This window comes from Hemibagrus wyckioides, linkage group LG04, assembly GCF_019097595.1.
Source record: "Hemibagrus wyckioides isolate EC202008001 linkage group LG04, SWU_Hwy_1.0, whole genome shotgun sequence".
Classification (NCBI taxonomy): Eukaryota; Metazoa; Chordata; class Actinopteri; order Siluriformes; family Bagridae; genus Hemibagrus; species Hemibagrus wyckioides.
In genome coordinates this window covers 14,569,505-14,641,593 of record NC_080713.1, presented here as the reverse complement: position 1 = coordinate 14,641,593, position 72,089 = coordinate 14,569,505, and the positions used below count along the sequence as shown (strand labels likewise).

The window sequence follows — 72,089 nt, the reverse complement described above, 5'->3', positions numbered from 1 at the left end:
ATAACTGTAGAATTTGTTTATTTTCAACAGATTTTCTACTACTGAAGCCTCAAAAATCTTGTAAGGCCATGGCAGTTTTCCAGTACAGGTGTGTGGCCCTCTGCAGCTGGCGACAGACCTGCTCCTCACCAGAAGGTATGTATAGAAAAGACATAAAGCCTTAACATGTAATCTATAGGTTGCTTGCCAACTGACTGTTTTTTTAATGTTACAGATTAAGTAAATGTCCAGTGCAGGCCTGTGGACAGTCATCACTTTTTTCCAGATTCACCCACTCAAGTTATTGAGGAGAATTTGGTATGTAAATATCTCAGTATATTATATCTGAAATATCTCACCTAAACTCTTTACCCATTGCTTAAATTTTACTGCCGTATATGTAGACTGTTAACGTATATGTTTTTCATCATGTTGTTTTAGGCATTCTGGCGCAAGCTGCTGCAGTTCCCATCGGGCCCAGCACTTCTATCAAGCATGGTCCCCACACTGAAACCACATTTGCTGTGTTTCTGGACACTGGACCCTCAGCCACCACCAGCACTCCCCAGCCCAGCAGCACTCCACCCTCTGTGATGGTCCATCAGCCAAGCCATGTTCCTCCAACTTTTCCAGCATTTCAACCACCTGTGCCACATCAACCACATGAAGGGACAAAACATTAGAGATTTATAAAAGTGACACACTTCCTTCTGCCAGTAGTCATGTCCGTGTGATCAGCTTTCTTCTCATAACATAAAGTTGAGGTTTGATGTACATCACTCAATGTACACAGAAGTTATTAGCCTCTTCCTGTTTCCTTTTATTCGCCATAACTTTAAGGACTCCTCAAGGCTGAACCGTTTGAGATATCAATAATACCTTCGCAATTTTGCATTATCAATGTCTTCAGATCATATTGCACCCTGTTTTGTCAGAATCATATAAATCCCCTAGGAGGAGTATATCAAATTCCACTGGGTGCATTTTTCAAACATCCCAAAATAACTGACTTCCTGTTACACAGATCCCATGACAGATGGATGATCGTCATTTAGCTTAATGAGATCTAAATGGTTACCGGGTCTCATGCATATACGTGTACTTGAATATGAGCTCTGCAGCTAGATTTCTGACAAAGTTTCAGGGGGCGCTGTGAAAGCCCTCTGCCACGGCTGGGAACCAGCCACACTGGCCTTTCTCATAAACATTTGCACTTTCTATGTGAAATATTTTGGAACATTAGGCCTTTCCACTCGTAAGATATGACAACATTAATTTTCTTCTATTATGTTCTCATGTAAATCCTCACCATAGTAACATGATTCAAGCTATCACAAATTCATTTAGAGATTCAAATCAGCCATGTCTTGCTATTATTCTGACTGATTTTGAACCAAATTAAGTGAAAGTAAAGGCAAAAAATATTAGAGATTTATAAAATTGACTTACTTCCTGCTGCCAGTTGGTGGCGCTATGACTGAGACTCATAGTTGTCATATCCGTATGATCAGCTTTCTACTCTTAACATAATCCTAAGGTTTCATGTAGATCACTTAATGTACACAGAAGTTGTTATCCACTTCCTGTTTCCACTTATTCGCCATAAGTTTAAGGGCTCCTCACAGCTGAATCGTTTGAGATATCAAAAATCCCTCCGCAATTTTGCATTATCAATGTCTTGAGATCATATTAGCCTGGGTTGGTGGCGGTTGTATAAATTCCCTAATAGGAGTATTTCAAATTCCATTGGATACATTTTGCAAACAAAATAACTGACTTCCTGTGCATTAGACTCAATGACATGCAATGCGAAAGTTGTTCAGCTCAATGAGATCTAACTGTTTACCGGATTTTACATGGATATGTAAAATGGATCAGTGTGTAGCAGCTATGCAGCAAGATTGTGACGGGTGTGTGCCACACCCAGGGCCGAGTCACACTGACCTCCTAATGGCCACAGATTCCAACCTGTCTGCTGATTTTCATGAGTTTCTGAGCATGTTAAGACCCCCAAAAGGGCCCGGATGATTAAAAAAAATTTGTAGAAGAAGAAGATGGCCCTCCGCACTACTAGTGCTTGGGCCCTAATAATCCTTAGAAGAACAAGAGGGCCCTCTGCACTACTAGTGCTTGGGCCCTAATAATTCTTAGAAGAACAAGAGCTTGGGCTCTAAATAAATGGGGATGCGCTTAGCTCTCTGCTAAAACAACACACACACACACACACACACTTTGAGCATAGCTCACAGCATTTAGTCCTCTCTCTCACTCCGTGCTCTCTCTCTCTGCGTTTAAATCCTTGTTGGTGTTCACTGTTGCATAATTAGGGAAATTAACCTAAGTTAAGCTAAGTGTGTATCCTTACTGCTTGTTCCCACTAACACTGCCATCCATTTAAAAAATAAAATAAAATAAAATGAATAAATGAATCATTAACAACAAGATGACAACACAAGAAAATAATTGTAGTGGGAGGGTAAGGTATGGTAAAGAGAGGGTTGTAAGGCTGGATCACAACTGTGTTAATTCAGTGTCTCAATAAAATCTGATTTTTGCATCCTACACTCCTTGTCTTTAGAAGTATTAGAAATAGAAGATTTGTTTCTAGTTAATTTGTTTGTAGGGTTTGCTGTGGATCAGCCTGAGGTGGGTGAACACAGAGAAAAAGAGTAATGGAAAATAAGAGAAGAACAGTTAGAGAAGAAGAGAATAAATAGAGAATAAGTGCAGAGCACACAAATCCTGTAGATACCATTCTTTTCTGTTTTACTTGAGAAAGAGTAAGACCGCTTAAACTGCTATGCCAGTGAATAGAGGACTGGGCAGAGACTGAGTGGTCAGCATGGTGGGGAAGGATGAATAGGCAGGCCATGCAAGGGATGAATTCACTCAATAGGATTGAGTAGATAATATGAAGTGTTAGTCGTGTTTTGTGTGTCCAATAAGTGTTTAATGTTCAGTGTTGTTTATTCTGTTCTTGAATAATTTCAAGAACAGAATAAACAGAATAATCTCTGTGGTCACTGGCAAATGCATTTTGAGTGCTGTCCTTTTTTGCTTAAGATCATCTTGTATTGTTTGGTTCTGTGATTTATAGGGAGAGTGTTAGGGATGGAGATCTTGCTTGGATGGTTCTGCTTGGGTGAGGGCAATGTCCCAAGAGCCTTTCATTAGGAGATGTCACTAGCTAAATTATATGAGTATCTAATGAATAATCAAAAAAATGGGTGAATAGATAAATTGCAAATATAAAGGGTTACAGAGTAAATGTATGAGAAGAAACCTGTGTATTGGAAAAAAGAATGGAATAAAAAAGGCATGATTGTTTGTTGGTGTGTATGTAAGTAACAAACGAGAAAGAATGACTTTTTAGTTAGACTAAACAGAGTACAACTCTAAGTGAGGTACAAGCAGAATGGCCCTATGTGAATTGGCAAACAGTGAATAGGTGCATTTGGACAGTGAAGAGATTCTATACTGGATCAGTTTCACAGACAAATTTTGTACTCATTCAGGCTGTTCATCAGTCTTGATCCTTACATGGCAGTGGGGGAACTAGAAGGATAGGAGTAAGGACAAGGAGTAACTGCTAAAGTAATGTGACCCAATGATTGAAATCTTCCCAGCATTTAAAAAGCTGGTTAATGCCGAATTCACACTGCATGACAGTCGCAGACTAGTTTTGCAAAGTCGCCGACTAGTTTTGCAAAATCAAGGCAAAGCAGAGAGCATGCATGCGAGTGACAATTGAGCAGTGTGAATGACCAAAAACTCAATCTGACAGAGTTGCCAATGAGGCGCAGACTCATGTGAAATATTTAGCATGCTACTCAAAGCCGTGCAGTGTGAAAGGAGTTCTGACTGAAAAATACCTCGGTGGTGACCTACAGCCAATGAGAGAGTGAGATGCAGGGCAGCGGGCAGTTCAGGGAGGACCACAATATCAGCAAGCATGGCTTCAGTTAAAGCACAATATTTTAGTAGTAGTTTAATTGAGCTTATAGGTTTTTATCTGACAAAAATGTCTTAAATATAGTTATATCAGGATAAATAAGCATGAAACAGGAATAAAGCAGAAATATTTGCTTGACCAGCCACATCAGCAGCAGCATATTGCAAAATTATTAATTTGTTCAATTATGCAGAATGCACAATCCTTGTTCCCTGCACTGACCTTTTGGCTCACGAGCTTTTTGCGCGGTACCATTTATAGTCTCGCAGCAAGAACTCTTAACTCACGTGTGATCTTGTGTTATTTCCTTATTATTTTTCACGTACGTCGGTTGTGAAATGCAGTTTGCGGACCAGACAGTGTTGTCTGCGATTCTTCCTATTGTGAAGTCATGCAGCGTGAAACCTCTGATCCATCGTGCAATGTGAACACAGCAGTGACTGAATGCTACCCTAGACAGTTGTGCAGTGTGAAAACAACAGTGATCCTATGACTTTGAAAATTGTGCAGTGTGAACTTGGCATAAGGAGAACAAGAACAGCAGAAGGGCAGTGGATAGAAAGAGAACACCACATCACTCTAAGAGGACCAGTGATAAAAAATAATAAAAATTTTTTTGTTTGCCTATATTTTTCACAGAAAGCCAGAGTATAGGATATGAGTCTATATTGTTTCATCTAGACTTTGGTAGAACAAGATAGTAGAGAAAAGAGAAGAGTATGTATATTAGCCACAAGAAATAAGCACACACTTTTGGAAAGAAGTTTGGTATTGAGACTTGCTGGGTAGGAGGTATCCTTTAACTAAAGAAAAGATAAATTCTTTGGTGTTAAATAATAACATGGCTTACTAATTTAGAGGATGTAAGTACATTGTGGCCTGAGAAGGAATATTTGGTAGAAATTGGAAAGTGTCAATCCTGGGTGACACTTGTGAGTAGCAGCGTCAAAGCAATTGCATTATCATACAAATTGAAGCATCGGTTATATATAGTTGCCACTAGGGATGCCAATGGTGTGAGGTGTTATGATAGCATCCACACTGCAAAAACTGAAATCTAAGTAAGATAAAATATCTTAAATCAAGGCAATATATACTTGTTTTTTGTCTGACAAGATATTTCTCCTAACCAGGCCATTTTTATGTGAGAAAATTTCACTTATTTCAAGCATTTCTATCCTATATTATCTTGATAAGTTATTATACCTTGTCAGTGAGATTTTATTACTAGTTCTGAGTATCTTAATGCTTGAAACAAGATTTACCAGAATTATAAACCTTTTTGATAAATAAGTACAAAACTGCTTTGTTGAAGTCCTGATTTCTTATTTTAAGCATTTTCTTTTCATCTCTTCACATATTAAAGACAGATGATGGCCAAACTGAATTCACAGTTTTATTGTCATTACAGCACGGCCTCTGGAGAGAACCGTACAGTACAGAACAAAGTTTGTCATTACATTGATTTGACCAACACCATGTGGAAATAACTGATGATGTTGTACCATTAAATTGATACATTTTATGTAATATACATTTAAAACAACCTCAAAGAAATCGCATACAGCCAGTATTTTACAAATATTCGGATTTAAAGAAACCACACAGTGCAATTAGTAATGCACTACAAACAAGTCTGGAACCAAATATCCTCTTCTACACTTTCAGGCCTTAACCAGCCCAAGATTACAAGATTGCTTTAAGAGCATTAAGGCTTTTTGTATCTGGGGAACACACTACGAGTCATTTGAAATGTTGTACAGTTCTAATATATCCCCAAGATGATATCGGACTTGAACATAAATTTGTCCCTTGTTGCACATTGTGTAATAAGAGGTAAAATCAACCAACTTTTCAGCATAGTTCAGTGGCCTGTGCAAGATGTGGGACCTGTGACTGGTCTTGATTTAGCTCTGCTTTGTGTGAAAAGAAGCGCGGGACCAGGCAACAGAAATTACTCAGACCACATTTTATTCTGCATGAATAAAAGAACAAGAGAATCAAAGAAAGAATGAATCTGGCCTTTTGTAACATGTATAATGTAGACCTCTCCTCAGTCACGCTTCCTGCGAACTTAAAGCATTTTACAGTTTCATGTTTCTCATTTAAACAAATCAATTAGCGTTACAAGATATTAAAAATATATATAATTTTAAACAATAGTAACAAAAGCATGAATGAGAACATACCTGCATGAATAAAAGAACAAGAGAATCAAAGCAAGCATGAATCTGGCCTTTTGTCACATGTGTAATGTCGACCTATCAGCGAAAGAGATTATTTTAACCACAAAGCTTGCACATTCATGCTTAATGTATTCTCTTCAAAAATACATGCCTCATATTATTAACAGTTTTCATACATGCTTAAATGAAAGTAAAATGCATTTTAGAACAGAATTGCATATTTTATTACAATAAACAAAACTCTCATTAAACTTTTTAGACAGAGCCGCAGCACAACTCACCTCTCCTCAGTCACGCTTCCCGCGAAATGAAGGAGAGCAGGCAAAACCGGGACACTACTCTTAAAGGGACCATGTCCCAAAATTAGCAATGTACTAGCCACTGAACATAAACATATCTATAGAAACAGGACATCTCAACTATAATAAATTAATACTTAAAGCATAGTTTCCAGAATATAAAATAATTGATAATAACGAGATATTTTGAGTGAAATTAATAAGTCAACATAACACCCATTACAGACCTCAACTTGATAAGCCATGACATTTTCACTGTATAGTTTATAGTTTGAAATGGTTGTTATTCTAAACAATACAGCTTAGTCTCCACAAGAAAAAAGTTTTTGACCAGTCCAAATTCTGGCATATTTTCATTTTGTACTTTGGCAAAGATCATGGACTTCTGAGTTACATATTTATTACCATTTATCACAAGCCATTTGACTGATACAGCATGGTTAACTTCACTGAAACCTAGGAAGTCCTTCAATTTTCCATGCAAATATTATAGATCCTTATATCATATAATGCTGTTTAGGTGTAACATTTTGGTTTGGAAAAAAGCTCCTTTCAATGCTTCAGATGATTTTCAATGAGTAACTTCAACTTAGACACAGTTGCAATGCTAATAACAGGTACAAACACTACAATTTCTATTAGCTCAATTATTAGTTGTCTATAAGCAGTGACTTCCAAATTCTCCAAAACAAATGGCAATATCCTTAGCAGTTATTCCCAGACTGTTGCGAAGCAAGTCCGTTTTTGCCTTTTCTATTTCATCACACTGTCTGACATGGTTCTCCAATGTCCTTTTAGTATATACATCCTCACTGAAGTACGACTGCATGTTCTCAAAAGAACACTCACAGTGTCTGCTTTTACTGTAGGCAAAGCCCATGCCCTCTTTGAATCCTGCTAGTTCATGTTGTGCCAGTGTATCTCCACAGAGAGAGACCATGGCACCATATATTGTCTTCTCTCCATTAACAGTTTGTATTTTAACCCCACTGTACAATGTATCCATGTCTTCCTTGATTCTATTCAGTATTACATCTACACCAGACTGACAGAAATCAGTTTAGACCTGTATTTGGGATTGATATTTCCTAGCTTGTAATACACAGTTAACAACTTGTTTTTTGATGCAAAGGATTACAATTATAATTATTGGATTACAGATCTTTATTTCATCCATGTACAGAACAATCTGTAATGCATTCGGTTTCTCTGAAAATAAGGGATGCGGGTTTAGAATAGCACCATCAACAATGTCAGGAAAAAAACCTTCCTTGCACCTTTAGGGTCCCACTTTAAGCATAGACAAAATCCATGGGTGTGATAAAAACTGTTCTAGACTTCTGACTAAGGTACATAATGAAATATTTTGGTACATAATGAAATACTTTGTCTTTGAGGAAAAGGTCTCCACATTTCTTCCTGCATATGGTTTGAGCAATCGATACTTCCTCTGTCTCCAGGTAGCTAAACTGCTTATTAATAACACTGTCCAACACCAGCAAAAGGGTCAATGAAATTGTCAAATATATCCATTGCCTCTTTTTCAAATTGATGTACTTGATGTGCTTCCCAAATGCTTCTTTAGCACTTCCTCCATCTTTTTCCTGAGTCCTAGTGATGTGACAGGATAAGTTCATTGTTTTTACAAACATTTGTGAAAGAATGGGTCGCTCTCAGGAGCTCAGTGAATTCCAGCGTGGAACTGTGATAGGATGCCACCTGTGCAACAAATCCAGTCGTGAAATTTCCTCGCTCCTAAATATTCCACAGTCAACTGTCAGCTGTATTATAAGAACGTGGAAGTGTTTGGGAACGACAGCAACTCAGCCACGAAGTGGTAGGTCACGTAAACTGACGGAGCGGGGTCAGCAGATGCTGAGGCGCATAGTGCGAAGAGGTCGCCAACTTTCTGCAGAGTCAATCGCTACAGACCTCCAAACTTCATGTGGCCTTCAGATTAGCTCAAGAACAGTGCGCAGAGAGCTTCATGGAATGGGTTTCCATGGCCGAGCAGCTGCATCCAAGCCATACATCACCAAGTGCAATGCAAAGTATTGGATGCAGTGGTGTAAAGCACGCCGCCACTGGACTCTAGAGCAGTGGAGATGCGTTCTCTGGAGTGACGAATCGCGCTTCTCCATCTGGCAATCTGATGGACGAGTCTGGGTTTGGCGGTTGCCAGGAGAACGGTACTTGTCTGACTGCATTGTGCCAAGTGTAAAGTTTGGTGGAGGGGGGATTATGGTGTGGGGTTGTTTTTCAGGAGCTGGGCTTGGCCCCTTAGTTCCAGTGAAAGGAACTCTGAATGCTTCAGCATACCAAAACATTTTGGACAATTCCATGCTGCCAACTTTGTGGGAATAGTTTGGAGCTGGCCCCTTCCTCTTCCAACATGACTGTGCACCAGTGCACAAAGCAAGGTCCATAAAGACATGGATGACAGAGTCTGGTGTGGATGAACTTGACTGGCCTGCACAGGGTCCTGACCTCAACCCGATAGAACACCTTTGGGATGAATTAGAGCGGAGACTGAGAGCCAGGCCTTCTCGTCCAACATCAGTGTGTGACCTCACAAATGCGCTTCTGGAAGAATGGTCAAAAATTCCCATAAACACACTCCTAAACCTTGTGGACAGCCTTCCCAGAAGAGTTGAAGCTGTTATAGCTGCAAAGGGTGGACCGACGTCATATTGAACCCTATGGATTAGGAATGGGACGTCACTTAAGTTCATATGCGAGTCAAGGCAGGTGAGCGAATACTTTTGGCAATATAGTGTATGTATTCCACTTTTGTCTTTATATTTTTATTGTTGGATTACCACTCATGACCTGTGTTCTGTATTTGCATGAAACAGAACAATGTTTTATAATATAAGATTGTATGTTTAATTGCTTATACCCAGTCACCTCTCCTCTCATACTGTTTCTTTCATGTCTACTATCAAAATGATCCTCTTTTACTTTTATAAGCAATAGTGTAGGCCATGTGGTCATCCAAGTACATAATATGAGCCTACGATACTTTAATTGAAACTTTATCCATTCCTGACTTCACCATAAAGTATGCAAATGAGTGACCGAGCGGAGACAAAGAAACTTTTCCCTCCAAAAGTTTCAGGTATTGGATTGGTCACTCTGAAAAACTGGGTGCGACCAAGGGATCAATAAAAACCCTAAGCACCCATCTATCGTCGCTTTTTGTCGGGCTTTTTGCTCAGCTTTTTGCTCTGCTCAGCTCGGCTTGGCCCCACGGGGGCCAATCCCCTCTCCGCTCTGCGGTCAGGGGGGCCCCCGTGCGCCTTTTCTTCCCGGCACGATCTCTTCTATCGTCGCCCGACTCGACTCCGATCTTTCTTCAGGACAAGACTTTTACTTTCTTCTGAGACTTTGCCGGCAGCTTCAGTCGAAGAACTTTGTTTGCACCACCGAAACCTTTTTCGTTCCAGCAGAATCTCTTGCTCACTCCGAGGACTTGGAATCTCCGAACCTCCTTGATCCACTACATCAGGACTCTTATCATCGAACCAATGCAAGTAAAAGTTACTAATTATTTTAGATCCGCAATGCTAAGCTGAAGCCCCTTTATTAAGGCGAATCCTAATTACCTTGACGATTCTCACACGTGGCAATCAAAACTCGATCTGAAACTTGCCATATTTGATCTCTTCTCTAGTTCCTTATCTCTTTCTCTCTCTCACTCTCTCTCTCATTCTGATTTCCTCCGTATTCCCTTCCTTAATCTCAATCTCTCTTTGCCTACTTATCCCCTCTCTATAATCCTTATCCTGTCTTTTATGTATGTGTGTCATAGTTAGTATGTGTCGTGTGTTTCTGTTTTATTAAATGCATTTTATTCAAGAGTGATTGTCTCTGTGCTTTGCTCACAATTTCGGGGTCCCTGAACATTGCTCTTGCTACATGCTCAATTACAGCTAGTACTTTATAAAGTAGTTATTCTTTCTTGGCCAGGAAGATAACTTTTTCTGGAATTAATACATAATTATACTGTCTGTTCGGTGGACGAACAATCAAATAATTGTGTTACTGATTCTCTAACAGTTAGTTCTAAGAACCCCCATTTGAATATTTATAATTAATTATAACCAGTGATAATTACACTTAAATAATTAAATTTTGAGCTAAATTCGCTACACTTTCACACCTCTTCTCTCCAGCACAAACCTCCACCTCTCCAGGTTTTCCTCCACCTGCTCCCTGCTCTCACTACAGATCACAATGTCATCTGCAAACATCATTGTCCAAGGAGACTCCTGACTGACCTCCTCTGACAACTGGTCCATCACCATAGCAAACAAGAAAGGGCTCAGAGCCGATCCCTGATGCAGTCTCACCTCTACTTTGAACTCCTCTCTCCTCCTACAGCACACCTCACCACTGTCCTGCTCCTCTCATACATGCCCTGCACCACTCTGACATACTTCTCTGCTACTCCTGACTTCCTCATACAGTACCACAGCTCTTCTCTTGGCACCCTGTCATACGCTTTATCCGAGTCTACAAACACAGTGCAACTCTCTCTGACCATCCCTATACTTCTCCATCAACATTCTCAGAGCAAAAATTGCATCTGTTGTGCTCTTTCTGGGCATGAAGCCATACTGATGCTCACAAATTTCCACTACCTTCCTTAACCTAGCTTCCACTACTCTTTCCCATAGCTTCATTTTATGGCTCATCAAATTTATCCCCCTATAGTTGCTGTAACTCTGCACGTCACCCTTATTCTTAAAGATCGGCACTAATACACTTCTTCTCCATTTCTCAGACATCTTCTCACTCTCTAAAACCCTCTTAAACAAACTAGTTAAAAATTCTACTGCTGCCTCTCCTAGACACTTCCAGACCTCCACCGGGATGTCGTCAGGACCAACTGCCTTTCCACTTTTCATTCTCTTCAAAGCCTTCCTGACTTCATCCTTTCTAATCTTATCTACTTTCTGTTCCACAGAGTTCACCCCTTCAACTCTTTTTTCCCTCTCATTTTCCTCATTCATCAGCTCTTCAAAGTACTCCTTCCATCTCCTCTGTAAACTCTCCTCACTTGTGAGCACCTTTCCATCTCTATCCTTAATAACTCTAACTTGCTGCACATCCTTCCCATCTCGATCCCTCTGCCTAGCTAACCTGTACAAGTCCTTCTCTCCATCTCTAGTGTCTAACCTAGTGTACAACTCGTCATATGCCTTCTGCTTGGCCTTAGACACCTCCCTCTTCACTATGCGCTGTAACTCCTTGTATTCCTGTCTATTCTCTTCAGTCCTGTCCATGTCCCACTTCTTCTTGGCTAACCTCTTCCTCTGAATACTATCCTGAACTTCCTCATTCCACCACCAAGTCTCCTTATCTTCTTTCCTCCTTCCAGATGACACACCCAGCACCTTTCTTCCTGTCTCCCTGATCACTTCTGCTGTAGTTTCTCAGGCATCTGGCAGCACTACCTGACCACCCAGAGCCTGCCTCAACTTCTGTCTAAATTCCTCACAACATTCCTCCTTTTTCAGCTTCCACCACTTGGTTTTCTTCTCTATCTCTATCTTTGACCTCTTCTTGCAGACCATCAAAGTCATCCTACACACCAGCATCCTATGCTGTCTGGATTCACTCTCTCCCACTACCACTTTACAGTCACTAATCTCTTTTAGATTCCCTCTTCTACATAGGATGTAGTCTACCTGTGTGCTCCTACCTCCACTCTTGTAAGTAACTCTATGCTCCTCCCTCTTCTGAAAATAACTGTTAACCACAGCCATGTCCATCCTCTTACCAAAGTCCACTACCATCTGTCCTTCAAGGTTCCTTTCCTTAACTCCAAACTTGCCCATCACCTCCTCATCACCTGTGTTCCCCTCACCAACATGTCCATTAAAATCAGCTCCTATCACCACTCTCTCACCCGTGGGAATAGTCTCTATCACCTCATCTAATTCACTCCAGAATCTCTGTTTCTCCTCTAACTCACAACCTACCTGTGGGGCATAACCACTAACAACATTCAACATCACCCCTTCAATCTCTAACGTCAGATTCATCAACCTGTCTGACACTCTCTTCACCTCCAGAACATTCCTCACAAACTCCTCCTTCAGGACCACACCTACCCCATTTGTCTTACAATCCACACCATAATAAAACAGCTTGAATCCTGCTCCTATACTACGAGCCTTGCTACCCTTCCACCTGGTCTCCTGTACACACAGTATATCCACCTTCCTTCTCTCCATCATGTCAGCCAGCTCTCTACCTTTCCCTGTCATAGTACCAACATTCAGAGTTCCTATTCTCAGTCCTACACTCTCACCTTTCCTCTTCTCTCTCTATCTGCACACTCTCCTCCCTCCTCTACTTCTTCGACCAACAGTAGCCCAATTTCCATGAGCGCCCTGTAGGTCAATGGCGCCAATGGCAGTCGTTGTTAACCCGGGCCTCGACCAATCAGAAATGAATGAGTACTGAGGATTTGCATGGTTAAATTTGGCAATGTTTTACACCAGATGCCCTTCCTGACGCAACCCTCTCTATTTATCCGGGCTTGGATAGATTAATAGCATTATATATAAAGCATTGAATTGAAAATGTGAATTCTTCATTTTGGTATGGTATACATATATATATATATATATGAAACAAATAAATGTGTTTTTTAAAAAAAACCATACCAAAATAAAGAAAATCCACATTTGTTCAATGCTTTATCAATTCAGTTTATTTATCTAACACATTAACACATTTAATGAAAGTCAAACAAAAAAAAAACTCTAATGCTCTAAGGACCAAATTACAGAACAGAAAATACTTTTTATTGTATACAACTAACAAAGTATAAAGCAAATGATTACATAAAGTAATCCTGATACGTCACTTCGTATGTGACAAGCCTCGGCCAATCAGGTGCTAGGTGACGCGGTATGTTCCTCCATTCACAGATGAGGTCACAATTCAAAGCGCAGAACCAAAACATGTAAACAGAGATGTTACTCTTTCCTGGGATTTGCTTACCGTTTTCATTTTTACCTTGCTCTTTACATTTATCTCGCTGTTTACATTTACCTCACTGCTTGCAATGGCTCACTCAGTGTGAGTCAAACGGCTGCTCGACAGAGGAACTGAAGAGAAAGAGGCGTCTACACAATGCTAAAGTCACGGTAAGTCTAAATTCTTCTAACGACATAAGCCATGTTTTCGTTTGGCAGAACCAGTGTAAGTTTTTGTAACAAAGCATTTTTACTTGTATTTTGTATGAGGCAGTCCGTCGGCTACACAACTCTGAGGCAAACTGTACTGTAGGCGCTATGTCCCGGAGCAAGGATACGGATGAAAGATATGTGCTAACATGCACTCTGTTGTTTCAGAAGCAAATAAACACGTTGTTTTAACTCCGTACTTTTTGCATCCACAGATTAAGCTCGTCATATAATAAGACGGTCACCACATTTTAGTCGGAGCACTATCCATAAGCCTGGAATTGCTTGTTGTTGTTCTTAATTCTGTTTTTTTGCTATTTATCTGTGTAGTTATGTTTGGTTGTAGTTTTTAAAAAAGCCATTCACTTGTTTCTAGTTGCCTGCAAGACATACTACGACACGGTGTGCAGAAATTTCCAGTATAGCCAGCCAGAGCTAGCAAATGTGTTTGCAGCTAAAAAGACCTCAGCCCGGAGTCGCCAGAGGAGGAAGACTGTAAGACAGATTAGAATTAAACTCGTTTTACTTATTTCTGTTGCATTAGTATAAACTGTAATGATGTACATGTTGCTTAATGGTTAGGGTTAGCTAAGCTTAGCAACAGCACGTGTAATCACCTCCAGGAGCTTTTCGAACACCACAGAATGCAGTGGCAATTCAAATGCTGTTTGATCCTTGATGCCCTCATAGAGCTCCTCAGCGTCTGACACAGATAGCATTATATCCACATCTATGTCGGGAAAAATCACAAAGTGAGCTCCCAGAGCCAGGATGGAGGTATTAGTCAGCTAAGAGGATGAAAGGGATGCACAAAGCCACGAAACCATGACTGAATCTGTAGCGCTGCCTCAATAGGTGTGGGACTCGAGCTATGTGGCACAAGTGCTTGGCTGGAAATACAAGCAAGCAAACTCAAACAGCATGAACACCACTGATCGCTTTCTCTCAAGAGGCATTTCAGTGGCATACCACTCATCATCACCCACATTGTGCTCGTGGTCCGATAAAGACAATAATTCCTCGTTTAGGTAAAGAGAAATTGCAAAAAAAAAAGGTCCCAGAGCTGAAGCGGAGTAATCCGAGTCGGGAGAGAGGGCAAGAAAAAGGGGATCACCCATCTCTTGTTCCGCCTCCACTGGCTCGACCAGCAAGACCCATTATCTAAATCAGCTCGCTGACTCAGCAGACGCGTAATCTGAGTTTACAGAGAGGAAAAGTTTTACAGCACACGCAGCCAGCTCCCTCGAGAGCCATGCGTGCACAATCCACTATCAAACAAACAACGCAGAAAAAGTGTGAGTCGTCCCTGTAAATGTAGCAGGGCAAGGATGCATGCACTTTCTGAATATGCCATGTTTCCTAATCTTTTATATATACACTACTCACAAAAGTTAAGGATATTTGGCTATTTGGTGAAATTTATGGAAAATTTAAAAAGTTCATGCTACAGTGATAATATATCATGAAAGTAGGGAATTTTAGTAGAAGCATGCAATTTCCTCATCTCAAACAATTTATTGAAACAAAAGCCAACAGTGGTGGGTATACCACAACAAAAAATGTCAATGTCTCAATAATTTGTCATGTGCCCTTGACCATCAATTACAGCTTGACAAAGACATCTCATGCTGTTCACAAATCGACTTATTGTCTGCTGAGGCATGGCATTCCACTCTTCTTGAAGGGCAGCCCTCAGGTCATTAAGGTTCTGGGGTGCAGGGTTACGAGCCCCTACAAGGTGACTCAGCTGATCCCATAGGTTTTCTATGGGATTCAGGTCTGGAGAAAGTGCAGGCCACTCCATTTGAGGTACCCCAGCCTCCAGCAGCCGTTCCCTAATGATGCAACCTCGATAAGCTGGAGCATTGTCATGGTCTTGTGTGAAGGGACATGACACCAGCTGAAGTGATTTGTCAATTTTTCCAAAATCGGAGAACCAACGGCAGAATTCTCTGTGCAGGTCGTCCAGTGATTTCCTGTATTTTTTTCACATGTCGAGGGGCCTCTTTCAGCGTAGCCATTGTGGGGAAATGAGCGAATGACTTATTTGAAATTTGCTTTGAAAATAAAGCTAGCTTGGTTTTGAAGGCTCTGACGTTTGTGAACATTTCATGCACAAACTTGTCTTTCTCTTGTTGCTTCACGTTCCGCTCATTCATGTGTGTCAGTATGTCCACAGCAAAAGCTAAATCACAAAGCCAATCTGTGTCACTCAGCTCGGGAAAATCATCAGCTTTCTCAAGTAGCTCCAAAAATGAGATAATCTCCTGTTTGAGCTCCCACACTCGTTGACATACTTTCCCCAAACTTAACCAGCAGACATTAAAGCAAGTAAAGCAAGTCCCGGTGATCGGCATCAGTTTCTTCAAGAAACTTAATAAACTGACGATGCTGAAGTCCCCTTGCTCGAATAAAGTTAACGAGTTTTACAACTGTCTTCACTACGTGATCAAGCTGCAATACACATGGATTTACACAGTGCTTCCTGGTGGATTATGCAGTGTATGAAAATTACCTCCTGCTTAGGGTTGTCCTCTTTCAGATTTGGTGATCCATCTGTGGTAACATTGGCAAGCGTACTCCAAGGTAGCTTGTGCCTCTTGATGACCCCCGACACTGTCATACAAGTGCTCTCCTCGTGTTTTCCCCTTTAGGGATTCCATGGCCAAAAACTCCTCTGTTATCTCAAAATTGTCATTAATCCCTCTGATAAAAATTAAAAGCTGAGCGGTGTTCATGTCATTACTTTCGTCCAGTGCCAAGAAATATAATGTAAATGACTCCGCTTTTTTGTTTAGCTTGCTAGCTAAATCTTCGTCAATTAGTTCAACACAGCGAGTCACTGTCCTGCATGATAAGCTAATTTTTTCAAATTTGTTCTTGCTCTCAGGACACAAGATACCATGCACTCGTTTGAGAAACTCACCTTTGGAGAAAGGCTTGCTGGTCTTTGCTAATTTGAATGCCAGCAAATAACTTGCCTTCATGCTTGATTCTTGGATGGCAGTTTGTCAGATAAAGGTGTTTTGCTGAGCCTGCAATCTAGCTGCCAGCCTCTGAGCGGTAGCCATCCGTTCTTGCGTTGACTGGTTGTTAACGTAATTAGCATGCTTGGTGGAAAAGTGACGGCTGATGTTGTATTCCTTTAAAACCGCAACGGTTTCTTGGCAAATAAGACATACAGCCTTTGACCGGACTTCAGTGAAAAAATATTTTGTTGTCCATTCCTTATTAAACACTCGGCACTCACCGTTGACTTTTCTTTTCTTTGGCCCACTCATTGTTGCAGATGGGTTCAGAGCAGTAGCAGAGTAATAACAGAGAGTAGCCTGGGCTCCGCAAAATCAAATCAATGTATCACCATGCCTAATGCACCACCTAATACGCCAGGCATTACAGGACAAGGCCAAATGAATGCAGTCATAATTATGATATGATTTGGACAATTCTGTACCAATCTTCGGCAGGCCGGATGGACCAAGGGGCTGGATGTGGCCTGCAGCTGTAGTTTGCCCACCCCTGGTCTACACTGACCTCTATTTCGCAAATCGCTGCCTCATTCGCCTATTAATCCAAAGACAGCTTTTCTGTTTTATAGTATCTGCTTAGAAATCCCATTTGTCTAAATTGCTTATTTAGCATGGAAGAATTTTGGAATTTCTCCATGTAGCTGCTCTTTGATCTCTCAGGAAAAGGGAAAAAACAAGAACTTTCTCTTACACACCGAGAATCGGCACATAGGCGGGGCTTAACTCAATTTGTGGCTGCCATTGGTCCTTAAAGAGCCTATCAGTGCTTTCAATTGGTAATTGAATAGACTTCCTACTTCTTCCTAATTCTTTTCTCTAACTTACAACTTTTACTTCTGTTTATGAAGTGCTTATCGCGAGTTCTTGCTTGTTTGGGCATTTTTTATTCAAAGTTTATGTAGTCTAAATTTTTCTCTTTTGCCTGAATATTTTACACTGCCAGGTTTCATATTCTAAATCTTTACTTGCATATTGAAGTTAATTGTTCTTTTGTTTTCTCTCGGGAGAAGCCTTTTTTCCCGGTTTTCAAACAGCAAACTGAGGAAAACCCTCTCCAGATCTCTTTATTATCTGGGATTTGTTTACTGTTTTCATTTTTTTCGCTGCTTACAATGGCTAGACATGGCTTCAGTTTCAGCACCTCCGAGACTCCTCAGTCGGGCCGTGGGCTGAGAGATCCAAACACCCCAGTCCCGCAATAGATAACAAGATGCTACTTACAGCTATCTCTGGTTTATCTCGTCAGTTGAGTGAGTTCGCTGCTGATATGTCCTGGGAGTTGAGTGAGTTCGCTGCCGATGTGTCCCGGGAGTTTAAGGCTGTCAACGAGACTACAGTCTATGGAAGCTCGACTTGCTCAATGTGAGTCAAACGGCTGCTCGACAGAGGAACTGAAGAGGAAGAGGTGGCTGCACAATCCTAAAATTGCGGTAAGTCTAAATTCTTCTAACGACATAACCCATGCTTTCATATGGCAGAACCAGTGTTAGATTTGTAACAAAGCATTTTTACTTGTATTTTGTAGGAGGCAGTCTGTCAGCTTCACAACTCTGAGGCAAACTGTAGGCGTTATGACCACCAGTGGCGGCGTGCTTTACACCACTGCATCCGACGCTTTGCATTGCACTTGGTGATGTATGGCTTGGATGCAGCTGCTTGGCCATGGAAAGCCATTCCATGAAGCTCTCTGCGCACTGTTCTTGAGCTAATCTGAAGGCCACATGAAGTTTGGAGGTCTGTAGCGATTGACTCTGCAGAAAGTTGGCGACCTCTTCGCACTATGTGCCTCAGCATCCGCTGACCCTGCTCCGTCAGTTTACGTGGCCTACCACTTCAAGGCTGAGTTGCTGTCGTTCCCAAACACTTCCACGTTCTTATAATACAGCTGACAGTTGACTGTGGAATATTTAGGAGCGAGGAAATTTCACGACTGGATTTGTTGCACAGGTGGCATCCTATCACAGTTCCACGCTGGAATTCACTGAGCTCCTGAGAGCGACCCATTCTTTCACAAATGTTTGTAAAAACAGTCTGCATGCCTAGGTGCTTCATTTTATACACCTGTGGCCATGGAAGTGATTGGAACACCTGATTCTGATTATTTGGATGGGTGAGCGAATACTTTTGGCAATATAGTGTATATATACAGCTCTGGAAAAAAAATAAGAGACCACTGCAAAATAATCAGTTTCTTATGTTTTTTTTCTTACAGGTGCATGTATTGGTGAAATGAACAGTTTTGTTTCATTTTATGTGAACTGCTGACAATATTTCTCCTAAATTCAAAATATAACTATTGTTATTTAGAGTGTATATTTAAAGGAAATGACAACACATCAAAATAACCCAAGATCATGCAGTATTTGCAGAGGTTTAATAACTCAAATAAAACAAAATGCAAATAATTTGTAAACAAATTGTGTTAATGCTTTGGCTAAATAACATTAAGAAATCAGTATTTGGTGGAATAACCCTGATTTGCATGTGTTTTGGCATGCTCTCCACCAGTTTTTCACATTGCTGTTGGGTAACTTTATACCACTCTTTTTTTGCAAAAAAGCAAACAGCTCAGCTATGCTTGGTTTGTGACCATCCATCTTCCTCTTGATGACATTCCAGAGGATTTCAATAGGGTTCAAATCTGGAGATTGGGCAGTGGTCTCTTATTTTTTCCAGAGCTCTATATATATCCCACTCCCAAGCTGCCAGTGTTCTGAGTTTCGAGTGTGACCACTTCTTTCCAGATCAGGATCCATCCAGATGCTCTACCCCTGTTTGTAGTCTTGTCGCTTGGTGGTGCTCACTGATGCTGTGGATGTATCTGTGTGGACAGCCTGTGACCAGGAGACAGCCATGGACAGAGCCACTTGGAGACTATCAAGCTGTTATAGACCTGCCATTACATCTGTCAGCTTGCAAGGAATTAGTGTCTTTAATGAACTCAGAATCTACACTGACCTATTAGCTCCTCATAAACCCTTGGTTGATGTTGTAGAAAGGACATTATTTATTTACATTTACACTATTTACTGTTCAGTGTCACCCAAATGAGGTTGGGTTACCTTCTGAGCCTGGTTCCACTCTTATTCCTCATATCATCTCAGGCTTGCTCATTAGAAATAAAATAGTACCTTTAATTTAAACTTTATAATTTTTTTCCAATGATAATGAAAGTAACTCAGACTTCGCAGCAGCATTCCAATTGCTAAAGAACACTATGGCAGTAGGCACCTGTTCATATCATATAGGGTTTTCCAACCTCTCTCTGCTGTGCCATTTTGGTGGGGAACATAAGGTGCAGACAATTCATGTCTAATCCTATTTTTTCTTAACAGTGTCTGAAAGTCTCGACTAATAAATTCAGTGCCGTTATCTGAAGAGATGCACTTGACTTAAGGTGCTATGTCTGCTATGTCTTTTTTGTGGCTTGTACCGTGTCACCCTTAGACTTTAGAAAATACACTAACATGGTACCTAAGCAGTCATCTGTAAAAGATTGTGTATATCTGTACCCTTCTGTGCTCTATGTTGGCATGGGGCCGGCTAAGTCAGTGTGGACTAGTGCCAAGGGTTTCTTTGCCTTTCTGTCTGGCTCCCTATTTCTTGTCTGAGTGACCTTTCCCTGTGTACACACTTCACATGACTGATTTGGTTTGACTGTGGTCCCTTTTATCTCCATACCTCTCACTACACTTTGTCACTTTTCATAGTTTTCATAGTTACCATGACCAAGACGTTCATGATGTGGGACTTTGCTCCTGCATCTACCATTGTAATGATGCACCAGAGGCAGGCTTAGCAGAATCCATAATGCAGATCTTTATTAAACAAAACGGCAGGCTAGAATTAGTATCGATGTGGCAGTGCAAAAGGGTCAAAACTGGGAAATCAAACACTAGAGTAAACCGAAACAAAGCCGAGAAACGAGAGACGTAGAAAACAGGGACAGGCAAGGATCATACATGAAAATACCAATCAGAGGCAAATAGCAAGGCTTGGTACGTAAACTGCTAGAGAGAACAATACTTCGCAGCTAACAATAGACAGCGTGCTGCTTATATAGCCGAGCAAGAACAAAGCCATAGCCAGAAAGTCAGTATTCGGGTGATGGTGCCCTCTGGTGTTCTGGCTCTGCATATGATGTTACAACCATGATGCCTTTCATTTTTACGTTGTCTGGAAGTCTTCCATTTTCTATGTGTTCGGCTTTGAAGAAATCTTCAGAAAAAAATCAGAATCAGAAACAGTTTTATCGCCAGGTACAGCAAAGGGTTACCAAAGAGCATTCTACAGTACTAGGAAATTGTCTTGGTGTCAGGTGTAAACATATACACAGATGCGAAATGTGTACACAATTTTAGAATAAACTAGAATAAATAAATACTGTGTACAGAAAGTGACTTTGCATGAGAAGTAGTGCAATTTAGAATGTATAAGTGAAAGTGACTGTCCAAACATATATACAGATATGAAGTATGTACACAATCTAGAATGTGATAAATATTTTATACAGAAGTGTGAGTTTCCATGAAAAGTAGTGCAATTTAGAATGTGAAAGTGACTGTCCATAAGTTTTTGTAGGGGGGGTCATCTGGGGGTAAGTGGGGCATTGTTCAGCAGGCTGACTGCAGTGGGGAAGAAACTGTTCTTGTTGCATGAGGTCCTGGTCTTGATGGTCTTGAAAGGTTGCCAGAGGGGAGGGACTGAAAGAGTTCATTTCTGGGATGAGAGGGGTCAGCTGCGATCTTGCCTGCACATCTGGAGATGTACAGCTCCTGGAGAGATGGGAGACTGCAGCCAATGTGAGGATAGATTCGATGATGGCGGTGTAGAAGCCAACATCTTCACAGCATCTTTGCAGGGAGGAGAAACCTCTTCAGCTGCTGCAGGAAATACATCCTCTGCTGAGCCTTCTTGGTGAGGGAGCTGATGTTCTGCTCCTGGGTGATGGTGGTGCCCAGGAAACGGATGGACTCGACAGATGTCACAGGGGAGTCGCTACACTGTGTATAAAGCAAAAGCTACACTGTGTATAAAGCACAATCTAGGCTGTGTGTACCATCCACAATCTCAAGGGATGGTGGAAAGGGCAAATGGAGTACTAAAGGAGAAAATAGCTAAGATTTGTAAGAGCACAAACCTAACCTGTGTCCAAGCACTGCCACTAGCTTTGATGAAAATGCAATCACAGACTAATTGTAATACTCATTTAACTCCACATGAAATGCTAATAGGCAGGCCAATGCCAGTAGCTTTTACAAGGGGACCCTATAAGGGCCCCTCCTTGGAGCAACTTGAGGGTGAAATGTCAAGTTATGTAAAACATCTCACCCAGATCCAAAGAACGCTGTGTTCACAGGTTGGCGAAGCTGTACACGGCACTAAAGTAGAAGAGCCACTACACCAGGTAGAGCCTGGACACTATGTGTACATCTCAGTGTTCAAGCATAAGCATTGGAAAGAACCACGACGTGAAGGTCCTTTTAAGGTGTGTAGCGTCTCCAGGTTGGCTCACTTGCTCATGGGGTCAGTTGCATCCTTCTCAAAAACTCAATTAACCATTACGCAGCTCACAACTGACCTATTTCGCTTATAGTTATTTCATTTTGACGCAACCGACATGCTGTAACTCATGGGAGCCAGGCTCCGGGATGTCTGATGGCTCTGGATAACCAATGACCCCCCCAACGAGACTGGACTGATAGCCCAGCCTCACACCCCTGGAACTCCCCATCAACTTGTGACCTTAACATGCAAATCACCCTGCGCCTAGCAGTTTTACTGCTGTTAAAAGTCAACAAGAATTCCCTAATCTAAACCGAATCAATGCCTCGACCGGGGGATAACCAAAGTTCTGACTGAAGACACACACACACATACACATATTTGTACACTTGTGAGGACCTTGACATGGGACAGTGTTGTGAGGACCACCTTTTCTCTTAGTGTTATTAAAAAACAAAGACTACAACCCACCAGTGGGTGTCACTGTCATAATTGATCACTGTTTAAAATACAAAACACTCTTCATTGAACTCACGACCTTTGTTGTGAGGACCTTTGGTTGCTGGGCAGATTTTTGCTGCTTAGCGAATTACAGCAAGTGGGCGGATCCAAGTGTTTTTTGACTGGATAACCCGAGTTAATGAAGATAATGTCTGTCATTGGTTAAAAATGTAGCGGGAGGGAGGGAGGGAGGACTTTTTTTTCCTTTTTTTTCTGAGACCTTTAAAGCAAAAAAAACCTTTAAGATATAAAAGTTATTTAAGAATAATGGTTGACTTGTGTTTATTTTGAGCTGCCTTTCATAATGAAATGAATTTAAATAGGTTTAATTTTGCAATTAATTACAAAATTAAATTCTAAAGCCAATAGCGATTGCTAAAGTGACACCATTAACAATATAAAAGAAGACTGGAGTATCTACTGACGGATTTGGGAAGAGCACGCAGAAACAAGCTGATGCAGGTAAGAAAGCACTTTGCTGTATATATGATTACAAGTGATCGTACTTTATTTTTTATCTAGTTTATTAGAAAAATCGCATCATATTAAAACAATCTCGAAGCACACCATACACAATGCGCTGTAGGTGATGAGCGCGCATTGCGCATGCGCATTGTCCTGTGAGCTCGTAGATTTACCTGACTGCACGTGGGCGTTTAAAGAGCAGTGAAGGAGCAATAATAGGTGCGCGCTTTAATTGGAAGCTTCAGCCACAGTGAGTGATGTTATTATAATTTGATGAGTTGTTATTTTAAGGGTTTTATGTGTATTGATGCCGTTTAATATTTTAAAGATCGGAATAAGTTCTTCTGCTCTCGGTCACGGTGGGCGGAGTTAGCGCGCCGAGTTAAAGAGCTTAAATCCCGCAGTGTTCAGGCCGCAGCTCGGGACATCATTATTTATTTATAAAGCAGTTTATTTAAAGTGCGATTGATAAAACTATTGCCTGCAACAGACACTGCTTAATCACTAATAAAATAGTTCATGTTTGCTAACTGTTATATCACGTGCTGCTCATCTTAGCCAGTTAGCCACTAGGAAATCAGATAGAAGTGAGATGATGATGTTTTGGGTAATTAAAGCTCTCAGCTGATTCAGGATGAAGCTCAGATCCTGACTAAATTCTATTCACTGCGTTTAGTTAATGCAGATCCATGTTTCTGTATGGTGTGCCAATAGGGTCAAACATGTTTATTATTAATGTTTAATTTTATTAAAAACAGTGTAATAATTAAGGTTCTTTCAATAGGTAATGGAAGGAAAAGGAGACAAGACTAGCAAGGTATGAAACTCTTGCTGTTTATCATGTTTGAAAATTACTAAAATAGTATACATATAGCTAAAAACATAAAATCTCAAATTCTTTTAATTATTTCTACTTAAATAAACAGATAAATTTGATTGCCATTGATGACATTACGGGCAATGAAGATGCCGCGTCAGAGTTCTGACTCTGATGCTCTCTATATTGACCCTGGCAGCCCTTGTAAAGTACAAACTCAGGAAAAGGAGGAAAAATCCATAAAAGAAGATGGTAGGTCAGACAACACAAATGTGAATACTATAACATGCACAAAACGTGAGGGAACAGAAAGGGAAAACATCTGTATACTGTAGTTCAGGGCAAAAGAAATTAGCAAGACATCTGGAGAATAGCACAAAGGTTATCCAAACCCAATACGACAGAAGTTTAATGATAAATATTTCCTCTGTTTTTATGCTTTATAGTTAAGGATCCTAAGTTGTCCAAGGACCAGATTGCACCAGAATCTTACTGAAAATTTTCTTACAGAAAATTTTCTGATGTTGAAGAGAAAGGTATGATTAAACCATAATCAGACATGATCATTATGCATATAATTTTGCATTGTTCCAGATTATTTTAATGTAAAATCATCAAATGTATGAGGATTGAAATCAGTTCAGTTCTTGTTTCTTATGGTGCCCTTCAATATTTATTTACATAAGATGGTATGTGGTGAACTGATGTAGCAGCATATAGTTTTAAATCTTATATTTAGCAGAATCTTGTAAAATGATTGTGTATATTTAAAATGATGAATTGTCTCTTTGTAAGTGCAGTCAGGGAGAAGTGTGCCAACAAAGCCGGGATAACGTGATCCACGCACTTCCCCAATTCCAGGTAATGTCTGATAGCAGTATGTTGTAAAATAATATTGTCTGTTCATCATATACACTCACCATCTACTTTAATATGAAGCTACATTTATTTAGTTATCCAATCAGACAATCATGTCTTAGCAGCAGGATGCATAAAATTCTGTAGACAGAGAGCAAGAGCTTCATTTAATGTTTACATCAAACATCAGAATAAAATGATTTCTCTGTGACTTTAACTGTGGCTTGGATTTTAATGCCACGTGGGTTGGTTTGAATATTTCAGAAACTGCTGATCTCCTGGGATTTTCACACACGAGTTTCACAAAATTGTGCGAAAACAAAAAACTGTGAGGAGGGTCTGCAAACTGAAACACCTTGTTGATGAGAGAGATCAGAGGAGAATGATCAGTCTGGTCTGAGCTGACAGGAAGTCTATAGTATCTTAAATAATCTCTCTCGAGAATCTGACTCTGTCATGAGCACAGACTCACTGAAACTGTTGAAGAAAGGAAAACGGCTTTTCTTCATCTGTCCAGTTTCAGTGAGCCTGTGCTCATAATAGCCTCAGATTCCTGTTATTAGCTGACAGAAGAGGAATGTGATATAGTCTTGTGCTGTGGTGGCTTGTCCACCTCAAGGTAATATGCTGTTCTGTTCACCTCGGCTATACAGAGTGATTATTTGAGTTACTGTGGACTTCCTGACAATCTGGAAAACCAACCAGGTCATTTTACTATGATCTCTCATTAACAATCAGGTAACTCCATAAATCAGCATTCTGTAGGTGTTCCTATTAAAGTGGATGGTGAGTGTATGTGCATATCAGTAATTGATATGAGTCATTTTAAGTGATTCTAATTTAGCGAACCGCTAACCGCCAGATTTCTCACATCTAACCTTTTATAGATGACCAAGTAAAAAGAGAGTAAAAAAGATCTTCGTGTCTCCAGTATCCAGCTTTAAATGTATGGTTTAATGCACCGAAACTGTGGCTCCGTAAAAACATTTTTAATTTCCTGAAATTAGTTTTTGCCACCTAGTTTATGCTATCGTATCAAATTAGCTAGAAACTCTAGTAGCACATCATCATATACCCAGTTATAATTACACTTAAATATTTAAATTTTGAGCTAAATTTGTTACAGGTGGTACTTGCATCACCCACTGCAGTCAAAGTTGAAGGTAAGCACTGGTATCACCTTAACTATTGTTGTCGAGCAGCAGGAATAAAGCCCAAAAGAGAAGCCCTCATGGCCTAAAATGACAGAATCCAATTTAGATCCAGATCCTGAAAACAGTGACTCTGATAAGCCTGATCCATTGAGAGGAGTTCCAGCACAAAACAGTGCATCACCCCAGTAAACCCTCAGGAGAACTCCATTCATTCAGAAAAACAAATAGAAGACAGTGGGCCAACCCTATATAAATGGCCAAGTGGTACACCAAACTCGATCAATCAGTGATTAATCAGTCATGACGCCTAGATCCAGCTCGAGCAGAGACAGCTGTACAAAATCACATGGAATGTGCGCTAGGCCTATTATGGCAAGGAATTAAACTTCAATTATACTTAATCAGCAGACCTACGCTGTAACCGCAAATACTTTGTGATGTACACAATCGAGTACACAGGCAAACAAGGAAACAACAAACAGGACCTAGGGAACAATGTAAATACACTGTACACTGTCTTTAGAAGTACACATTAAAATACCCAAGGTGAGAAACATGGCCAACACTGTTGTTACAAACATACTTATTAAAGGACACCCAGTACCGCACAATGTAAAGTAATGCAACCCCTGTTGTACTATAGTATAAATGGACCGCACACTGCATACAACAACAAAGAGTTCAACACAAAAAACAACACCATAGAGCAGAAGAGACAGAAGTTTGTCTTAGCCACATAAAGTGCACAGTGTGCAGCTGGGTGCAAACAGAGCATAGACAGACAGTGCAAAAGACAATAAATAGAAGAAAGACAACACAAAAAAACACAGGACACTTAGTGCTGAAAAAGAAAGAAAAGAACGTGTAATAGAATGTAAGTGAAATAAAATAAGATAAAATGAAATGGTGTAAAAAAATGTGCAAAAATACAACAGCAGCGGTTCAGGTAGTGCAAATAGAAATAAACATAAATACAACTATAGCAGCAGATGACAGGTTGAGGTAGTGCAAATAGAAATAAACATAAATATATCTATAGCAGCAGATGACAGGTTGAGGTAGCGCAATAAGTAATGAACAATATAAATTATGTGTGTGCGTATGTGTGCATCCACACAGTTGAGAGAGAGAGTGTGTGTTTATGTGTGAGAGAGAGAGAGAGTGTAGAACAGTTCAGTCCTGGGTGTTGAGGAGCCTGATGGCTTGAGGAAAGAAACTGTTACACAGTCTGGTTGTGAGGGCCCGAATGCTCCAGTACCTCTTTCCAGATGGCAGGAGGGTGAAGAGTGTGTGTGAGGGGTGTGTGGGGTCATCCACAATGCTGTTAGCTTTGCGGATGCAGAGTGCGGTGTAAATGTCTGTGATAGAGGGAAGAGAGACTCCGATGATCTTTTCAGCTATCCTCACTATCTGCTGAAGGGTCTTGCGATCTGAGGCGGTGCAGTTCCCAAACCAGGCAGTGATGCAGCTGCTTAGGATGCTCTTGATGGTCCCTCTGTAGAACACAGTCAAGATGGGGGAAGGGAGATGGGCTTTCCTCAGCCTCCTCAGGAAGTAGAGGCGCTGCTGGGCTTTCATGGTGATGGAGCTGGTGTTGAGTGACCAGGTGAAGTTCTCCACCAGATGGACACCAAGGAATTTGGTGCTCTTGACAAGCTCCACCGAGGATCTGTCGATGAACAGCAGAGAATGGTCATTTTACAATGGGCATTGTCTCAAATCAGCTTTACAAAAGAAGAGAAACAGAAAAAAAACATTAAATTAAATTATTAAACTATTTTATCCCTATTTTATCCCTAATGAGCAAGTCTGTGGCGATGGTGGCAAGGAAAAACTCTCTGAGATGATATGAGGAAGAAACCTTGAGAGGAACCAGGCATGGACAGTAAAAATGTAACTGTAACTGATTAATGTCCTTTCTACAACAGAAATCAATGGCCCATGAGGAACTATTAGGTCACTGTAGTTTTCTGAGTTCATTATAGGCACTAATTCCTTGCTAATTCACAAGCTGACAGATGTAATGGCAGAGCTGTGATGGTGTGAAAGTCCCCAAGTGGCTCTGTCCATGGCCAACTCCTGGGTCACAGGCTGTCCCCACAGATCTATCCACAGCATCAGTGAGCACCACCAAGTGACGAGACTCCGACCAAAGGTAGAGGCAGTGGTCACAGTGGAAACTCAGAACACTGGAAGCTCAGGAGTGAGCATTTGACAGACTGGCCAGGCCAGCACCAGATGCATACATATCAAACATAAACATATAAAAGGCATTACAGTGTTAATACTTACATTCACTTTTAGTGGGAACAGTGTTGTTGATCATCCTTTTTTGCCAGTGCATCGAAGTCTGGTATTAGTTTTGTTGTGGCAATTCTGAAAAACAGATCTGAGGTTTTCATCACTCAACTGGGATCTGTGGGGTGCTTTGTTGGTGTTCATCACACTAAAAGTCTGTTCACACACATAGGTAGAGCCAAACAACACCAGCATCCTCTGTGCCAACTTCTGTTCCAAGATGGCGCCGGTGAGGTCGGCCGCCGTCACGACTGTTCCGACCCCTCTTTCTTTGTTTTTGTCTTTTAAGTTAACCTACAGTACTTTTAAACCGGCAATTTTTTCCAAATGGAGTGCATTGAGTACAATAGAGATACTCTTATTTCTATTGGTATACAATGTACTCACAATTCGATGTTTTTAACTCCGGATCCAAGCTGGCCGAGTGAGATCCTGAGGAAGAACAAAGGACACAACCCGAAGCGGCAGCCCCGGGGGAAACGAGCCGGCATCAGGAACAGTCTGAGAGCCCATGCACACCACACACCTCTGCCTAGCATCCTGCTCGCCAACGTCCATTCACTGGAGAACAAGCTCGATGACCTCAGGGCCAGGGTAAAGTTCTAGAGAGACATTCGGGATTGCAATCTCTGCTTCACTGTGTTTAATAGTGAACAGTAGCTGGTGCAACAGCGCGAGCATTGTTCCTCTCACACGCTCCTGCACACCCAACCTGGAACTATTGACCTATCAAATGTCGTCCTTTTTATCTTCCTCTGGAGTTTACATCGGTCACAGTCAGCGCCGTTTATATTCCACCTCAGGCGGACATGGACACTGCTTTATGCGAGCTGCATGAAGCACTCATACAACACCAGATTCAGCACCGGAACACTGTGCTTATTGTGGCGGGGGACTTTACCAGCACCAACCTCAAATGCACTGCACCAAACTTTTACCAGCACATCAGCTGCCCCACCAGGGGTGAAAGGACACTGGACCACTGCTACACTACAGTTAAAGACGGCTACAAGGCACAATCTTGCCCACTGTTTGGGTTGTCTGACCATGCCGCCATCTTCCTCATGCCAAAATATAAACAAAGGCTCAAGCAGGAAGTTCCGGCTCAGAGGGAGGTCTCACGCTGGACGGACCAATCGGTGGCTGCTCTACAGGATGCTCTGGATGACGCAGACTGGGACATGTTCCGGCACAGCTCTGATGACATCAATGTGTTTACGGAAGTGGTTGTGGGATTCATCGGGAAACTAGCAAATAATACTGTGCAGAAAACCACCATCAGAACATTTCCCAATCAGAAGCCGTGGGTGGATAAGACCATCCGCGATGCTCTGAGATCTCACACCGCTGCCTACAACGCAGGACTTGCGTCGGGTGATATGACCTCTTTCAAGGCTGCGTCATACAACGTGCGGAAAGCGGTGAAGGATGCGAAGCAGCGCTACGGGAGAAAACTAGAGTCACAACTCCAACAGAGTGACTCTAGGAGCCTGTGGCAGGGATTATGGACAATAACGGACTATAAAGCACCAACATCCGGTATGATGAATGTGGAAGTGACTCTGGCAGACGAGCTGAACACCTTCTATGCTTGCTTCGAGACTGCAGCTAATGATGCTAAAGCTAATGCCATTGGCTGTAGACAGGAAGAGAATGCCAACACCAATGCGTTCATCATCTCTGAGCATGACGTGAGGAGAGCCTTCAGGAGAGTGAACACCAGGAAAGCAGCCGGACCAGACGGAATCTCAGGTCGAATCCTCAGAGCCTGCGCTGACCAGCTAGCACCTGTGTTCACAGACATATTCAACCTCTCCTTAACCCAGCCGGCAATCCCCACGTGCTTCAAAGAGTCCATCATTGTTCCCCATCCTGCTTCCCTCAACGACTATTGCCCTGTAGCCCTGACCTCAGTAGTGATGAAGTGCTTTGAACGGCTGGTCAGAGACTTCATCATCACTTCACTACCAGACACACTGGATCTACTACAGTTCGCCTACCGCCCGAACCGCTCAACCGGCGATGCCATTTCCCACCTCCTTCACACATCACTCACTCACCTGGACACTAGAAAGGGGAATTATGTTAGAATGCTGCTTGTTGACTACAGTTCAGCATTTAACACTATAATCCCCTCCACACTCACCAGCAAGCTGGAGCACCTGGGACTCAGCCCATCTCTTTGACAGTGGATCTCCAATTTCCTAACTGGCAGACCACAGGCAGTAAGGATGGGCAGACATGTGTCAGCCTCACTCACCCTCAGCACTGGAGCCCCCCAGGGTTGTGTTCTGAGCCCCCTGCTGTACTCTTTGTACACGTATGACTGCACGGCCACTACCAACACCACCAACATTATCAAGTTTGCTGACGACACTGTTGTGGTCGGATTGATCTCCGACAACAATGAGATGGCCTACCTGGAGGAGATTAAGACTCTGGAGGACTGGTGCCAGTGGAACAACCTCCACCTTAACATCAGCAAGACTAAAGAGCTGATAGTGGACTTCAGCAGAAAGCAGGAGAGGAACTACCAGACCCCTGTGATCAACAACATCCCAGTGGAGAGAGTGGACAGCTTCAGATACCTTGGTGTTCACATCACGCAGGATCTGTCATGGTCCTGTCACATCAACACCGTGGTGAAGAAGGCCCGACAGTGTCTCTTCAACCTCAGATGCTTGGAAGACTTTAGACTGCCTGCTAAGGTGCTAAGGAACTTTTATTCCTGCACCATAGAGAGCATCCTTACGGGAAACATCACCACCTGGTTCGGGAACAGCATGCAGGACAGACAAGCTCTTCAGAGGGTGATACGATCAGCTGAGCGCATCATCCGTACCGAGCTCCCTGACCTGCACTCGATCTACAACAAGCCGTGCTGGACCAAGGCCAGGAAGATCGTGAAGGACCTCAGCCATCCCAACAATGGTCTTTTCTCTCTGTTGAGGTCAGGGAAGTGCTTCCGCTCCCTGAAGGCCAACACTGAGAGCCTGAGGACAAGCTTCTTCCCACAGGCTATACGGTCTCTCAATCAGAACCTCAACTGATTAGACCTACTATGCTCCTACACACGTGTTGGAACTCCGACCCAACCACACCGGACATTGCACATTACAGGACTGTGGCACACAATAAACACACAATGTACATCTGCACATTTGCACATTTCAAGACTGTGCACACAATACAACACAAACGTACATGTTGCACAGTCTGCTCCCATTTACATACAAAGAGGACTTTTGCACATCTGCACTTTAAAGATGGACAATACCACTGCTCTCATCACCTCATTCCACTTCGTGACCACCCTGTACTGCTGCTGTCTGCACCTTGGACACCTTGGTCACTATTGCACACTACATACACTACATACTACTTCACTTTATATAATTTTGCAAAATTTTGTACTGCTGCTGTCTGCACCTTGGACACTATTGCACTACACACTATTCACTTTATATAATTTTATATAATTTTGCATCACAGTTGTTGTATTTTACACTTTCTGTATGTACATTTTACACTTCCTATATACATATTCTATCTTATTTTATATTCATATTCTATATACATATATACATACCTTACTTTATTTATATTTATTCTATTTTATTCTTACTGTGAACTTGTTTTTATATTTTTATATTTTGTATTTTAGTATAATCATATTCTTATTTTTATATTTTATTTTTATATTTTATCCTTGTCTTTTGTTCTGTCCTTATTCCTTTTCCTTTTCCTAGGGTCATAACAGTCGTGTAAGCATTTCACTGCATATCATACTGTGTACGATTATGTATGTGACTAATAAAATTTGAATTTGAAATTTGATTCTGGATGTTTGGAAATTTGGCTTCGTTTAATGAAGCATAAAACTCATTCAGTCTAAGAGAGTTGAACTTCTCCTTTAAGACGGTGTCACATTGGAGATCAATGAGTTCCAACTGCAACTCCTGTGGCGCCGTTTCAGGGTCTTGTGTGAAGGGACATGACACCAGCTGAAGTGATTTGTCAATTTTTCCAAAATCAGAGAACCAACGGCAGAATTCTCCATGCAGGTCGTCCAGTGATTTCCTGTATTTTTTCACGTGGAGGGGCCTCTTTCAGCGTAGCCATTGTGGGGAACTGAGCGAATGACTTATTCGACATTTACTTTGAAAATAAAGCTAGCTTGGTTTCGAAGGCTCTGACGTTTGTAAACATTTCATGCACGAACTTGTCTTTCCCTTGTCGCTTCACATTCAGCTCATTCATGTGTGTCAGTATGTCCACAGCAAAAGCTAAATCACAAAGCCAATCTGTGTCACTCAGCTCGGGAAAATCATCAGCTTTCTCAAGTAGCTCCAAAAATGAGATAATCTCCTGTTTGAGCTCCCACACTCGTTGACATACTTTCCCCAAACTTAACCAGCAGACATTAAAGCAAGTAAAGCAAGTCCTGGTGATTGGCGTCAGTTTCTTCAAGAAACTTAATAAACTGACGATGCTGAAGTCCCCTTGCTCGAATAAAGTTAACGAGTTTTACAACTGTCTTCACTACGTGATCAAGCTGCAATACACATGGATTTACACAGTGCTTCCTGGTGGATTATGCAGTGTATGAAAATTACCTCCTGCTTAGGGTTGTCCTCTTTCACCCTCTCCTGGATTCTTTTGAGCAGCCCGATGTTTTTTCCAGTCAGATTTGGCAATCCATCTGTGGTAACGTTGGCAAGCGTACTCCAAGGTAGCTTGTGCCTCTTGATGACCCCCGACACTCTGTCATACAAGTCATCTCCCCACGTTTTCCCCTTTAAGCCTAGTTCACACTACAGGATTTTAAGCCTGATTTAAGCCCGATTTGCAAATTAACAAGCTCGCTGACAGATCGGGCTGTGAGGAAAATCAGCGGGTGATCAGCGCTCAGCAATCTTTGTGTGAACTACTCAACGACGCATCAAAGAGGCAAGCTGACGCGTTGCTGACACCTCGCAGACAAAATCCAGATATCTGGCATGTTAAATATCTGGGACGGTCGGCCGACTCGACATCACATGGTGTCACTTGTAGCTACGACCTCCAGCCAATGAGAGAGCAAGTCAACAGAGTTGAGGTCACTGTAAGAAAAGCAGCAGCAACATGGCTTCAAAAATAGTGTGGACACAACATTTATTTTAATAAATTAACATTTATCTAGAGCGAGACTCCTGCTGATGTCCATTTTCAAAACAAACCTCTACCGAAAGTCTCGCGCCATTTCCGGATCCACCTGTCGTGTGTGTGTGTCGGTGTGCGATCCCTTTTGTGGATCATTTACGAAGCGTGGCGTAGTGTGAACACCACAAGGACAAAAAGACATACAGTGAAGTCATGTAGTCTGAACAGCAAAGCGATCTGCCGATGGTTAAAGTCTTGTAGTGTGACCAGGCCTTTAGGGATTCCATGGCCAAAAACTCCTCCGTTATCTCAAAATTGTCATTAATCCCTCTGATAAAAATTAAAAGCTGAGCAGTGTCCTTTATGTCATTACTTTCATCCAGTGCCATGGAATATAATGTAAATGACTCCGCTTTTTTGTTTAGCTTGCTAGCTAAATCTTCATCAATTAGCTCAACACGGCGAGTCACTGTCCTGCGTGATAAGCTAATTTTTTCAAATTTGTTCTTGCTCTCAGGACACAAGATACCTGCTGTCTCTACCATGCACTCTTTGAGAAACTCATCTTTGGAGAAAGGCTTGCTGGTCTTTGCTAATTTGAATGCCAGCAAATAACTTGCCTTCGTGTTTGATTCTTGGATGGCAGTTTGTCGGATAAAGGTGTTTTGCTGAGCCGGCAAACTAGCTGCCAGCCTCTGAGCGGTAGCCGTAGCCATCCGTTCTTTCGTTGACTGGTTGTTAACGTAATTAGCATGCTTGGTGGAAAAGTGATGGCTGATGTTGTATTCCTTTAAAACCACAACGGTTTCTTGGCAAATAAGACATACAGCCTTTGACCGGACTTCAGTGAAAAAATATTTTGTTGTCCATTCCTTATTAAACACTTGGCACTCACTGTCGACTTTTCTTTTCTTTGGCCCACTCATTGTTGCAGATGGGTTCAGAGCAGTAGCAGAGTAAAAACAAAGAGTAGCTCGGGCTCCGCAAAATCAAGTCAATGTATCACTGCACCTAATGTGCCACCTAATACACCAGGCATTACAGGACAAGGTCAAATGAATGCAGTCATAATTATGATATGATTTGGACAATTCTGTACCAATCTTCGGCGGGCCGGATTAAAAGGACCAAGGGGCTGGATGTGGCCCGTGGGCCGTAGTTTGCCCACCCCTGTTCTATGCCCATGAACCTTCCAGATCTGCTCCTTCAGCTTACACGTAAACATTGAGACTGTGTCTGAATCTCGAACACTAATTGGAGGGCTGTTCCATAACTGTGGGGCTTTGAAAGAAAATGGACTAACTGGAGCTTGTTTATGCTCCTACTGGAACATCCAGACAGTAAGGCATCAAACGTCAACCTTGATATGCATATAGAAGTCACCATCTAGGTCTACAAGCTGATAATGATCAGTCAAATAAGACCTGAGCCAGTAGAGAGCTGTTCCTTTAACACAAATAACATGTTCTAGCCTATCTAGTAGAACAATGTGGTGTCAAAAGCTGCACTAAGATCGAGTAACACCAGTAAGGAGACACAACACAGATCAGAAGCCAGTGACAGGTCATTGATCATTTTAACCAGTGCTGTCTGTGTGCGGTCTAAATCCTGACTGATACATTTAATGAATGTTATTCCTATGTAAGTATGAACGTAACTGCTGTGCTACAGCCTTTTCTAGGATCTTGAAGATAAAGAGCAGGTTTGATATTGGTCTATAGTTAGACAGTTGACAGGAGTCAACTTCCAGTTTTTTAATCAGGGGTTTGATAACTGCTAGCTTAAAAGATTTAGGCACATAGCCAGTGCTAAGGGAAGAATTTAAAATTTTGAGAAGGGGTTTGGTAGCTACTGGTAATAATTGTTTAAGGAAAGACGTGAGTAAAGGATCAAGAATGCAGGTTGACAATTTTAAGAGGAAATTAGTGAAATTAGATCAGGCTCTTGAAGGGGAGTAAATCAATCTAAGCTCTGATCAGAAATAGTTATATTATTTAAAGGATTATCTACCAAATAATTTGGTTTTAAATTAATAGTCTGAATTTTTTGCCTGATATCATCAATTTTTTCATTGAAGAAATTCATGAAGTCATTGCTGCTGCATATAGATGCTGGTTGTTTTTCTACAGTGGTCTTAATCCTAGTTAGTTTTGCTACAGTACTAAATAAAAATTTAGGATTGTTTTTGTTATCTTTGATTAGGGCAGAGAGATATGCTGATCTAGCAGTACTAAGAGAATTTTTGTATCTCAGAAGGCTTTCTTCCATGCTAACCGAAATACTGCCAATTTAGTTTGATGCCATTTACGATCTAGTTTCCTAGCTGATTGTTTTAAAGGTCATGTGTGGTCATTGTACCAGGGTGCTAGTTTCTTCTCTTTTTCCTTTTAAGTGGAGCTACAGTGTCTAGGGTAAAGATGTCAAACCGTATCCACAAAGGGCCAGTGTGGGTGCAGGTTTTCATTCCAACTGAGCAGAAGCCACATCTGATTCCATCTCTTTAATCAACTGATCTTGGCTTTCAGTAGACTCAGGTGTGGCTTCTGCTCGGTTGGAATGAAAACCTGCACCCACACAGGCCCTTTGTGGATACAGTTTGACACCCCTGGTCTAGGGTGTTGCAAAACATTGACTCCAGGTAATCAGTCGCCTGATCAAATTCAAATTACGCTTAATACGGTAACGTGGCGAATTGCACATCTCGTGTCTAAGGCCTAGTCCACACGTACACGGGTATTTTTTAAAAATTTTAAAAAAAGTTTTTCCTCCTTCATTTTAAAAAAAAATCTCGTCCACATGACAACGCAAAAACGCGGTCTGAAGCGCTGTCAAGAGCATGCAAAACCAACAGGTGGTGATATAATCTCAACCGTAAAGCCATGTTGGCCAATCAGAAGCCTGAGATGCCGACTTCTCAAGCAGTGTTGCCAGATTGGGTTTCCACCCAATTGGGCTTCTTTTGAATTGGGCAGGTTGATAAAATCTGGGCTGGTTTTTGATGCAACTAGCGGGTTTTTATTTTTGACTATAAACATGATATTTTATTAATTTTCTATTCAAACGAATAAATAAAGTATAATATGTAATGTTGGTGTTTTAATAATATGGTTCAGTTTAGCCAATAACGTTCAGGAGAGTACTGTCCAGTCAGACTTCAGTCTTGATTAGTGGGTTGTTGTAATCATTCTACTCGTTAAACCGATATCACACAGTTATTAATTGTTACAACTGTTTGTTATTGTATTAGTTATAATGGTATGCATTTTGGGCTCGTATTTTTTTTTTTTATGGGTGGGTTTTAAGCTGTAGTTGTCTACAGTCTAGTTTTGAGTTTTGAGTTTTATTAAAGGAATTTTTTGAGCAATCATGTTTTTTCCAAGCAGATGTTTTATGTTTAAAACGACTTCCATATCCAGTTCTTTTAAGATACTGAAAAATAAAAATAAAATATTCATTTCTCGAGTTATTTTGTAAAATATCTCCTGGCGTCACTGAAGTCACACGTGACGTATGCGGAACTACAGACCCAGTGTTTAATAGTGTGGAGAAGAAGAAGACCGCTCTGAAGATGTTGCGTGTGGAATGACACAAAATAAAAAGATAGAAAAATTTTTTACAGGCTGTCGCACATGACCACATTAAGCCTGATACTGTTGTGTATTTGAGTGCCATTTTGTTGTTGTTATTGTTGTTAAGAATCATCTTACTACAATAAAGATGAATTTGCTGCTTCTCATCCAAGGCTGAAGAAGTTTATTTTAGTTTTATAGATGTAGTGAAGTTTAGCTTAGCAGTTTAGTTAAGTGTTTAGCAATAATAATTAATTGGAGAAGACTTTGGACCACCCTGTAGTGTGTCCACTCAGAGGGGGACTCCGAGTTTCAACATCCAACACCTAAACCAATAAGCTACCACATTGTCGAAATGACAGTAAAAGCCCCTTAAGTTGACCTCCCTGTCAGAGGTCCCCACATGTTATAAAATGTCCACCATTGCTCCCACACCAAAGTAACCTAAAGTAACCTACTTGAATGATTCCTTTTGTTATGACCCCCTTAATCAGCAATTGTTTAGAAATGCTTATCAGAGATTACATCTGCTCTGTGTTGCCTGCCTTACTAGGTCAACTGTGGTTTGCTTACAGTAGCACCTTTAACACCATTCCCTCCTACCTGGACAAAAACAAACACATATGTAAGAATTGACTTTGCAAACTACAGCAGACTCTCAATAATTAAGCCCTGCAGAGCTATGTCCTCAGCCCTTTACTATACTGCTTATTCACCAACAACTCTGTTTCCACACACAGCTCCAATGCCATGGTCAATTTTGCAGATGATACAACAGTGGTAGGTCTGATCAACAATGATGAGTGAGCCTACAGAGAAGAGGTAACCAGACTGTGTAGCAGTTTCTTTCCTCAAGCCACCAGGCTCCTCAACACCAAGAACTGAATCTGTATCAACTCTCTTTCTCACACATGCACACAAACACACACTCACACACACACCATATGAACTGACTTACACTTTAAATGTTTACGTTTTGTATTTGCACTAATTCAACTACTGCTAATGCCATTTTTGCACACTTCCTACCGTCACCTACTGCTTCTATTTATATGTTTACAAACATATATGTTACTAGATACCACTGGTTTTACAGTTCCTTGAGTTTGCACATTTTATTTTTCTGTGTCCTATACTGTCTACTGTTGTTTTTTTGTATTTTCTGTTTCTACTTTTCTACTTTTTTATCTTGTCTTGCACTGTTTGCACCTGGTTGCACATGCAGCACTTTATGTAGGTAGGACAAACTTTCTGTCCCTAGCTCTGTGTTGTTGTTTCTGTTCTGTAGTTATATGTTGTATTTTGTCTATGTAGCACCAGGGTCCTGGAGAATTGTTGTTTCAATTCACTATGTACTTTGTCAGCTATGTGTGGTTGAAATGACAATAAAGCTTCTTGACTTGACTTAACTTTTCTGAATTTTGAAGTCTAAACACAATAATAAAAAAAAAGATTAAAGTTATGCTATAAACAGCCTACACCACATTTGTACAACTAAACCGAAGAGTTTCTGACAACTCTTTCAAAACCTGTTCCCAGATAAGTATGCACTGTGCTCTCTTTGTGGATGAATCTGCCCCCACCTTTTTGTGAATGTGTCCATGTTGCAATATTTTGGAGAAAATTCCATTTGTTTATATGCATATCTCTTTTATATTTTTTTGTGGTATAAATGTTTTACATGACTTTTGCAGCTTTTAGAAAAGTTAAAAGATTAATTTTTCCATTAATTTTTTTTAATGCATGTGCCTCCAGGATCTCTAAAGCTTTAAAATTCATCACATTGTTCTTGTTCCACCTGATGATGTTTAATGTCTCCGACAACCTCTAGTCCTATTTAGACACTTGTTAGCAAAGTCTTAACTGTAGACCTTATTTCAAGTATTTACAAAAACCCAGAAGTGCAAAAATGCTAACTAATTTTTGGGTTGTATGACTGATTCCTGTAGCACTCTGTTAAGAGATTTGATTTGATTTAATAGGATTCTAACTGTATTACCATTTTTAAAACAAACTTCAGTCTACTGAGCCTGATACATAATCACATATACCATACGATATTTGAAGATCAAGGCTGAAATTACTAGCCTAGGATTTGATTTTAATTTCTGTATAGTTATGCAAATGCAATTCTATTCATTCTTTTAAACCCCTTTTTCTCAAAACCTGGTCTATATCATCCAAACCAGATGTGTGAAACTAACCACAGTATCTTTTTAAACTGTTGCTTATGCTACATCATAGGGCAGTTGAACAAACAAAATGCTAAAAGTGTTAATTAGGGATTTTACAGGATCCAAAAAAAAAATCCCCTGGGGTACATGATTGTTCTTACCTTCAAAGTTCTTGGGACCGAGAATGGTCACATTGACTAAATTAGGAGCAAACTGGATGCAGCAGGTTGCTCACACAGAAATTCCTTTACCATCTTTATTCATATTATCCTGGTTAAGGTCACTATATTTTAAACTACCACCTGTTTTGATAAATAGGTGTTTATTTGAAAATGTTATGGGCAGAAAATTATTTGGGAGTGGACAGGAGTAGGATTAAATAAGCAAAATAATGAAATAAAATAGTTAATAGTGTTTCTCTGACTCAGTGTCAGCTCTCACACTTTACTGTAAAATCATTCTGATTGAATAGTTATTATTTAAATTATACTATAATACAAAGTACAGTTAAACTACTACCATACAACCATATGTGATGTTTGATATCTATATGTTAGTTTTTATTGAATATGATCCCAAACATAAGCAGAATTTTGAATAACCTCAGAATTATCTTTGGACTTTTTAAAAATTAACATTTTCCTAAGTGCAAACAGTATGATTATAAAGATGGCAGCACTCTGCCAAATAAAGAATCCCTCGAAAGAAATCATTGTTTCATTCTTCACAGCACTACAACAGAAAGAGTACATAGTAATACTCATTTGGCATATGGCAAATGCATCCTGTAATATTAAAATATTTATTGGGATGAGTAATATTTGCCTACATGCTTATGCAGGCAACTTTTGATCTTACCTTCCAAAGAGATCATAACAGCAAGTTTGAATATTTGTATTAGTGGTATTGAAGACAAAAAATTTTAAAACATCAATACAATCTAGTTGAGGATGTGAAAGGAGGCCTGGAAGTGGACAGAGAATATAATTGTTAAAAGTCATGAACATTCCGAATAGACTTGCTGGATGCTTCACACTTCAAAACCTCTGACCTCTATTTAAAAGTCTCTAAACTATGTTAACAACAATATAAATATATTATATAAAAATCTAAATTAAAATAACTTTATACTTAGTTTCAAAAATACATTATTAAATTTAGCTGATTGACTTGATAAATATGTTAAACATAAACTCAGCAAAGAGTTCCTTTATAGCAGTACACTTCACCAAACAACAATGCAAAAAACTTAACAAGGCAGTAAAAATAATCCTGTATATTGTTCTTGCTTAACCACCATAAGTCATAACCATTAACCAGTGATAATCTTGGATTCTGGGTGGAGGATGATATGACAATCTTGATATGACTCTGCAAAAAAATCTGTTATCTGTTTTTACAGAGAGATCGGTGTATTGTGATATGAAGTGTCCTTTCATCCACCCATATTGATCATGGGTGATGACCCTGTTTCAAGCTGGTAGTGCACACTTTGAAAGCTATTACCTTAAGTGAAACTTAGTAAACGCTATTTTGAAATGGTAAGTACAGCATTATGAATGAGACAATATGTAAAAAGAACTTTTTAAATATAATGTAAACCTACACAGCTAATGTATTCAGTATTTAAACATATTTAAATATTCACTGTCAATCATCTTTCTATTTATTGCAATTAAAAAAAAAATGAAAATATTAGTATAGGTGATATACTTTTCATTTAACATATTCTAAATAAGGTATCCATTCTTGACTGGGTTCAGAAAACGGAAATGGAAAAAATAAGACAAAAAATGGAACCAGCCTGAAAAAAGTGTGCTATGAAAGATTTTTTTTGCTAGATTCCCCACCATTAATTCCACAATGAATGCAGTGAAACATACTTTATTTACAAATGTAGAGAAGTGGATTACTTTTTACGTGTGCATTTATTTTAACCCTCTATACATAAGGAAAAATAAATATAAAGTCCCATGGCACACGTTTGCTTAATATGAAATAGACAATTACAATTAGCTTTTTGTTATCAGTATATGTATGAGTATTGATGAGCTCCGAGGAACTAATACTTATACTTACTCTAAAAATGAACATTATTGCATCCCAAAATTAATGCATCCCTACTTAGTATGCTTCAAAGATTTTTATGGTTATAACATGCTTACTAGACAAGCACTAGTAAGCACTTCTAAGTCATATTTACAATCTCAATGTCTAGGGCTTAGTATATTCTCGATATGTTACACTGTACATTAGCTGATTATATGAAACTTTGCATTCTCATTTGTACGTTAATTTATTTTCCTATTTTGTTAATAGCATTTTTTGCCTTTTTGAATTATGCTATACTGTATTGCAATTGACAGGATATTTTAGCTATAAAATGATAAATTCTTAGTCTGATTGTCATACTAGCTCAGTTCCTATGAGTACACAACATAGTAAATAGTTATATAACTAGTAGTCCATAATGACACAATTTGAAGATTGCACAGATGGGAGGTGATGTGAAAGTCAGATTACTTATACCCCTATAATATTATACAAAACTGAGATGTCTGTGAACGGTTGTGAAATTGCAGTTGATTAGCAGTTACAGTGCTTGTGTGTATTACTTACCAGCAACAGAAGCATTAATCAGGGACACACAAGTGCCTGTGAGCAAGGCTCTTAGCACTAAAGCAGAAATATCACTTTTTCTTCAAGGACAAATGGAAGCTGTGAAAACAAAAATATTGACATGCTCATTATCAACACATAATTCTCATGATTCTTCCGGCTCACTACATTTTGTAACCTACAGTTAATATTTACCACCTTGCCTGTAGAGTCTTAAAACATTTTAAAATAAAATTTCAAGATGAAAGGTAATAAAAAATGTCTTAAATATACTGCTGTTAACAATTTAATATTTAATTCTGAGCTTACAATTTATGCCCAATTTAGATATCATTGAAGCCTAATTTGGGCAAATTGAAAAACTGGAGTAGTAGAGGCTGATGGAGCCAGAGTCTGAGCAGTATTTACAGCCAGTGTATCTGTGCCTACCCATGCTTATGGTTGTTGACATCCACCCTTCTTCATACTGGGAGAGAATAAAAATGGAAGGAATAAAACAAGTGCAAAACTTTGCAAGTGCAAAATGGGAATTATGCGTTGCTGTATCTAGCAATGGTAGAGTTACGTATAGTATATAGCGTTATTTATAAATTATGAATATATTTTTATTTTATTTAAATATAAACATGTTATCAGGCCATACAGTACTGCATAATTTAGATGAGTATATTGATTTTGCCATTTTCAATAAAAAAAAATATAATGAGTAGTAATGAATAATGAATGTAAGTAGCTAATGTACACTGATGGCAAACAACAGTGGCAGTCAACACAACATAATTTTTGGGAAAATATATTGCTGCTCTCCATGACTTTCATCTGACACCTTCAGCATTTACCCATATTTATATTGTTTAAAGAGAAGTGGCTGGCGAAGTTACAACAGTAAATTGCTTATAAATTTAATTTTTTATACAGTTAATCTGATGTATGTTGCAGACCCTTTGTTGGTCTAGAAGTATTTTAGTATGGCAGGACTGGAAATTGTAATATAAAAACTAAATGAATATACATTGCTAAAAAATGAGAGAAACACTTTTTAATCAGAGTATAGCATCAAGTCAATTAAACTCCTGGGATATTGATCTGGTCACTTAAGAAGAAGAGGGGGTTGTTAATCAGTTTCAGCTGCTTTGGTGTTAATGAAATTAACAACAGGTGCACTAGATGGGCAAAAATGAGACGACCCCCAAAACAGGAACTGTTTTTTAGGTCACATTTTTTCCCTACTCATCTTTTCTCACTGTTTTTCAGTAGTTTTGCATTTGGCTAGGGTCAGTGTCACTACTGGTAGCATGAGACTTCATCAGGGTGGCCTGAGGGCCCAACATCTTCTAATGGGCACTGTGCTCACTGCCCAGCACCATGGAGCTCGATTGGCTCGATTGACCAGAATTGACAGGTCCGACACTCGTGCCCTGTGCTTTTCACAGATGAGAGCAGGTTCACCCTGAGCACATGTGACAGATGTGAAAGGGTCCAGAGAAGCCGTGGAGAACATTATGCTGCCTGTAACATCTTTCAGCATGACTGGTTTGGTGGTGAGTCAGTGATGGTCCTAGGAGGCATATCCATGGAGGGACACACAGACCTCTACAGGCTAGACAATGGCACCCTGACTGCCATTATGTATCGGGATGAGATCCTTGGACCCATTGTCAGGCCCTACACTGGTGCAGTGGGTTCTGGGTTCCTCCTGTTGCACGATTGATACCATTAAATGGCCCCCATGCTTGCCTGACCTAAATCCAATATAATACCTCTGGGATATTATGTTTTGGTCCTTCCGATGCCGCCAGGTTGCACCTCTGACTGTCCAGGAGCTCAGTGATGCCCTGGCCCAGATCTGGGAGGAAATACTTCAGGACAACATCCATCATCTCATTAAGATAAATACAAACACATGGGGGCCATACAAACTACTGAGGACCATTTGAGTTGCTGCAATGAAATTTCAGCAAAATGGACTAGCCTGATGCATCATTTTTTCACTTTGATTTTTGGGGTGTCTTTGAATTCAGCCCTTGTAGGTTGATAATTTTCATTTCCATCAAATGATGTGGCATCCTTTCGTTCCTAACACATTACGAAGTCCATATTAGTATAGATATCCAGCATGATATTTTTCCCCATTGAGATTTGATATGTTTTCAAAGTGTTTCTTTACTTTTTTTTGAGCAGTGTACAATACTGCTTGAAAGATATAAAGTAAACCCAATCAAACAAATGAGATAAAAATATTATACTTAGTCATTTATTTGTTCAGGAGAATTATCCAGTATTACATTTCTGTAAGTGGCAAAAGTATGTGAATCTTTGTTTTCAGTCTCTGGTGTGACCTACTTGTGCAGCAATAACTGCAAGTAAAAGTTTCTGGTAACTGTTGGCAACAGCTTGGAGGAATTTCAGCCCATTCCTCAGTGAACTCTGCGATGTTGGTGGGTTTTACTTACATGTACAGCTTGCGTCAGGTCCTTCCACAACATTTCTATTGGCTTGAGGTCAGGAGTTTGACTTGGCTATTCCAAAACATTAACTTTGGTCCTATTTAACCATTCTTTGGTAGAATGACTTGTGTGCTTGGGGTTGTTGTCTTGCTTCTACCGAGATTCAGTTCACTGACTGATGTCATGACATTTTCCTTTAGAATTTACTCATATAATTCTGAATTCATTGTTCCATCAATGATGACAAGCCATCCTGTACCAGATGCAGCAAAACAGGCCCAAACCATGTTTCACAAATGGAATAAGATTTTTATGCTGGAATGCAGTAGTTTCCTTTCTTAAAATATAACGCTAGGTTTTAGAGTGCTCTTTGTTGGTCGACCACTCTGGGGAAGGGTAGCAATGGTCTTCTTGCTTCTTACTGTGGATTTGTGAAATCCAAACTCTTTAGAGATCATTTTCTTACCTTTTCCAGCCTGATAAGTGACAACAACACTTCCATGAACATGTTTTGTGAAGAGATGAACAGATTTTGATTGATAATATTGGATCATTTTCCTGAATAAATAAATGACCAACAATTATATTTTTCTCATTTGTTTTTTGGGGATAACTTTGTCTACTTTTGGGACTTGAAAATCTGATATTTATGCAGAAATATAAACAATTCTAATGGTTTCACAAACTTTCAAGCACCACCATATAATATATCTTGCTTTTTTGGCTGATCCTTTTCTAATAATCTTCACAGAGGTTCAGATTGATAATGTTATCTAGCAGGTAGATAGATTACAAGCTAGCTTAGGCATCACAATGAGCCACATATTAGGAAAACTGCAAGCAATTATCTGATGAGAGTTGTTATACCAATTTGCAACAAAACAAGCCATGGCTTTTCCACAGAGCTGCCAATGTTGTACAACATAATCTCTTTGATACAAAGTTCAAAAGATGTCAAATGAAGTTAGCTGGGCAATCGGTCTCATATCGTCATACATATTTTGAATATATAGTCTATATACTAATTTGATAGGTATAGTTTGTGAAGTACTTCACAATATGCAAATCTCATTTTTTACATCTATCTGTACACATAGATTATTACAATTACAATTATACATTTACTATACATATACAGTACATTTCATATTTACTGAATTATTAATAGATTTCTGCAAGTTTATCTCCAAATATTTAACACTAAAGCTTAATAAAGCTTAATGAAAACTGGACCATTTCATACTGTACTTATTTCATTGAATACCCATTTATGAACTTTTAGCACATTAATTTTTTTCTTAGCTTAGATGTTTATGTAAAAGTTGATACTCACACATTCCTCCAATCACAATTCCATCTGAACTGAAGTTTGCAAAGCCACACAGAGCATAGGTGCTGATGATCTCTGACCTGACCTTAAATGACAAACACTATGTACTATAGGAGGCAATCACTTATACTGCTTTTTATCATGTTTTTTTTCTTAGTCATGTATTATCATAAGATAATTTTAAAGTTTAATTAAGTCAAACATTTAGTAGATAGAGAAATATTAATATGTTTAGGTTAAATTCCGAATGTATTCCTTCATATTTACATTTGAAACACAACATACTGTGGTTAGATTACAATGGATTTCATATACTTTGGCTTAGGCTTTAGAATAGACAGAATAGAACAACTCACTGAAATGTATTTTCCCATTTCTGTGCTGCCATTTAATCGATTGTTTTTCAGTTCTGCCAGCTTCTGATAAGCTATGAATTCATTAAGGAACAGTTTTGTCCCAATAAGTTCAGCCACAATGAAGCACTCATCAAATGGTATGCCCATCATGAAGACCACAGGCATGAATACATATGAGCAGATGAGCTAAAATGTTGGAGGCAAATATCACTTTAACATACATCTTATTACTTATTAGCTATTATAATGAAGTACATAGTGATTGCAATGATACTGGACCTCAAATGTGATGTCTGGATATCCCACCATTCCTCCCAGCCAGCTCAAAGCTGCACTGATAAAAGCTAAAATGGCAAGAAATCCAATCCAGTTGGCAGCTATGTTAGCCACAAGCCCAACAGAAGCAGATGCTCCAGCAGAAGTAGCCTCCAGGATATTCTGCTCACCACTTATGAAGAACAACAAATAGACAAATAAGTGCAGCTGTTGGACAAATTTCACGTATTAGGAACATTATTGTGTCACAATTGTTTGGGAACTCACCCGCCTTATAATTTGATTTTGTCTTCAGATTTAAATTTGCTCTCTTCTGTTTCAGGATATGATAGTTTGGACATGGCCAATGCACATGGTGCAGCCATTACAGAAGCAGCAATTAAAGAGGATGGATCAATCTGGGCAGCACAAAAGATTTTGAGAAGTGAACTGTACAATTTTTTGCCATTGTTCAAGTTATTGCTATTCAGTTGTTAAAAACTGATGGTACCAAATGGGCTGGTTTGAGTATTTTCAGAAACTACTGTTCTGGGAATTTCATTCATGACTGTCACTATAGTTTACATAGAAATGTGCTAATAACAAAAAACATCCTGCAACTATTGTAGAAAATTCTTCTGCCAAAGAAGTTCTTGAAGTCTGAGAGTTTTGATAGATTTTATTGAGAATATATAAATTATTATGAATAATGTACACTTTTTGTTCTCTAAAATGTTCTACATAACACCCAGATGGAGATCAGAATAGAATGGCCAGACTGGTTTGAGCTGACAGGAAGTCCATATTAACACAAATAATCATGATTTACAAAAGTGGTGAGCAGAAAAACATCTCAGAATGCACCACACATTAAATGTTAAAGTGTAAAATTAGAAAGAAAAAATCCCCTGGTCTTTTTCTAATCTTTTTATGTGCCCATTATATCCACAGACCTTGTTCTTGGCTGACCAGAATGGAACCTGATATAGTCTTCTGCTTTTGTAGGCCATCCACCTCAAAGTTCAATGTTTTGTGCAGATTGAGATGCTTTTCTGCTCACATTGGTATGAGATTTCCTATGAACTTTCTTCCACATCAAAAAGGCAATTCCTCACACAGAACTGTCACTCACACAATGTTTTTTTTTTTCTCTTGTGACTGTTGTTTACTAAAATCCGCTGTGTCAGAAATACTCAAACCAGTTATTCTGGCACCAATACCCATACTGATGTTTGATGTGTAAAATAACTGAAGCTTATGACCTTTATCTGCAAGATTTTATGCATTGTACTTCTGACACATTATGGCTGTTAAAATAACTCCATAAATGAGCATGTGTAAAGGTGTTTCTTATAAAGTGAATGGTAAGTATTTTTCTGTGCTCCAGCGATGTTGAAAAGATGCTTAATCATTACTCAATAAAGAAATGAGTGACAATTTTTCTCACCCCAAATGAAATGAAAGCTCCCATCACACTGACAGTAATTGTGGCAAAACCTCCAACAATGACAGCATGGATCTCAGAATTGGTCATGTCTTTTAAATAGGGACGAATCAGCAATGGTGCTTCTGTCTAAAAAAAAAAAAAAAAATCAAAGATGCACCTCTCAATAATTTCTTTGGTGGAAAAAAAGTTTACTTCAGTTCATATTAAACAAATAGTAAAAGGCAGTAAAAGGCACAAATTATGCATTTATCTGGTTGTTAGATAATTACATTAATGGGTTTAATGAAGAGATTACAGGATTAAATTTATATAAATTAATAGTGCTAAACATGATGTCTGGTTAGCATAGCCTATTGTAAAGCACAACGCACAAATTTAATTCCATCTCACTGAAATCTATTTTGAAATTACAATGAATGCATGCATATTATCAGAATGTATTTTCCCTAAACAGAGACTCCTTCTTTTACCTAGTACATATAATTATACTGAGTAGTGCAATAATTCTGACATTTAAAATAATATGTATTATGTTACCTGTCCAACAAATATATTCCCTGTAACAGACAGCAATTCTGTAGGAGAGGTACCCATTGTTATCTGCATAATCCAGGAAATCTGTAGAGACAGACAAAATGTTCACAAATACACTTATTCCCTGGATATTAGATACCACAATATTATACTGAATCTCACCTTAATGATAATCCATTGCATAACACCAAGGAAGTAGAGCACTGACACAACACTGCTGAAAAATATCACAATAGGCAAAGCCTACAGAATAATAGATATAATCAAGTCTTAGTTGCTTTATAGATCACACAAGAGCAGTTTAGTAGGTGTTCTGCAGAAAGCTGATCCTCACTGACCAAAGATGCCTGATTCTACCAGATTGCCAAACACAAAAAAATGAGCCAGTATGGGTGTAGTTTAAAAACGTCTAAAAAACAAACAAACAAACAAACAAACCAAAAAAAAAAAAATTATATAAGTATATAAATGAAATAAATATGTACAGTAACTGTAGCAGTGAATGTTTTTAATTATTTATTATAGTTATTTAATTGTTTTATACATGTAAATTTTACATGTATACTGTTTCACATGCATGCTTAAATCTTCATCTCATACTGTTTAATGAAACAATATGGCAAATACTTTTTATTTTGAACTTATATAAATGCCTTTAAGACAACAGCAATAAATAAAGACAATTATTTAAATCAGTCACCCTTAAGAGCTCACTGATTTATATGTAAAATCATTTGCTAAACCTGGATTTGTGCTCCCAGCCATTCGAAAGCTTTCAAACCAGGCTCAGTTCTTATGACAAACAGACCCATGACAAATTGTAAACCAAGTCCCCAGAAGACTGTCCTCCAGCACACCTGTGGAGAAAGACCCAGAGTTTCTGTACATTTGTTTAATACCATTATAAAAAAGGGCTTATTACCTGTGGAGGTAAGAGCCAAGGTAGAGAGAGCTGAGTTTTGTGTGTGTGCGTGTGTGCATCTGTGTGTGAGAGTGAGTGAGTGAGTGAGAGAGAGAAAGAATGTGTGTTTACGTGCTTTTTAAATAGTGACGCTGAAAAGCAAATCTTAAAAAAATGTGTACAATTTGTGTAATGCAATAATTATTTAAAGTATTTTGGATCAGTGCTCACTTTATATCTGTTTGCAGAGAAGATGAACAAGCTGAGGAGAAAAAGACAGACACCACCAAAAGAAATGAGCTGCTCAGGGTTTTGCCTTGTGTCAAGTGCCAACCAAGTCACCAACAATCCTACCACCTCTAATATAAAAGCCCTGTAACATACCAAGAAAAGAAAACAAGTCTGGTTTGTCTTCCTAACATAGATTAATTAAGTTAATTGTTTTTGTCCTGATAAAAAAAACTTTTATATTTAGAAATTATATTTAAAGATCTGGGAATATATAAACAAGAATATGTGTGACAAGTTAGGAAAGGTTGAGAATTATTGTTTAGAGCAAAGGTAAAGTGGGTGTTGCCAATTCAGGTTTCAAAGCAGAAAAAACAGCTCATGTTCAAAGTACAATACTTACCATTTTATCCACCTGATGTTGGTTTGAAAACATCCAACGGCAGGCTTTAAGAAGTGCTTTATAGTATCTCCCTTGGTCCTTTTCACAAAATCATACAGTGCAAAAAACACTGCCACACTGGTCAGGACAACAAGAGCAATGGCTCTCATTCGAAAAGGTTTAAGGATGCAATAGCCATACTATCCATACACACCTTATAAATGATTTGGACTCTTTTTCTGATTATTTCTCTGCTATCCGAAAGTTGTGATCTGATATAGTTTCCTCCTAGAGACCCAAATAGCTGACATTTCATTATTTTGTAAATAGGTAAATTACACAATCACATTATTAGCAGATGGCAAATTCCCAGAGCACCTACCTCATGAAATATGACTATGAAATAAATAGACTATGAAATAGTCTATACGAGAATAGACATTATGGACTTGAGAATGAAAGGAGTATTCCCTAGACGTCGGATACAGAACTCTCCACACATCAGACAAATTAGGTTTGTTTATATATGCATTTAAAAAAATTTACTGGAATTGGAGCTAGCTATTTTTGTTTTTGTGGGGGATGATTTATCTAGATACGGATCTAGGACACAGTTGAAATGACCCCCTATTATGAGATTTGTATCTGAAATATTTGTGATTAGTTCAAACATTTTTTTGAAAAACTCAGGTTTGTCACAATTGGGTCCATAGACATTGACTAGTGTCAGATGCACAGAATATATTTCTCCAACCACTATTATCTATTTATCTGCAATAGTTGAATTATATTTAAATGGGACTCCTTTACGGATAAGAATAGCTGTTCCTCTAGACTTGGTAGAGAAATTGGAATGATATATTTGTCCGATCCATTTGCACCTCAGTCTGGCATGGGCGGTATGTTTCAAGTGAGTTTCTTGTATGAACATGATATGCGAAGACAACAATTTTAAATGGGATAGTATTTTTCCCCTTTTGACTGGTTCACTCAGTCCTTTAACATTCCAAGTCGAGAAGTTTAAAAGAGTTTCCTTTACATTTAGATTACTAACCATAACCCGTGATTACAACTGACATCTTAATCTGCTCCAACCCGTTACCCACAGATCTGCAGTCATTACTTTGAAAACCTTTAGCACTGACCCACCCTACCAACAGAACTTCAAATAAACAAACACATGTAGCTGTTACAGAAAAAAAAATGTACAGCACCATTAACCATGGAGTAGATGGCAATAAGAACGAGTAATAAAAAACAAAGGGCAAAAAAATAAGGCAAGCCATCCTCCGCATATCACCTCGTAGGGACTTCATTAGAGTCCAATAATTGTAAATAAAGAAACTTCGATATGATAACAGACCTACATCTCGGACTTGTAGTTCAAATTTACTTGTCTGTGCTAAACTGCTCAATCGCAAATTTCCACGCTTCGTCCGCGTCGGTAAAAACGTCTCACCCTCGCCAAATGTCACCCACAGCTTCGCAGGATACTGGATACCAAACTTCACACTGGGCTTATCTCTCAAGAACAGCCTGACTCTGGCAAAAGTTGCACGACGCTTGACCACTGCCGCAGGGTAGTCTCTGAAGCTCTGGATGGGGCGGCCTTTAAAAGTTAGCTTTCTTTGCGAAGCCACCTTACACATGATATTTTCCATGATATGACCGTGGTGCACTCTAGCAATTAACTGACGCAGGGATTCACTGTCATCTGGGTGATTCAATTGCAAGCAGCACCGGGTCGTCCTTCGCTGTTGAACTGCCTTCCTTCATGGTGCTCACGGCCTCGGTCGGACTTTCTTCCTCTGCGTTGTCTTTCTTACCTTGCTTCTTCAGCGGCATTTTAAGCAGTCAAATTAGTCTTGAAATTGAACGTATATAACGATATGTAAAAGCTACGGTATGATTAATGAGCTGTCTGTTGTCTCGTTTAATGAAATTTAAATGGAAATCCTTGGAGCTACAGAAAACACGTCTTACTCCATCTTTCACCCGGAAGTCCCCAAAATATATAATTTTTTTTAACGTGTTAAAGTAGCATTCTCCTCTGGATGCTACATTTAAGGTAGCCACGCCCCAGCGCCCCCTATTGACCAGGCGTCACTGACCATCAACGACTGCTTATGGCCTTTCTAGTTTTTTAAGAACAAGGTCTCAGCCATGGTGGACAGTAAAGTATCTTTCCTGGGGTTTGCAAACATTTACAGGGAGTTCAGCTCCATCGCCCTTCCACTCATTGCTCTATTAGGGAGGGTCCAAACACCTAGCATGGAATCCTACAGGAGATCATGCCATGACACAACTAAAGAAAGCATTTTGTGTTACCCCCAAACAAAACAGGCTTTTCACTGTGGAGGTTTATGCTGCTGAAACTGGAGTGGGGGCTGTGCTTTTGCAGTGCTTTGGAGAGAAGACCAAGTTGCATCCATTGGCCTTTTTTCACATAAGCTGTCCTCAGCAGAGCAGAACTATGACATGGGAGACAGGGAGCTGTTGGCTGCATGTTCTGCAGCTCCAACCCTGTGGTCTGGGCACAACTCGCCTTGCCACACAGCTCATTCCAGTATTTGCTTGGCTACCAGACCCCACTCCTTCCATGGAATGTCAACACCACTGATTTCCCTGCAGCTGATGCCTGGTTTGGATGCCACAACTAAGTGTGGGAGGCCACCCTAATCCATAAAGTCAGGGCTGACTACCAATGAGGCTCCACTCCTAGTACCATCCAAGAGACAGAGTCTGGCTGGCAACTGGAGACTTGAGGAACCCCACAGCCTGTAAGAAGCTCAGCCCCAGGTATACAGGCCCTTTCCACATCATCAAGCAAGGCCCTGAGGAGCAGTGCTGGGTAAAAACACAGACTCCAACTTCCAGCCACCAACAACACTCCTACATTCTGTCACCTGACTTTTGATTATGTTCCTTATATTGTATGTTTGTTTTTATATGTTTGTTACCCTTTTAAAAGCACTGTGTATTTAGTTGTTAATTTTGAGGTATAAGCTTTGTTCATGTGATCTGTGATGTAACAAAGGCCATATGTTTTTTTTTTGTGTGTGTGTGTGTGTGGGGGGGGGGTGTTGTTTAGCACTCCTTTTACCAACACCTATGTTTGACTGTTCACTCCCTGTCTGATCACTCCCTGTGACCTGTTTATGTTATTAAACCTTTACTGCATTTGCATCCTTTAAATATAAGATGTGTTTGGAGTGCATGGGATTATTATTTATGCCTAAGTGCCAGCTTTCTGTATCTTTTTGTCCCACTTTCTGTTTAAACCATTTCATTTTGTCAGTGTCTAAGTCCATTGCCATTTGTAGTAGTGTATGTTTGTACCTAAAAAAAATTGGTTAACACAAATAGCAAATGACAAGGCTAATATATTAACCTTAACATCAGTTAACATCAACTTAACATCAGTTCTATGAGGTGCTTAATGTAAAAAAAAGACATCCTGATATTTAGTGACTTGTTTCAAATAATATTTTTTTTCAAAGTTTCAGTGTGTCACAATAAACTTGGAGAGGTATATGCAAATACATGTGTATCTACTATCTTTTTAGCTGTATTTTTGTCAGTGCTATACTGTCAGGAAGTCATACTTGGTTGTAGGATGAAAATGTAGGTGGTTTCTTAAGTAAGAAAAACAGAATTATTAAAAAAAGAAGAGAAAACCATTCAAATAACAAAGCCAATAGCGAACACTCCGATCAAATGTCAGGCAAAAAGCAGGTTCAAAACAGGTTCAGGTCAATCAGGCTATCAGGATCCAATCAGACTAGTCATAGTCAAAAAGTCTTTTTGATTCAGATGCATATCTTTCGTTTGAATGTTGTATACGTTTGTATGTTACATAAGTAAAGTGTGTATAAGAGTGTATAAAAGTGAATGATGGGCCCTACTTGAATAAGTGTGTTTGTGTGTGTGTGTGTGTGTGTGTGAACAAGAAACAGGGAGCAGGGGATGGACATAGGCTCACGTGCCTCTGTGTGTTTGTGTGTATAAAAGAAAGAAAGTTGTGGAAAATAATCTATTAATTTATTACCTTTTTATAATGCATGTAATACATTTAATAAAGTTTGTCTTATTGTGGCTCACAAAGGGACTCTGGACTGGTACATAGGGCAATCTGACATGAGAAAAACAAATGTCACTGTTATCAAATGACCTTTATTCCTAGGTGTTGCAGCAAAATGTGCATATCAACATAAGAAGAAGAGTGTAACAAACAGTTCCATTGCCTAGGCAGGTTTCAGTAAATCTGTCTAATAAATTTAATTTGCACCAAGTTATGCAAAGGCTTCTTAAGATGAGAAGTAAAATACCTGATAGATTATCAGGCAGAATTCATAGTGTTTCAAATAATGATAAGGAAGGAGTTCCTACATCTCTTATGCCGGCTTCATACTGCACGATTTTCATCGGACCACTGTTACTTTTTTTCACTGCATGACAACTTCAGTCACTTCTTTGTTCACATTGCACAATGGATCGGCGACAGGAGCTTTCACACTGCATGACTACACAATAGGAAGAATCTCCGACAACTCTGTCTGTTTTTTGCGAGCCAAATGGTCAGTGCAGGGAACAAGGATTATGCATTCTGCATAATTGACCAAATGAATAATTTTGTTCTATATAATAACTATGTGCTGCTGCTGATGTGGCTGGTCAAGCAAATATTTCTGCTTTATTTCTGTTTGATGTAGTTGTAAAGCTTGTTTATTTTGATATAACTATATTTGAGACATTTTTTGTCTGATAAAAACCTATAAACTCTGTTAAACTAATATTGTGCTCCAACCGAAGCCATGCTAGCTGAAATTGTGGTCTATAACTCCTCCCTGAACTGCCCACTGCCTGTATCTCTCTCCCTCAGCCTATTGGCTGTAGGTCATCACCATGGTATGTTTCAGTCAGAGCTCCTTTTACACTGCACGACTTTGAGTCGCAGACAGGTCCAGATATTTAGCATGGCAAATATTTCACAGGATTCACAACTCATCAATGACTAAGTCAGACCGAGTTTTTGGTCATTCACCCTGCACGATTGATCACTTGCATGCACACGCTCCGCTTTGCCTTGATTTTGCAAAACTAGTTGGTGAAAACCTGGCATTAGGTACAGCCTGATCTAGTGCAGTCTCAGCAGCCTTGGTAGCTGTAGATAACATTAGCAAATGGGTGATATCTAGTGGCAGGAAAGAAAGATAGTGTAAGAGAAATTAGAACTAGTCAATTAAACAGGTTAAATATGTCCCTTCCTTGGGGTTTTTAAGATTGTGAACTGTGTAAGGCTCCTTTATTGCTTAAGTTTACTTTTATAAAAAGGTTTCTGCTGATTCTGAGAATTTTTGGTTTCCTTTATTATCCATCCACAAACCAATGTGGGAAAATTCCTAAGAAACAGCATAGGGGATAACTTTATGCAGATTCTGCATTAGTATCATTATTATCTGTGATTTCCCTGCCTGTGTAATCTGCACACTATTATTGACAAGACACATTCTGTTGCAACATGATGTGATGCTACGTCAGGGTCAAAAGAGGGCACTGTTTTATCTTTTATTTATTTATTTATTTATTGTGCACTGAAAGCTGAAAAAAACATGAGCCTGGAGGTACTATAAGTAAAGATTATGCTTGTCTCAAAAGTACAACCTCACACACTGAGTTCTACACACTTTCTGAAGTCTTTTAGGAAATATGTATGCATGCTTATTATTGGATATATTTTATTAATTTTAATGAATCGATTGAGTAAATGATTCAAAGAATCATTCAAAACGTACAAATAGACATACATATTGATGTAACAACATAAATAATTCTTTTTTTGTGAAAAAATTTCAATTAATTTAGATGACATTACTTTCACACTGTAGGCAGGGGAGGCTATCAGGTAAGGCTTTAGCTGTGACTCTGGGGCACAGGAGATCATCAAAGGTTCTACAAAGGTTTCTACAAAACAGTGAACATAGCAAGAAAAAAAGCAGGAACTGCACAGATGCTTTGCAGTGATTACAAGACACATGTGGGTTTAAAAAGACAGGCTAATCAACCTCTGCTACATGCCATTCCTAAGATATCAGTGATCCTAATCACTTCTGCTGTCTAGGGTTAGCTTCAACAAGATAGACCTACTGTAATGTTATAACCAGAATTAAGTTCCATGTTACACATTTTACACTTTTATAGTACAAAATGAAGTGAAGGATAATATTTTATAACCAAATTATGCAGGGTCACCCAGATGAGGACTGGTTCCATTTTGAGTCTGATTCCTCTCAAGGTTTCTTCCTAATATCGTCTCAGGGAATTTTTAATGGTCACCATTCCCTTGCCTCTGGCTTACTCATTAGGGATAAATTTTAAATTTAGAAGTTCCCATACTTGATGTTGGTAAGGCTGACTTACAGATGATGTTTATCTAATTTAATTTATTCATTTTTTATAGTAAAGTTCATTTTAATAATAGTAATTTTAAGTAGTTATAACCTACACACACACACACACATACATACATATATACATACATACATATATATATATATATATATATATATATATATATATATATATATATATATATATATATATATATACACACACTATATTGCCAAAAGTATTCGCTCACCTGCCTTGACTTGCATATGAAATTAAGTGACATCCCATTCCTAATCCATAGGGTTCAATATGACGTCGGTCCACCCTTTGCAGCTATAACAGCTTCAACTCTTCTGGGAAGGCTGTCCACAAGGTTTAGGAGTGTGTTTATGGGAATTTTTGACCATTCTTCCAGAAGCGCATTTGTGAGGTCACACACTGATGTTGGATGAGAAGGCCTGGCTCTCAGTCTCCGCTCTAATTCATCCCAAAGGTGTTCTATCAGGTTGAGGTCAGGACTCTGTGCAGGCCAGTCAAGTTCATCCACACCAGACTCTGTCATCCATGTCTTTATGGACCTTGCTTTGTGCACTGGTGCACAGTCATGTTGGAAGAGGAAGGGGCCAGCTCCAAACTGTTCCCACAAAGTTGGGAGCATGGAATTGTCCAAAATGTCTTGTTCCTTTCACTGGAACTAAGGGGCCAAGCCCAGCTCCTGAAAAACAACCCCACACCATAATCCCCCCTCCACCAAACTTTACACTTGGCACAATGCAGTCAGACAAGTACCGTTCTCCTGGCAACCACCAAACCCAGACTCGTCCATCAGATTGCCAGATGGAGAAGCGCGATTCTTCACTCCAGAGAACGCGTCTCCACTGCTCTAGAGTCCAGTGGCGGCGTGCTTTACACCACTGCATCCGACGCTTTGCATTGCACTTGGTGATGTATGGCTTGGATGCAGCTGCTCGGTCATGGAAACCCATTCCATGAAGCTCTCTGCGCACTGTTCTTGAGCTAATCTGAAGGCCACATGAAGTTTGACTCTGCAGAAAGTTGGCGACCTCTTCGCACTATGCGCCTCAGCATCCGCTGACCCCGCTCCGTCAGTTTACGTGGCCTACTACTTCGTGGCTGAGCTGCTGTCGTTCCCAAACACTTCCACGTTCTTATAATACAGCTGACAGTTGACTGTGGAATATTTAGGAGCGAGAAAATTTCACGACTGGATTTGTTGCACAGGTGGCATCCTATCACAGTTCCATGCTGGAATTCACTGAGCTCCTGAGAGCGACCCATTCTTTCACAAATGTTTGTAAAAACAGTCTGCATGCCTAGGTGCTTGATTTTATACACCTGTGGCCATGGAAGTGATTGGAACACCTGATTCTGATTATTTGGATGGGTGAGCGAATACTTTTGGCAATATAGTGTATATATATATATATATATATATATATATATATATATATATATATATATATATATTATATATGCTGCTTGGACACAGCACAGGCCAGGAATTGATCCCTCTGGTTGGGTCACCAGGACGAGGGGGTCTGAAGTTGAAAGACCTGAAACCCCCAAAGACCCCTGGTACTGTCACTGATAATGCGTCAAAGAGCATCAGTGGACGTATCCTACAACCAAGCCATTCAGGCTAAGCCAGTGACATCCAGGAATAGACTGGGTGACCATCACAAATAGAGTGGCGACGGCTGGAGAGACAACAGACAGCCCAGAAAGTTGGCAACCAGGGCAGGAAGGGCTAGCATCCCAACTTGCATCTTCTGGAAGGAAGGACCCTACTTTTAGCACCCTAACAACACAAATGATAAAATGACCATGATATTGGTATGCATATGCTGCAAGAGTTGCAAAAACCCGCAGGGCCTGAAGATTCACCAGGCCAAGATGAGGTGTGCAGTGAGGGTACCTACAGTGATGCAGCATGCAGGGAAGCCCTAGGAGAATGTCAAGCTTTGGTCAAGCCTCCAGGATGAACAACAGCATTTATGGCAAAGGAACCAAGTTGGAAGGAGATCCAGACTACCATCAGGGCCACCAGATCTAGTTCAGCACCAGGAATCAATGGGGTTCCATATCTGGTGAACAAGAAGTGTCCCAAGCTCATGTGCTGACTGTGGAAGATCTTGAGGGTCATCTGGAGGAGAGGGAAGGTGGCCCAACAGTGGAGATACACAGAAGGGGTATGGATTCCAAAGGAGGAGAACTCAACCATCATCAAGCAGTTCAGGACAACCTCGCTGCTCAGTGTCGAGGGGAAGATATTTTTCAGTATCCTTGCCCAGCAGCTGAATGAGTACCTCCTGGAGAATCTGAAGAAGAAAGTGATGTCTGGAGAGATAGCAGACAGCCAGAAAAGAAGGCACCCAGGGTAAGAAGGTGCCTACCTTCTGGAAGGAAGAACCCTACTTTGCTATGAAAATTCAGAGAAAGAAACACCCCAGGGGAGCCCGAGAGGGGGGTTGAATGAGCACCCTGAACGGACCACCCAGCAGGCAACGACCAATGCAAATGAAGGAATGACTGACATCAGTATGTATATGCAGCAACAGTTGCAAAAACCTGCAGGGCTTGAAGATTCACCAGGCCAAGATGAGGTGTGTGGTGAGGGTGCAGCCAGAGCAAAGCATAGGAAGTAATCCTGGTAAGATAGAGGAGGAGCTAGGCCGGGAGACACCCCACAGCACCAAGAACTTCCAAGTCTCCAAGATGTCCAGGCACCACATGCAACACAACATTAAATGTGGGTGAGGTGGCCTCCAGCCAGCGAAATAAGTGACCAGTTCACAATGACATAGCCAGCATCCTAGAAGCAACAATGAAGGGGGGAGTGGACAAGAAACCATGTATCATGGCAACCATAATTGTCAGCATTGTCTCTGAAAGGTTTGGGAAAATTAATTAAATGGGCCCAGATGTTTTTTAAGCCTGCAAAATATAGGTTTCTCCTACTCAAGAGAGGTAAGGTAATGGACCAATTCCACTTACAAAATTGCACCTTAAGTACAGTTCAGCGTTATCTCTATGTTTAGCTCTATGTTTGTCTGCGTCACCTGTACTTTGTCTTTATGTGTAGCACCTTTGGTCTAGGAGGAATGTTGTTTCATTTCACTGTGTACTGCATTAGCTACATATGGTTGAAGTGACAATAAAGCTTCTTTGACTTGGGTTTTTTTTTTAAACATAACAATAAAAACAGGGAAAAATAAGAGCTAGTTCAAGTGCTTAAGGAAAAGGTAGGTCTTCAGATGTCATTTGAAGACAGTCAATGACTCTGCTGTACAGACATCTAGGGGAAGTTCATTCCACCACCTCGGTGCCAGAACAGAGAAAAATCTAGATGTATACCTACCCTGAGAGATGGTGGGACCAGTTGAGCAGTGCAAGTGGACCTGAGGGATTGAGGTGCAGTGCGAGGAGTAATAAGATCTTTGAGGTAAGATGGTGCTGGTCCATTCTTGGCTTTGTAAGCAAGCATCAGTGCTTTGAATCTGATGCGTGCAGCTACTGGAAGCCAGTGGAGGGAACGCAGCAGTGGGATGGTGTGGGAGAACTTAGGCAGGTTTAAAACAAGCCGTGCAGCTGCATTTTGGATCATTTGCAGTGGACAAATTACATTCAGAGGAGAAGATCTGCCAGTAAAGAGTTGCAGTAGTCCAGTCTCAAAATAAACAGAGACTGAACAAGCACTTGAGTAGCCTGTGTGGATAGGAATGGTCGAATCTTTCTAATGTTGTACATAAGAAACTGACATGAGCATGTCACATTAGCAACATGGGAGGAAAAGGACAGTTGATTGTCCATGATTACCCCAAGGTTGCGAGCACTGGCTGAAGGGGAGATCATTGAGTTGTTCAGGGATAATGCAAGATCCTGGGCTGGGGATGAATCACCTGGAATGACCAGCAGTTCAGTTTTGCTGGGAATAAATTTCATGGAGGTTATTCTGCAAGAGATAATCAGACAGCTGATTATAAACAATTCATTCAAGAATTTTTGAAAGAAAGGAGAGAAGTGATACCGGTCTGTAATTACTGAATTCCAAAGCAGGTTTCTTCAGTATAGGGATAACCTTTCTTTATAAAAGGTTAAAGGTTATAGGGATAACCTTTGCTTTCTTAAAGGCAGTTGCTACCTGACCAGATGTTATGGATCCATTGATGACTGTAGTGATGAAGGGCAGGATGTCAGGTGAGATGGTCTGGAGCATAGTGGAAGTGATTGGATCCAGTGGGCAGGTGGTAGGATTGCAGGAGTGGATAATTAGCAAAAACCCTTCTGCTGCTATGGTTGAGAGATGCTTCAGTGAAGGAGTAACTGAGTCCTGACTGTGTAATGTAGATGAAGTTGGGGCAGAAGTGAAAGTCTGGCATATCTTCTCAATCTTCTCTGTGTAAAAAGTGGTGAAATCTTCAGCGGTCAGGGAGGATGGAGCAGGTGGAGTCGGATCTTGTGCAGAAGATTTAAGCTTTTTCTTGTAGAAGGAAGTCTTGGCAGAAGTCATGTCCAAAGAGAATCTGGACAGAAACATACGATAAGAGGTGAGATCTGCATCCAGTCGAGATTCTTCCACTTCCGTTCTGCTGTTCATAGTTCTCTCCGATTGTTGCAAAGCACATCTGACAGCCAAGGAGCAGGACAAGAAGTCTTACTGCGTTTAGTGGATAAAGGGCATTCAGCAGCCTGAACAAAGAGAGAGAGTCTGCTGCAGTATAGAGAGTCCAATGATCTGAAAGTCTCCCAGGCTGGCATTGAGGTGAGGACCGGAAGAAAGTGGAGGGCAATAAAAGCGGAATTACAAATGTGCCACAGAGTGCTGGTGGGATCTGTGGCAGTTGGCCGAAGAAGAGTGAGCAGCATTCCATCAGCTGACTATAAGGCCAAGGGGAAAGAGGGGTGGGACCTGGTCCAGAAGGAAGTGAGAGCTGGGGTAGAGGATCTGAGGGTAAGCCAGATGGTAGGGCTGTGTCAGCAGACTGCATGGACCAAATGGGATCAAGCAACAGAGTGCAAGATCACATGGACGGAAGGCAGAGTTCCTCATCTGGTTGGTGTATGATGTCCTAACCTTTTCTGTTGGCGCAAAGCTGAAACATAATTATATCCTTTGTGCCATGGAAGAGGGACACTGGAGCACATCCTCAGCAGCTGCCCTAGAGCACTAGCTGAAGGTCACTACCTCTGGTGCCACAACCAAGTGCTAACCAGTGTTTGCCAGTTGATGTGTGTGTGGGGGGGTTCTTTGCAGGGAAGTCACTGTGCAAGGCCTGTAGCCTTCTGGGCATCACTAGAGCTCAGAAAAGGCAAGTCATCAGGAGAGCTTCCGAAGCTGCACAGATTTTTGTGATGGCTGTGGATTACTAGGGACAAACCGTGGTCAAATGCTGCTTGGGCATAGGCCGGGAATTGATCACTCCTGGTTGGTTCGCCAGGACGAGGGGGTCTGAAGTTGAAAGACCCAAAACCCCCTGGTACTGTCACTGATGATGTGTCCAAGCACATCAGTAGATGTATCTTAAAACCTGTCCTCGAAGTTGAGGTGTTAGAAGCAAGAAAATGGCCAGGTGTAAGGATTTGAGTGAGTTTCTGTGATGGCTAGACGACTGGATCAGACCATCTCCAAAACTGCAGCTCTTATGGGGTGCCCAAGGAAGGAACAGTGGTGAACCGGTGACAGGGTCATAGGCTGCCAAGGCTCATTGGTTGACAAAGTTAATGTTGGTTCTGATAGAAAAGTGTCAGAATAAACAGTGCATCACAGTTTGTTGCGTATGGGGCTGAACCACTCAGGGTGCCCATGCTGACCCCTGTGCACCACTGAAAGCACCAACAATGTGCACATGAGCATCAGAACTGGACCACGGAGCAATGTAAGAAGGTGGCCTTATCTGATTAATAACATTTTCTTTTACATCATGTGGATGGCCGGATGCGTGTGCATCACAATCCTGTGGAATACATGGCACCAGGATGCACTATAGGAAAAAGGCAAGCTGGCAGAGGCAGTGTCATGCTTTGAGCAATGTTTTGCTGGGAAACCTTGGGTCCTACAATCCATGTGGATGTTACTTTGACATGTACCACCTACCTAAGGAATGTTGCAGACCATGTACACCCTTTCATGGAAACGGTATTTCCTGATGGCTGTGGCTTCTTTCAGCAGGATAATGTGCCATGCCACAAAGCAAAAATAGTCCAGGAATGGTTTGATGAGCACAGTGAGTTGAGAATGAGAAATTTGGGCAGGAAGACAAGACATTTGAATAATTAATTTTTATAATCCATGTGAAAGATTAAATCACTGACAAATATCGGGAGAGAAGGTAATCAACAAGGTGTGGTTTGGGAATTTTAATGCACACAATACATTATGGGGTAGCATGAATACTGACCACAATGGAAGAGAAGTGGAGTAATTTATAGAACAGAAAAATCTGGTAGGTATCAATAATGGGAAGTGAACATGTTCTGATTTACTGTAAAATTCCAAAAAAAAGTATCCAAAGTAAAAGTTCAAAATGGATTGTGGAAGGATCAGCAGATTGGACAGTACATCACGAGTAATGTGAACAAGAACTAGTAAACTTTAGCAACAATGTAGAGCAATATATTAATAAAAATTTGTGGAATTCTACATAGAATAGCAGATGAAGTAATAGGAAAAAGCATAGGGAGAAAAGCTTAGGTAGGAGATGCCTTGGTAAAGTACGAAATATGTTTTTAACCCTTGTGTGGTCTTAGAATTCTGTATACTCCCTTTGTTCAAATGGTCAAAAACAACCTGCCTTTACTTAACCTCTAAAGTTGTAACAATGCACCACAGGAGGAAGCAGGGGTTGGAACACCAAGCTTTGCTGAATGCCAACAAACAAAGAGAAAACGCAGGGGCAGCAATAAATGAACTCAAATAAATGAAACAGAGAGAATAGCAGCATAAAAGGGAAAATAAGGCAGGTAACTTAGAACAGGTATGATGGTCAGACTTAGCTCAACAATAGTAGCTCATACAGTCTTTCATATGCTGCCACTGCTGAGTGAGAGCTTTAAATAGGTGCCGGGGGAAATTGGGTGCAGGTGGCGCAATTAGTGATTGGGAGCGTGGAAGTGGGGCTGGCATGCCCGTCACAAAAGTAAAGCAGCTAAATTTAATTTCAATCCTTAAATCTATTTTGAATGAAGAAACAACCTCATTATTCATCTCAAACTCTGTGAATGTTTAGGTTTTCCCAACTCAGTCTGCAGTATTTTGTCAGTATTTAATCAGTGGCCACCCTTCATTTTTTACTAGAGTACATGTTTATTTTTTCGACTGCTAAAGGTACTTGCATAGGCATAAAAGGTTTTTAGCAAGGCAGTATTCATAAAAGTTAAAGCAGCAGAAAGGATTTCTTAATGAAGGGAAACAAGCAGGCAAATAGTAACTATAATAACAACAGCCTGACTATAAATACAAATACAGTATCTACCAACCTTTTGGCAACATATCTGACCTGAATAGAATAGAATAGAATAGAATAGAATAGAATAGAATAGAATAGAATTCACTGTGATTATAGCTCTGGGGAAAAAGCTATTCTTGAGTCTGTTTATTCGGGTTTTGATGCACCTGTAGCGCCTACCAGAGGGCAGCAGGTTGAACAGGTGGGAACCAGGGTGCAATGTTCTGAGCTCTGTTTAGGCAGCAGGAGTCGTAGAGGACATGTGGGGTAGCAGGACAGTGTGTGAGCATGGACTTATAGGTATATTTTTTACATGTCCTTTTTAGGGGACAGTATTGGTATCTCCTCCTCTTGCGTGCCCAGCTGCAGTCTAACATAAAACAGAAAAAGATTCAGCACTCTAAACAGCTTTCACAAGTGCTGCAGAGCTTGCTGTGTGATGGAGACACTCTCTTCTTTGAATTTGGGGGGTTACAAATAACTTTCCAAGATGCTACAGGAACACCCTCCTCTTGTTCTGCTTGACAGGCATCCAGACAGAGTCAATCTGGCTCCAAATCACAAAGGCATTGTATGAGGACAAATCAATGATGTTATAAAAGATGACCAAGGGCCAGCATGCAGTCATCCTCCTGCAGCTGTAAGTTCCAATCACGTTGTCCATGTTGTCCACACCTTTGTTGTGGTTGTAGTACAGAATGATAGCTGGCTTCTTGTCCTCATGATCACTGATCTCTGCTGTTTTGCTCAGGAGAACCACATTCTTGTTCTTCTTTGGAAGGTAAGAAACTAGAGTGGTGGTGGGGGTGATGGCAAACATTGAGGAGAGGGCAGCTCATCTTTCTCTTCAGCAGCTGTTGGCCAAGTTTATAAGATGTGAAAAAACTGTCACACATTACATTGTGACCCCTCAGTCCATTTGTCACATCAAGTACAACCTGCATCCCCTGATTCTTCTCGGGCCTCCACTGGTCAGCTTCCCTGTGTACACTTGCATCTTCAAAGCATAGCATATTTATGGAAACCATGTAGATTGGTCATTTCCAGGATGATCTTTTTGATGGCTGGTGTAATGAACATGGAAACAGCATATCTTGTTGGCCCTGGGGTCATCTTTATGACACTTTCTGCTGCAATCCTGCCCTGGTTGCCATATGGTAAAGAAGACCATGATATTTTGCAGTTCTTTGACAAAAAAGTTTTTGCCAGATTGAGGGATTTCTTCTTCATCTGAAGATGAGGAATCCTCTTCCAAATCAGTGTTATCTTCTTCCTCCAGGACACCTGAAGTAATCAGATCTGCAACTTGCTGTGCACTGAAATAAGCACTCATGGGTACTACAATCTACAGCACCTATATCTAAGTATTCCCTATTAGTAAATACTGCTTTCAAGACACGTTTATTTTGTCTGGAATTCTTTTTATTTTGTCTGAGCTTGAGTCATGCATGGGGTCATGGAGGGAAGATGAGAGAAAGATGGCCTGGTCTGATGAATCATCTTTCCTTTTACATCACATGGATGGCCAGGTGCATGCATGTCGCTTACCAGGGGAACACATGGCCCCAGGATGCACTATGGGACGAAAGCAAGCCAGCAGAGGCAGTGTCAGTGACATGCAAGGGAAACCTTGGGTCCTGCCATCCATGTGGATGTTACTTTTGTACATGTAACACCTACTTAAGCATTGTGGCATGTACACTCTTTCATGGAAATGGTATTCCCTGATGGATGTGGCCCCTTTCAGCAGGATCATGTATAATGCCAAAAAGCAAAAATCAGGAATGGTTTGGTGAGCACAACAATGAGTTTGAGGTGTTAACTTGGCCTCCAAATTCCCCAGCTCTTGATCCAATTGAGCATATATAGGATGTGCTGGACAAACATGTCCGATCCAGTACTTAAAGGATCTGCTGCTAACATCTTGGTGCCAGATACCACAGCACACCTTTAGGGATCTAGTGGAGTTCATCCCTCAAAAGGTCAGGGCTATTTTGGCAGCAAAATGGGGACCAACACAATATTAGGCAGGTGGTCATAATGTTATGCCAGATCCATGTATATCAGAGTGGGTTCAGAAAAGGCTGGGTACCCAAAATGCAATTATATGCTTAGAGACAGAAATAAGGAAAGCTCAAGCAAATAAAGAAATGGTAATAGGAGTATTTTTTGACATTGAGAAAGCATATGATATGGTATTGAATCGTTAATTAAACTACTACTACTGCTACTACTACTACTACTAATAATGATGATAATAATAATAATATGAAATATCTTGTGTTGATCCAGGGACATCATATGTTTGTGTTGACCCAGGGACATCATTCCTTATTAATCAATTTTATGCTCCCAACTTTGTGGGAACAATTTGGGGATGGTCCCTTCCTGTTCCAACATGACTGTGCACCAGTGCAAAAAGGCCCATAAGGAAGGAACTTGACTGGCCTGACCTCAACCCGATAGTGTAATGTTGCGGGTGTCTGCTTAGGCAAATCCGCGGTTATTGGCATGCCTTTTTATAGTGCTCAGCCCAGTGCAGGCAATTAGGGTTGATGCATGGCACCTGTGCATGCTGGTATATAAACCACAGGTTTTCCCCTCAATCGGCGTGCGGACATAGAGTCTGTGCCAGGTATTGGAGGCAACAGGTTCTGAGAGGTAATTTGGTGTTAGAGTTACTCTCTTGAAAAGCTGTTGCTCAAGATAAATATTTAGAAAGTCGTTTACTGGCATTGCAGGCTGAGAATCAGCCCATCGCCATTTCCTGTTTAATAAATCCAACCCCAACTCGGTGAGGGAATTGCAGAAGCTGCCAAGACTTGGCCGTGACAAGCAGGGCTCTCTCCCTCACCTTGTGGCTTCTGTGCACGCTGTGTGATGCGCTCCTAATCCGCCTTTTATACGCCTATCTCTGTCTAGTTCACACAGCTCAATAGCATAGCAGTTAGTCCGTCTGGAAATCTAGCGTGGCACTGAACCTCCCCACTTCAGACAGTTTTCAGGTTTGTATTTCCTTTTGCCTATTTCTGGTCATTATTCTGCCTGGCTCCCTGATTAAATCTTCTATCTGCTTTTATCCATCTGGATAACGGGTCTAGCTCGGTGCTCACTCCCTCCTTTAGTGCTGAGCCCTCCTTCTCCATAACAGTATGTCCACACCAGAACATGAATCAGCCGGCCTGGAGTGGATAGCGCAGCTTGTGGCAGGTCAAGCCACAACTCTTGGTAAACATGAGCAGGCCCTGGCTGCTTTATTTACTGAGGTCCAGGGAATCTCAGAGCAGCTGGAGCAGATACAGGGCCTTTTGCAGCCCCAGGACTTCCCAACCTGCACCGGCAGAGCCAGTCACCTCTGCCCATGTTGAAACATGCTTGCCTTCCCCTCAGCCCTATGCCAGGAAACCCGGGGGTTGCAACCCATTCATTTTACAGTGTTCTCTTGTATTTGAGATGCAGCCGTCCCAATTTCCAACAGAGAGATCTAAAATAGTTTATATGATTCTCCTCCTGACTGGTAAAGCCCTAGCTTGGGCAACTGCAGTTTGGCAACACCGCCTACCTGACCATCCCACCGTCGACACCTTTATTGCAGCCCTACAGAGTACCTTTGATCACCCCTTCAGAGAAATGGGCCTGACCTCTTCTCTCCTTCAGATGCGCCAAGGCACCTGCTCTGTGGCTGCATACACCATTGAGTTTTGGACTGTGGCAGCTAGCTCGGGTTGGAACGAGCAAGCCCTCCAGGAAGCTTATGTACGGGGACTTTTGGAGGAGTTAAAATACGAGCTGGCAGCTCGGGACCCTCCCAGTGACCTGAAGACCTTGTTATACACCTGGACAATCACCTCCAGGAGAGACGGTTAAAGCAACAGTCAAACAGGGAAGCCCAGCATGGACGTGCTTACAGGCAGGGACGCCTAGCCTCCTCTGGAGTTCTTGAACCATCAGAAGCCCCTTTTGAACCCATGCAGTTAGGGGCTACCAGAGTACCAGGGCAGGAGTGGTCTGCTTACCGAGAACCACTCCAGCCACAGGGCCCAAGCCATAGACAGGCTGGCCACCCACACAATTCGTTAAAAAGGAAGGGCCCTCCCAAATAGAGGGGATTGGGTTGGCCTTAAATGCAGCCCCTCACATGTCAGGCCTGTTCCTACTGGCCACCCTTGTTGGGACAAGGGCAGACAAGATGGCCTTTAAGTCTTTATTGACTCAGGGGCTGCAGGTAATTTCATTGATGAAGAACTGGCCTGCCTCAGGCTTCTGATTGGCCAACATGGCTTTACGGTTGAGATTATATTGCCACCTGTTGGTTTTGCATGCTCTTGACAACGCTTCAGACCGTGTTTTTGCGTTTTCATGTGGACTTGAAGATTTTTTTTAAAAACGAAGGAGGAAAAACTCAGTTTTTAAAAATACCCGTGTATGTGTGGACTAGATATATAATAAGAGATAACTCTTATTGCTGGTCCCAAGCCTGGATTAAATGGGAAGGTTGCATCAGGAAGGGCTTCTGGCGTAAAACTTGTGCCAAATTAAAACATGCAGACCAAATGATCTGCTAACAGGGAGCAGCCGAAAGAACAACAACATTATTATTATTGAAATACAGCCATTGATTACTGTTTATCATATTTGATGAGCTACTGTATAAGGAATGATGTCCCTGAGTCAACACAAGAAATTTCATATTATTATTCGCGGGGGAAAGACCTCCGCCAGCTCGGATAGGGAGCTTATAAGAACAGTTTAGCGTAACATTAGCAGTCATTTGCATGATGAAATTGAAATTAACACATTATGCTGAGCAGGGACACATCTTATATGCAGCATTTTTAAGAAAGGCCCTTACCTTAGAAAAAAAAATTGAAGGATAAAATTCAGGATGACTTCACGTGATTCCTCTGATTAATTGAACAATTTTACCTTAAGCACCTCCCTTGTAGCTATAGATCTTGTTGAAAATTTGGCTAATCAATGGGTATTTTGACTCTCAAAAACTAAGGTTATATCTTTTTCAAAAAAGAAGAAAACTCCTGAAGTGAAATTAAAGTTATATAAACAAACACTAGAGAAAGTATCAATGATCAGGTATCTGGGAGTATGGATGGACTGCAAACTAACATTTGGGACACACATTCAAAATATAGTTGATGAATGTAAAACAGGAGTTGAAGTATTGAGGTGCTTGGCAGGAGTGGATTGGGGAGCCACAAGACATTCACTAAAGAGAGTATACAGTGCACTAATCAGGTCAACAATCAATTATGGCAGATTAATTTATGGCTCAACATCAACCTCAATGCTTACCAAGATTCAAAACCAAGCTTTTAGAATATGTTGTGGAGGTTTCAATCTTCTCCTGTGACTTTGCTGCAGGTAGAAATGGGAGAAATGCCATTAGATATACACAAATTGCTGCTTAGATTGGTATAGATTGGTTAAAGTAGAGCAAATATTAAAGGTCACTTTGCAAATCATCTAGTTAAATACGTTGTGTAGAATTGCTGGTAATACAAGTAAGCACAGCTGAACCGCTTTGGATAAATAGACAAGCAAATGCAACAAGTAAGTATAAGTAATATTGATATTAGCCCCACAGTAGTTCTGCCAATTTCTCTACCTTGCTCTTCTCACTTTGATCAGTTGACCTAAAGATAAAGAAAATAAAGTATAACCAAAAGCATGTTCTAAAGGAGTCATTAATATAAGCAGTACATAGACAGAATTTTTAGTTTTAGAAGTTTTTACAAATATACAGATGATTCTAAAGACCCAGAAACAGGACATATTTATATTCCTTATTTTAGATATGAATCTAATCTAAAAATCTAAAAAAAAAAAAAAAGATACATCAGTGTATACATCAGAGATAGTTGTGTCATTTGATGTCAGTTGAGTCATGTTCTGCACTCAAGTTTATTGAGTGAAAAATTGGAATCAAGGCAAGATTTACTACAAGATTTCGATTTAGAGTTACAACAAAGCTTATATAGAATATGTCAACTAAGTATCATAGGAGTATTTCTGTGGGTGGCGGCTCACTTTGTTGTCACAGCTAGAATGCTTTTGTTTGTATTAATTAGAAATCCAGTAACCTATGTTGGATCTTTTTCATATTCAGCCTATATTCAGAGTCAGACAGTCAATTCTGCTGTATGTATATGCAAGAGTTGGGAAAAAATTTTGTTTTTGCATCTTAAGTTCAGCAATTTGTTCCTCCAGTCATGCTCCGCCGCATTCTTGGAGTAGTCAGCATGATCCACACCTGAATACCCCCCCATCCCACTTGGCCACACTTGGCATACTTGGCAGGATAGCAGCTGTTGCTCATATTCAGACAGAGTTATTTCGCAGGATTATGTGGTTCATTTTCAGATTGAGAGTTGCTTTGAGTTGAAAATTTGTTTTTTATTCTCTGTATTTGTGTGTGTTGTGTCCTCTACAGAATGGTGGTGACAGTGCACTGTTCACTTGAGTATACATTTGGCACAGTGTTCAATAGTGGAGTAAGAACAGTGGTGCTCTGGTATTGGGTTGCATGTATGATTGCGGTGTCCTTCGTGTTAGGGTGTCTGAGACCCAATTCCTCAATGGTAATGGTTGCTTTCACTGTCGGAGTGTACATTCTCCCCAGTGGTAATGATAAGGAGAAACCCTGTGAACTCTACAATGCTATTAGCTATCTGCAGAATGCTCACCCAGACTTACTGTTTATTGTCAACTGTTTAACTGTCAACTGACTGTTAATTTCAACCATGTAAATCTCAAACTGGTGTTCCCTAAATTCCATCAGCATGTGGACTGAGAGGGGCAAACATGCTAGATCTTGCTTACACAAACAAGCCCTGGTGTGTATCTCATGAAGCCCATGTCCCACCTCAGCTACTAAGAACACATCTCTGTTATGCCAATTCCAGCATACAGACACTCGAAACCGTTCTGAAACAGGTGAAAACCTGGCCAGAAGGAAACATCTCTGCTCTTCAGGACTGTTTTGAGTGTGCTGACTGGCAGGTTTCATGTTCAGGGAGGTGGCAACCAATGGCACTTGAACTTGGAGGAGTACATGGCGTCAGTGACAAGTGACTGCAACATTGGCAACTGCACTGATTATATGACCGTCTCCAATACCATCACTGCATCCTCCAACCAGAAGCCATGGATGACTGCAAAGGTGCAGGTGTTGCTGAAATCTAGATATTCCACCTTAAGAGCATGGGCCAAGATGGCCCTAAGAACAGCAAGGGACAAACTTTCCTGAGCCATCAGAGAGGCAAAGTGCACACACCCCCAGAGAATCCGCTGCTACTTCTATGACAGTGGTAACACCCAGGGCATGTGGCAGGGCATCTAGGTGATCACTAACTACAAGACAACTTCACCTGCCTGTGACAGTGACACCTGCCTCCCAGATGTGCTGAACAACTTCTATTCTTGGTTTGAGGTGCAGCACAATATAGTGGCAAAAAAGACCACCCATTCTCCCAATGACCAGGTTCTCTGTCTAACCACATCTGATTGCATAACTCTATGCTGAGTTAACCCACAGAAGTCTGCTGGACCAGAAAACACAGGATAACATTCCTGGCAGAGTGCTCAGGGATTGTGCAAAATAGCTAGTTGATTTAACATTTTCCTGAGCAGCACCATTGTTCCAACATGCTTCAAGACCATTACCATCATCTCTGTGACGAGAAAGTAAACAGTGTCCTGCCTCAATGAATATCGTCCTGTCCCACTCATATTCAAAACATGATGAAGTGCTTCGAGAGGCTCATCATGAGGCACACCAAGACCCAGCTACCACCCTCACTGGACCTCCTGCAGTTTGCATATCGTCCTCTGGTCCTCACTGTTGAAATTGTTCTGAAAAATTTACTCATTTTAACATAAATCTAATACAAATCTATTTTAAACTTTAAATAAAAAAATAATTTTAATCTTTAAATTTACTCATTAATCTAAAGCTACTTTAATCTTTAAATCCAAATTTAATTTTAATCTTTACTTATATTAATTTACTTACATTAATCTTACTTAAGATTAAGACGGGGTGACGTCATCATTACATATCCCCCCAACTTAAAACAAGGGCTGTCCTCAGGCCACAATGGAAATGAAACAATTACTCCTTCACAGCATCACATTATTGTATAACAGCGACAAGCAGTGGAACTTAAAAAAAAATACAGATTGAAATACAGTTGTACAGCACATGACCATAGCCCATTTCACACAAACACTTTTTTTCCACACTGTCAGAAGATGAACTGAAACAGAAAATATCACCATAAAGATTTGAAAGTCAAGTCTGAACTCGAACAAATGGTGCACATTGTTGTTATAACCCTTTCAGATATTCCAATACCTGTTATTCCCTAGACCAGCCAAAGAAAACAACTTTTCTTTTTCAAACAAAAAATAACACCAAAAACAATATGGAAAACAATAATGTCCTGAAACCTTTCAATACACAAATTGTGAAGCAAAATAAAGGTTTGTCCACCTGTTGATGGCCCAGTCACTGGTAACCCTCAGTGTGCACCTAGGATGGAGGGAGTATGGTTGTGCTGTGTGGGCAGTCTGTGTGGAATGAGTAGG

General features: G+C 40.4%; 1 protein-coding gene and 1 pseudogene across 1 annotated transcript; one reads left to right on the top strand and one right to left on the bottom strand.

Moving 5' to 3' along the window:
* Positions 1-31,304: 31,304 nt before the first annotated feature.
* On the bottom strand, positions 31,305-51,474 carry LOC131351500 (sodium/nucleoside cotransporter 1-like; annotated as a pseudogene).
* Positions 51,475-57,864: 6,390 nt separating this feature from the next.
* Positions 57,865-61,393, top strand: LOC131351499 (uncharacterized). The gene is given in 3 exon segments (XM_058386913.1): positions 57,865-57,951; positions 58,170-58,417; positions 60,742-61,393. Coding segments are annotated over 3 exon segments (987 nt in total).
* The last annotated feature ends 10,696 nt before the right edge of the window (positions 61,394-72,089 follow it).